Source organism: Solanum verrucosum, unplaced genomic scaffold, assembly GCF_900185275.1.
Source record: "Solanum verrucosum unplaced genomic scaffold, falcon-dt-bn FXZP01000079.1, whole genome shotgun sequence".
Classification (NCBI taxonomy): Eukaryota; Viridiplantae; Streptophyta; class Magnoliopsida; order Solanales; family Solanaceae; genus Solanum; species Solanum verrucosum.
Genome location: NW_026020368.1, coordinates 3140223 through 3212311, shown reverse-complemented (window position 1 = coordinate 3212311; position 72089 = coordinate 3140223). Strand labels below are relative to the sequence as shown.

General features: G+C 33.7%; 5 protein-coding genes and 4 pseudogenes across 6 annotated transcripts; 3 read left to right on the top strand and 6 right to left on the bottom strand.

The window, feature by feature from the left end:
* The window catches only part of LOC125838004 (uncharacterized), a 14525-nt pseudogene extending 6301 nt beyond the window's left edge, over positions 1 to 8224 (bottom strand).
* A 12730-nt stretch (positions 8225 to 20954) lies between these two features.
* Positions 20955 to 21566, bottom strand: LOC125838003 (uncharacterized; annotated as a pseudogene).
* LOC125838002 (RNA-binding protein 2-like) lies at positions 21565 to 22286 on the top strand (annotated as a pseudogene).
* A 358-nt stretch (positions 22287 to 22644) lies between these two features.
* On the bottom strand, positions 22645 to 29622 carry LOC125838001 (uncharacterized; annotated as a pseudogene).
* Positions 29623 to 38420: 8798 nt separating this feature from the next.
* On the top strand, positions 38421 to 42046 carry LOC125838000 (uncharacterized). The gene is given in 11 exon segments (XM_049517059.1): positions 38421 to 38587; positions 38846 to 38940; positions 39378 to 39436; positions 39438 to 39443; positions 39740 to 39783; positions 40146 to 40232; positions 40314 to 40467; positions 41468 to 41656; positions 41770 to 41832; positions 41916 to 42011; positions 42014 to 42046. Coding segments are annotated over 11 exon segments (972 nt in total). The 5' UTR covers positions 38421 to 38441.
* Positions 42047 to 42482: 436 nt separating this feature from the next.
* On the bottom strand, positions 42483 to 47511 carry LOC125837999 (uncharacterized mitochondrial protein AtMg00810-like). Its single transcript, XM_049517058.1, has 2 exons — positions 46840 to 47511; positions 42483 to 42728 (listed from the first exon to the last, which is right to left on the bottom strand). Exons 1-2 carry the CDS (start codon positions 47509 to 47511, stop codon positions 42483 to 42485), a joined length of 918 nt encoding a protein of 305 aa, XP_049373015.1.
* Positions 47512 to 51585: 4074 nt separating this feature from the next.
* Positions 51586 to 60158, top strand: LOC125838228 (uncharacterized). 2 transcript variants are annotated; one of them, XM_049517305.1, is made up of 10 exons: positions 51586 to 51728; positions 55612 to 55706; positions 56440 to 56504; positions 57443 to 57486; positions 57682 to 57759; positions 57852 to 58005; positions 58364 to 58546; positions 59336 to 59395; positions 59483 to 59597; positions 59926 to 60158. In XM_049517305.1, exons 1-9 carry the CDS (start codon positions 51625 to 51627, stop codon positions 59567 to 59569), a joined length of 870 nt encoding a protein of 289 aa, XP_049373262.1. In that variant the 5' UTR covers positions 51586 to 51624; the 3' UTR covers positions 59570 to 59597; positions 59926 to 60158. The 2 variants fall into 2 exon arrangements, with proteins under 2 accessions (XP_049373262.1, XP_049373261.1); XM_049517304.1 differs by lacking the exon at positions 51586 to 51728 and adding an exon at positions 54316 to 54613.
* Positions 60159 to 61765: 1607 nt separating this feature from the next.
* Positions 61766 to 62575, bottom strand: LOC125838242 (photosystem I reaction center subunit II, chloroplastic). Its single transcript, XM_049517322.1, has one exon. It carries the CDS (start codon positions 62514 to 62516, stop codon positions 61893 to 61895), a length of 624 nt encoding a protein of 207 aa, XP_049373279.1. The 5' UTR covers positions 62517 to 62575; the 3' UTR covers positions 61766 to 61892.
* A 3064-nt stretch (positions 62576 to 65639) lies between these two features.
* LOC125838212 (sugar transport protein 8-like) lies at positions 65640 to 67727 on the bottom strand. Its single transcript, XM_049517287.1, has 3 exons — positions 67374 to 67727; positions 66979 to 67298; positions 65640 to 66897 (listed from the first exon to the last, which is right to left on the bottom strand). Exons 1-3 carry the CDS (start codon positions 67480 to 67482, stop codon positions 65857 to 65859), a joined length of 1470 nt encoding a protein of 489 aa, XP_049373244.1. The 5' UTR covers positions 67483 to 67727; the 3' UTR covers positions 65640 to 65856.
* Positions 67728 to 72089: the final 4362 nt, after the last annotated feature.

Sequence of the window (72089 nt, the reverse complement as noted above, 5' to 3'; positions counted from 1 at the left end):
TGATAAGGGATTGTCTTTGTTGAACAAGCAGAACTTGTTGAATAATTACATAAATCATGCTTTAATTTTTTGTGAGCATTATGTGTTTGGTAAGCAAATAAGGGTGAAGTTCAGCAAGAAGGCTTTACACAAGACCAAAGACAAGTTAGATTATATACATTCGGACTTGTAGGGTCCAAACATAATTCCCTCTAAAACTGATACAAGGTACTTTATGACTTTGATTGAGGATTACTCAATAATGGTATGGGTGTATTTCTTGAAAACAAAAGAGGAGGCAATTTCAACATTTGTTAAATGGAAGACGATGGTTGAGAGGCAAATCAAAAGAAAAGTTAAACGGCTTCGAACTAACAATAGGTTGGAATTTTCCAACTTAGAGTTCAATAACTTATGCAACAAAGAAGGCATAGTGAGACACCGCACTTGTGTTGGAAAACCACAACAAAATGGTGTTGCATAACAAATGAACAAAACACTTTGTGATAGAGCATGAAGTATGCTTTCACTCATGTGTTATCAAGGATTTTTGGGCTGAAGTCATCAATACAACTTGTTATTTGGTCAATAGATATCCATCTACAACTATTGTGTTTAAAACTCCCTTTGAAGTTTGGACTGGTTGGCCTGTTGATTATTCAAATTTAAGAATATTTGGGTGTCCTGCTTATGCTCATGTAAGGGATGAAAACTTGAGCCGAGTTCAAAGAAGTGCATATTTCTAGGGTATGCAACTGGAATGAAAGGCTACAGATTGTAGTGCACAGAAGAAAAGACTATAGGGCTAATTATTAGAATGGATGTGAAATTCAATGAATATTTCTCAATAGACAGTTAGAAGGTAAAGCCAATAGCAGAAACAAATCACGGTGTTAGTGACCGCATAGAGATAAAAGTTGAATCTCTACTAGCTCAGCCCAATAGTTCAAAAGTGGAGGAGGTGAAAGACATTAATCAAGATGATAATGATGATGCACATATACAACAACAATCATATAGCATTGCAACATGTAAGAAAAAGAGAGTGATCAACCAATGAAAAAGATTTGCAAACGTGGTTACTGAAAACCTTTTTAGATATGCAAATTTTATAGAATTTCCTTTATCAATTGCAGAGACCATTGATGTGCATGGGCCTAATAGCTATAAAGAAGCTATTTCTAGTTCAAAAGTAGATCGATGGGTTGATGCTATGGGTGAAAAATTGAGTCTCTTCAAAATAATCAAGCATGGAAGCTTGGTTCATTGCCCAAGGGACAAAAGGTAGTCAAAAATAATATTATCTGAAATGTTGTATCTAAAGGGGATGTTCATGTAAAGAAAGTGTCTAGACATAATAATACATGAGATATGATGACCAAGACAATCCGAACCAATAATTTTAGGCATTGCCAAGACTTGATTGGTGTGAGTTGTACTCAGTAAGACCTTTGGAGTGCTGGGAGCAAGGCAGATATATGTAGTTTAATTGATGAAAGGAACTCAAGACAAAGCAAACATTTGTTAATTATGTCTTGAATTATTCTCAACATTTGTTAATTATGTCTTGAATTATTCTCTTGTTTATTTTAGGAAACTATAATTCCTATTAGTTTAATTAGGAGACCCTTTGTCCTAATAGATTTGGAAAAGGAAAATATTGTTCTTATAGGATTGGGAAAACCTTTTCCTTATAGGCTTGGAGCCACTTGGGATCTATATATAGGGGATATAGTTGGGGATTCTAAGACATGGTACATGATACACAATGTAGTCCTAAGGGCTAAAAAGTATTGTAAGCTTCTTCTTTTCTTTCACAATGGAAAACTCTCTATGCTTTTGTTGGGAGGAGTAGGCCTAACTGAACTTCATTAAATCTTTGTGTTATTCTTCTTCTCTATTTTTTCTTTGTTTGTGATTGTGTGCTAGTTAATCCACGATATTTCCACATCAATAGATATACAATGCAGTTCCATTTAACCTTGTGAATGAAATTGGATATATCTTCAAATTTCCTATTATTTCTCTCCTTCCACCTTTGAGTTTGGTTATTATTCATTTCTTTTTGTAGTTCAATTATTGTTTAACCTTGTTTTTTACTTTTGTTCAGGTTGATTTGTAAGATTGACTATAGTATCTTGCTATAACTTTTTCATTTATGTTATTTCTTTCTCTATACTACTTTTGACTGTTATTTCTCTTGAGCTGAGGGTCTATCATAAATAGTCTCTCTACCTAGGTAGTAGTAAGGTCAACGCACACTTTACCCTCTTCAAATCTCATTTTGTTGGATTACATTGGGTATTTTTCTGTTGTGGATAATTAAACATTATAAAACAGGTTTACACGTTTATATATTTTGATACCTATAATACACAATTCGACCAAAAATGGATGTCAATGACTTCCCTAATAATTTCTAAAGTAAAATGAGCAACTCAAAGCTTAACCAAAATATATATATACTACTTGTAGGTAGAGTTATTGGATAATGAGCTACATCCATTCTTCTCTTCAATAATTAATGGATATTCAAAATACTTTTCAATGAGTATTAGAAATATTAAATGCTCCCATTAAATATGAGAACATAACAAAGTTTACTCCTAGCAGCATTATACAAATTTTCACATTTTGTTTGGTAAACTGCAAATACTTGTAACTGGTATGATAACATTCACATTTGACACAAAAGGAAATAAATAAAGTACTCTGTAAAGATTAGAGATGGAACAAAGTCCATGGACAAGGATACATATGTAAAGGCCAAGGGGTGAGACAGGTGATTTAGAATCCGTCCTTACACACAACTCCGTAAATATTAAAATTATTTGGAAGTTTAGTATACACAGTGACCTATGTGGTAAGTGTTGTTTCTTTTAATTGATACAACAACTGAATAAATATCTACATTATTAGAACATCTGGCGTTAGGACATCACTCAGTAGCTTAGTCGTATTAGGATCAGTAGTTTAGTCATATTAGGATTGCATTACTAATTCAGCAGTTATTATTTATTTAGATTACTTTAGTTCAGTTCGTTTAAGAGTCTTATTATTTTCCCTGTAACTCTATTTAATACCTTCTTGCCTTCATTAATAAATATATTCTTTTCAGCACACATTCAGTCTTTATATGGTATCAGGGCTCTTCACGCTCTAACGAGTATGATCAATTTTTTTTCTCCTCCTCACGCAAATCAGCAACAATGACCAATCACAATGGTAACAACAATGGCAACAATCCCAGAGTTGTCAATGCTGATAGCACGACGGGTACCAATATTATCATTCAATTCAATCTTGCATCCCAATTACCCATCAAACTAAGCGGTGGTCACAACTTCACCACCTGGAAAGCCCAATTTTCCATGCTTATGTATGGCTACAACCTCTTTGGCCATATCGATGGAACCACTCCGTCCCCCGGTTGCACGATTACTCTCGGCGCAAATATATCTCCTACTCCTGCTTTCCTAACTTGGTTCCGTTAGGACCAACTCATCCAGAATGCCCTCATGGCTTCTGTCGAACCCACTATTGCCTCTACTGTTGCTGCCGCTGACTCGTCTAAATCAGCTTGGGATGCTTTGCATACCACTTATGCGAACAAATCTCAAACCCGAGTCTTCAGTTTGCGTGACCAGCTTGCCCGTGTCACTAAGGACTCTCGCTCCATTACTGAATATCTTCACACTATTCGGTCCTTTTCAAATGAGTTAGCCACTGCTGGTGCTCCTGTTTCCAATCCTGAATTCATCGTCAAAATACTCAGTGGTCAAGGTCCTGAATTTCGTGAGATCTCTGCTGCCATTCGTGCACGCGATACGGCTATCTCCTATGAGGAACTGTTTGAAAAGCTACTGGACATTGAACTCTTCCTTCGCCACGAGGATGCTAAGAAACTACCTAGTACCATCACTGCTGCTGTTGCTACTCCCACCAAATTTAACTCCAATAATCGCAACAATCGTAGACAAACCAACAACTCTCAACAATGGCGCCAAAATTCGCGTCCAAGCACTCCACCACAATGGCAGCCCAATTCCAATCCAAATAGTGTTACTCGATGTCAACTATGTAATAGAATTGGCCACACTGCCAATGTCTGTCGCTCGAAGTATCATAATCACTTTGAAGCGAAAGCCAACTATGTCGTTGGGTTTACGGCGGACACCAACCCTTGGATAGTTGACTCAGGAGCCACCCATCATATCACAACAGAGCCGCACAACCTACAGCCATACCACAGTAACGAGGATGTCTCTATGGGTGATGGTAACAAAATTCCTATCTCTCACACTGGTTCTACTAAATTAAATGCATTAAAGAATGTTTTTAAGCTAACCCACACTCTCTGTGCACCTTCCATTAAACGCAAACTTCTTTCGGTTTCTAAATTCTGTCAAGACAATCTTTAGTCTATTGAATTTTTCCCTTTTAACTTTGTTGTGAACGATCTGCAAACGCGGAAGCCACTGGTGCACGGTCGGACCAACAATGGACTGTATGAGTGGCCTGTCTCACATCCCCAAGCTCACATTATCTCCACATCTAGTCCTCTCACTACTTGGCACCAACGTCTTGGGCATCCTCACTCTAGAGTTCTTAGGTTTATTTTAAATAAATTCTCGCTACCGTTTCATGAGCGAGACAAAAACTTTCATTGTAATTATTGTTTATCTAACAAAGCTCATCGGCATCCTTTTACCCAATTATCACTGTCTAGCTCTAAACCACTTCAAATTATTTTTACTGATTTATGGGGGCCATCGCCAGTCTTATCTCTTGAAAAAAAGTTGTATTATTGTATTTTTGTTGATCAATATACAAAGTACACTTGGCTCTACACACTAACAAAGAAAAGTGAAGTTAAAGAGATCTTTCAAAAATTTCATCCTATGATGGAAAAACATTTTGACACTAAAATTTTATCATTGTATACTGATGGCGGAGGTGAGTATAAAAGTCTTGACTCCTATCTTTCACTTCACGGCATTCAACACCTCTTCACCCCACCCTATACACCCCAACGAGTTGCACTTGCAGAATGACAGCATCGTCATATCGTCGAAACTGCAAGAACACTCTTACATGAGGCGTCCCTCCCACCCCAATTCTGGTCTTTTGCATGCCATCACACTGTCTACCTCATCAATCGTCTTCCAACCTCTCACCTAGATAATCAATCCCCATTCCAAAGATTACTTCAAAAATCACCCGATTATAACTCCCTACGGATTTTTGGTTGTTTATGCTATCCATGGCTTAAACCATACTCCAAAAATAAACTTGAATCAAAATCTACCCCATGTACCTATCTTGGTTTCTCATTATCCCATCACTGTCACTAGTGTTTTGACCCAATTTCTGCAAAGGTGTATTTATCCCAAGATGTGCGATTTGTTGAGGATGTATTTCCATTTAAGACATTGTTCGCCAATACTACCATTAAATCAGCTCACCTAGAATGGGCAAAACCAACAATGTCAAGTTCGTCGAACCCAACACCCACACTTCCCATAGTTACTGATCTGCCAACTCCATTGGAAATAGCAGCAAGCACAATTCCAGCTTTTCCATCACCATCTGCTTCATCTCCAGCCCAATCCGGTGACAACTCAAACTAACAGTCCTTATCCGACAATGCATCAGCAGCAGACGCAACAGATTCACCTCTTACAACTCCTCCCTCTCCAAGTAAATTTTAATCTTCCTCATCTTCAAAAATTCCCAATTCCAAGAACCCCTCTCCTATATCTACTGCCCAGCGTTTAGAACTACCACACCTCCCTTCAAACTCACAAACGCAAATCCCAACCAACACACAAAGCAGCTTGTCTCATCTCCGTGTCTATCAACGTAGAAACACCATCCCACCAACACACATGGCTTTTCAACCAGCCTATCCTATCCTCGAGTTGGAACTCTCTCCTTCACCGCCTCAATGTTCGTCTCCTCCTACCCGTGCTGTCACTCGATCCCAAAACAATATCACCAAACCCAAAAAGATTTTTGATTACCTTGCCAAATTGAACCCCACTGTCACACCCACTACTGTCAAACAAGCACAAAAACACCCCGAGTGGTGTTATGCAATGAAACATGAATTTGATGCTTTAATTAAAAATCAGGCTTGGGAACTTGTTCCTCCTGACCCGACCAAAAAATTATATCCTGCAAGTGGCTTTTCAGGATCAAGAGAAATGTTGATGGGTCCATCGACAGATACAAAGCGAGCCTGGTTGCAAAAGGCTTTACTCAAAGGTCGGGCATTGATTTTCATGCCACATTCAGCCCAGTCGTCAAGCCCACCACAATTCGCATCGTCCTCTCTGTGGCACTTCGTCACAACTGGCATTTTTGCCAGTTGGATGTCAATAATTCCTTCCTCCAAGGTAACCTGGACGAGGAAGTGTACATGGCTCAACCTTCGGGGTTTACTACTGATGACAAACCAATGCATATATGTCGCCTGCGAAAAGCAATTTATGGCTTGAAACAGGCTCCTTGGGCGTGGTATAATGCCCTCACGGGTTATCTTTCATTCATAGGCTTTGTTAAGACTAAATATGATGCCTCACTACTAGTCAGACATGGTGTAAGTGATTACATTGTTCGTCCTTGTCTAAGTCGATGATATTATTATCACTGGGAGCAATACTTTAAGTGTCAATCAAGTTGTCACTTCTCTTGCTTCTAAGTTCTCTATTAAAGATTTAGGTAATCTTCACTATTTTCTTGGTGTTGAAGTGATACACAACTCTAACGGTTTAATTCTCACCCAAGCAAATTATGTGAATGAAATTTTAAATGATGAGCTAATGACCGACTGCAATAGTGTTAACACGCCAATGAGTGCATCTAAGTTACTCACCTTATCTGATGGAACTCACTTGACTGATGCTACACGTTATTGCCGAGTCTTGGGTAGGCTTCAATATCTATCCTTCACTAGACCTGACATAGCCTATGCAGTCAACAAACTTTCTCAATTCATGCAAGCACCATCAAACCTTCACTGGAAGGCTGTAAAACACGTTATTTGATACCTATATGGTACCATTCAACTCGGCTTACGCGTTACTCCTATTGATGAATTCAATCTACATGTGTAATTTGATGCAGATTGGGGTGGGGACATTGTTGACAGAGTTTCTACATCTGGTTACATCTTATTTCTTGGTCACAATCCGATTAATTGGTCCTCAAAGAAGCAAAATATTGTCTCACACTCCTCCGCCAAGTCTGAATACAGGGCCGTAGCTAATGCACTTTCTAAAACCTTATGGGTCACCAATCTCCTAAATGAGTTGCACTTTCCAATACATCAGCTACCCACAATTTATTGTGACAATCTTGGAGCCATATTCTTGAGCAAGAATCCTATTCTCCATAGCCGTGTGAAGCATCCTGCCATGGACTTTCACTTTGTTCGCCACTATGTTGAAATCAAAAGGGTTCGTGTTGTTCATGTCCATGGCGCTGATCAAATTGCTGACATTCTCACCAAGGCACTTCCTAAATCTGCTTTTGAGTCTAATTTGTTCAAGTTAGGCTTGGTGAATCATCGCCTAACTTGAGGGGGCGTATTAGAACATCTGGCGTTAGGACATCACTCAGTAGCTTAGTCGTATTAAGATCAGTAGTTTAGTTGTATTAGGATTGCATTACTAATTCAACAGTTATTATTTATTTAGATTACTTTAGTTCAGTTCGTTTAGGAGTCTTATTATTTTCCATGTAACTCTATTTAATACATTGCTGCCTTCATTAATAAATATACTCTTTTCAGCACACATTCAGTCTTTATATACATGATATATACCGAAGAGCCTTGTCGAAGCTAACCTTTTGAGCTTGGCGACTGCTTTGAAGGAATCATCCAACTGAATGAGGCAAAGAATTGATCGATATCCATACCAGGATACTCAGATTGGACATACCTTTTAACTGAAGTCTTACTTCAACAGGCATTTCTCTTTCCATCTTTTGGTGCCTGAAAACGCTCCGGAAGATACAAATATCTATCTTTGAAGGTGCCTGAATTTGTAGCTCTTTTCCCTGTCCTCCAGCCCCACTTATCACCAACATTTGGCCAATCCATAGGAGCATATGGTAAACCTTCACCAGAGTCATACTCAGAAACTAGATAAAGTTGAAGCCCAGATTCATTGATTGTAGATGCATTCCCATTATATACAACAAGTGCAAGACTCTCCCCAACCTCCTCTTTGGCTGACATTTAGCTGGAAATCTCTAACTCTGTTGATATCAATGAAAGTCTGAAATTATAGAAAAATAAAAACGAAATGTCAGAAGTCCACATCAAAAAGCAAATCGTTTGTCACGACCTGAGACTACACCCTGGACGTGGCCGGCACTCGAATACCATTGCTGGTCCCCAAGCGAACCCTCATCATGGCTAACTACAATAGGAAAACTAATTCAAGCATACAAAGCTTAAAAACTGAAATAAAAGTTTATAAAACTTAAATACAAACTTTAAGTCCAAAGAAAACTCTGTATAATAAAATATATACAACTCGCCATAAAAAGGCAACTTTAGTCTTTAAAACATTTAATAAAATAAATGACACAGACTTCTCAACTATACTGACTATCTATGAAGCCTCTAACTGATAAAGATGGAAGTCAGGACAAGACCCACGACATCATAACAACTGATATAACTGAAAGGTAAATGAAATCCTCTGAAAGCAAGGAGGCTCACCATAGCTAACTCGAACTCTTGGATGTATCAACGAAGCTCCTGTTGATGATCCTGAATACCTGTGTATGCATCATGAGAAGATGCAGGTCAAATGGCTCAGTACGTGGAATGTACGAGCATGTAAGAGGAATTCTAAAACATAAACATAAGCTTGAAACTTGATAGAAATGAAACATACTTACCTCTTCTCAAACTTACTCAACTCAAGGAATACTCAAGGGTACTCAAAACTACTCAAACTTACTCAACTCATAAGTACTCAAGGATAAGATACTCAACTCCGAGATTAGATACTCAACTCAAGGATATGATAGTCGACTCAAAGATATGATATTCGACTCAAAGATATGATATTCGACTCTGGATACTCAACTTTGAATACTCAACTAAATATGACTGAACTCATTTCAATATAAATCAATTTAAAACAAGTGCAATATAAAGAAACAAACTATTTAAAAACATGTTGTCAAATCTGTGTGTATGCAAGGATACAACATAACTCTGAAATGTATATAAAAATACAATAAACTGATGTATATAAAAATACAATAACTTCTGTGGGAGTTTCTCTAACCAACAACCATCACATAAGAGCTATAGTGATGATACAGCGATCTACCTCACGCTGCCAGCGCATCCTATACCCGGCCAAAGGTATAGGACCTGAACTACTAATGGATCCACTAGTCTATGTGAAAAGGGTTCATCTAAAAAGTATGACCCTTTTCTACCTATGATGGCTACATGGTTTATGGAGGCTGTGAGTTATCTAAACTCTCCCTCATATCGGTCCTCAATACTACTCCCAAAAATATACTAGCTCTTATGTCTTAAAAACATACTTCTTTCTGTTGATTTGAAATAATTGCTCAAAAACTTAGCTCAAAGGCTATCTTGGAAATCTCAGTTTCCCTACTTGCTTCATTTAGAAAGCTATTACTCTTTTCTGAAAACTAGCCCGAAGGCCCTTTGGAAATCTCAGTTTCCGTTCTTATTTAAATGTGAAAACATTCATAAACTCTTTGGGAATACTTAGTCCCCATATACTTTTGAAGAAAAGGACTTCAAACTTTACTCTTCACTCTTTACTGAACTCAAAACTTAAGTCTTAAAACAAAGGTAAAACATTTGTAAAAGACTTCTTAAAATGTGGTTCGTGTCGAATAAGGACATGAACGACTCAATGCAAGGTTTTCAATAACCACAGATAGAACTCAAATACTTGGAACTCGAGAACTTCAATAATACTACTCATTTCAAGAATGCTCAACTCAGAGGGTTCATGCGGAATTATGACCATGAACGACTCAACTAAAGGACTCAAAGATACTTCTCTTCTCAAGACTGCTCGACTTATAGGATTCATGCGGAATTATGGGCATGAACAATTCAACTCAAAGACTTTATGGGTAACATGTAATAGTCCCACTCTTTAAAATATAATCTCAAAGGGGATTAGGAACTCAATACTCAAGACTTAGAACTTGAAGATACTACTCCTCTCAAAGATACTCAACTTATGGAGTTCATGCAGAATTTATGGGCATGAACGACTTGACTCATAGGTCTACATAACATTATGAAACTCATGTATGTGACTCTTCTCATTCTCTGACTTACTTCCTCAAAACTTAGTTCAAATCGATAGTTGATCTCAAAGGATTCACAATTGAACTCAAAGGCTTTCTTGAACTCTACTCTTAACTCTCTCTTGAATTTGAATTATGAATTCAAGAGTTATGATTCATGATATGAAGGATCTCAATAACAATATAGCTATTCGATAATTAGGAATATAACTTTTAAAAGAAACGTGAATTCAAGAACTCAAAATCAACTTATCTCAAGAATACTCAAATCTAGGGAAAGTATCTTAGATTACTCTTTTACTGATCTGAAAGTAGAGGTAGGGCGTGAGGACGAACTAGTCCAACACTATGATAGCCTTACATACCTAGAAGAACAAGATTCTTGAAGAATCTTGAAGAAGAACTTGATTAGAAGCCTTGAAACCCTAGCTTGAAGGTAAACAATCAAGAAAACCTTTCTTGAGATTCTCGAGTTAGTTTCTTGAAATCTCTATGGCCAAAAAATATGATTTTCATGAGTGAAGATGAAAATCTGATTGTTTTGAGCTTTTTATTTGTCAAGAAATTCGTTGATGGTTTTCTTGGAGGTAAAAGGCAAAAATGATTCTTTTTAATATTTTCCCGTCGGCTAATTCGTAACAGCACTGTATAGGTTACTAAAATAGTCATAACTTTTTACTCAGAAATTGGATTGACGTGAAATTGGTGGGGTTGGAAAGTAGATTCAATTACCTTTAATTGGATAGGTTATGGCTCATGTAACTCTTAATATTCTAATAGATATGGTCGTTTAAAGTTGACCCAATTAGAATCTTACATCAAAACTTAATGAAACTTCAAGAACACTTATCAAGAACTCATCAAGAACTCTAATCTTTAAATTTCAAGAACGAAATTACGCTGAATAAATCATGATTGGTGTGTGGGTGAAAGAACCCAACACTATGGAAGCTTACATACCTCTTAGGGATTAAACCCATGGCGAAAATCCGCAACAAGATGCAAGAATCTCGACGAACGCTTTCATCCTTTCTCTTTTCTCCTCTTTTCTCTTCTTGAATTCTCAACTAAAACCCTAGGCGTATTTTAGGATTATAAAACTGAACCTAATAGGATTATACCTTTAAAATATTACTAAAAATGAATTAAATCTGATTGGGTAAGGAAAAGACCAAAATACCCCTCTTTATTTTCGGTTTTCCTTAACTGGACAGCCTACCTTCAAAAGGTCAGATCTCACTCATCCGACCTCGAAACTTAGCAAACTCGGTGGCGTTGGAAAGATAATTCAAAGATCTTTCCTACGGTATCTGGTAGAACACCTAAATCATCCTGAGCTAGGATTTATGGTCGTTTGAAGTCGACCCAAAACTCATACTTAACTTAACTTGCAAAATTCCAATTTAATTATTTTTGGAACTCAAGGTGCTACATCTAATGACCTTAACACTTCAGAAATTTTTAATTCCTTGCAAAACTCTCACTCACTACGAAGAAAGGTTCGGGTCTTAGCTCAAAAAAATTTTGGGGTGTTACACCGTTTTTGGCTATAAAAACTATACTTCATATGAAGATAAATCTAAGAACTACAAGTATTGGCAACCTGACCAGCAGAATGCTTGTGTATAATGCAGCATGCTTGACATAAACATTTGAATTTATACAACACTTTATCAGTTTCCTCTCATTAATGTTATGTTTTTGAATTTACTTCACCCCTTATTTTAGAAGAAAACAATCAGCTCATCTATATATTTGATTAAGCTTACTATTTATTGGGGAAATTCCATTTAGAATATGTAGTAATAGTTAGCACTTTTATTTAGTGGCGGAACTAGTTTCTGGCAATGTAGTTAATTGGACCCCCTTCACTGAAAAATTATATTGTGCAATTGTGGCAGACCTAATCTTCCTAGTTATGTGCAACTTGTTGAATCCCCTTAACATAAGGGAAGATACTAGTGTAATGGCCAATGGGGTTCAAAATTTGTTTTAGATCATATTCAAATATTAGGTGTACATTCTAGTATTTATCTCAAAATTGATTTTCTGAATCTCTATCAGCCAATGCTATAATTGCATCTACCAACTGCAGATTAACTGTTTACAAATAGCAACCTACATTTGATACATTTCGGTAACATGTTACATTTTACTCTACAAAGAAATGAACATTTGTGTCTAACTCGACTCAAAAGTTATCTATTGTCCAAGACCATATATATACAGAAACTAATTTTGGAACTCTAAAACCACTCAACCACAACCCAAAAGCTAGCAATTAAGGTGGGAGAGCCTCGATGGGTAGCTTTCACTCTACCACTACTATGTAGCTTTTTCCCAGGTAGTCCTTTTCAAGTTAGGTGGTCAGGCGCCTCCATGGCACGATGGGTGATTGTCACGACCCGATTCCTCGAGTCATGATGGCACCTACTATAACCCACCAGTAGGTAAGCCAACCCATAACCCGGAACAACAAGTAATGGGCCTGAGGGCAGAAACTAAACAAGAGTAGGCAAAATTTAAGATAACAATATAAACAGGCGGAACAAACCAAAACATATATACAAATAAAGATCTCTCCCAGAACCTGGAAGTCACTAGTACAGAGCTACTAACAAAACGAGTACAAGTCCCAAAAGTGGACCACAGAGACTGGACTGTCCCGAAAGGTAAAAGACAAGTCTATATACACAGATGGAGACTGAAATAGTACAAAACGCCGTGTGCTCACCCCCGTCTCCGGATCAGACTACTTCAAACTGGATCAATGCTGGCCACTAGTGCTCAGACCTGCATCACGAAATGCAGAGCATAGCATGAGTACCAAAACAACAGGTACCCAGAAGGCATCATAGGCCGATTGAACTTGAAAATTAAAGGCAATATGAAAAGAAGGAATAACACAAACCGAAGTCAAGAACGAAAATCTAACTAACAATGGAATGCACACGAGTGTAGAAAGAACTAACTAAAGTAATCTATAAGTTAACTACACCTAATTGGACCCCCATAAGCCCAGAAGGTACACTCGTGTGCAAGTTAAATAAAAAACCTGAACGGACCCCCATAAGCCCGACGAGTACACAAAACAACTATAACTAAAGGGAATTGCATATAAGAACCCAAGAACGAGAACATCGAACCAGAACCTCAACCCCAATTAGTAGAATCTGACAGTACGGGGGTCGGACCTCGAATCGGATGCTTATCAGAAGTACCCAAGTAACCAATCACAAATATCAAGTATCTAAGGCCAGAACTCTAACCAGATGCTCTGTATATGTATCTGGGCAATAGAGGTTGGAACTCTAACCGGATGCACTATATAAGTATCTGGGCAATAGAGGCCGGAACTCTAACCGGATGCTCTATATAAGTATCTGGGCAATAGAGGTCGGACCTTAAACCGGATGCTCCATAAAGGTGCCAATGTAGCTGCTGAAAGAGTCTTAATCGATCCACGCTCATAAATGCCTGTGGAACGCCGTTCATACTTAGCCAATCAATGTAAGTCCTTGGAACCGAATTGAAAATCAAATTCAAATCGCGAAGAAGAACTAGCATCACCGACTTAACTCGTGAAGCCGTAACATCGGGGAAATAAGGATAGCAATCATCGGAGCAAGCGTATCGCCTAGCTAAGGCCCAAACTATCAGACTCAAGTCTGCTACATCAGTCTACAGGGATCTAAGTCGGCCGAGTGACATCAGGGTAAAACTAAGGTCTATTGGATCTGAATTATGTATTTCTAAGGCAAGTCATAGTCAAACCTTAACTAACGCCCAACATGCTTCAGATAAACAATTATCAAGCATACAAGCACTCCCCACAAAGCAAGAAAGGTCAATTAATAACACAAAACATGCTCACAGTTACCCAATAATTTCCAAAAGAGGCCGAAACATGATTTCTAAACACCTATGCATAATTCAATCACTACCAACCCAAATCCCAACTAATCAACATGCATTCACACTCTCAAGCTCAATCTAAGAGAGGGAAACCATAGCCTACCTGTAGGTCAATCACACGCGCTCCAAAATCACTTCTCCGGAGCTTTTCATATTCGAACGACCTTGAAACGCTGCCCCACTGTCAAAAATAGAGTCACAATGTTATTACGGTCGTTTAGACACCAAAATCACAATAAACGGAGACGGGTCAATTTTGGAGTCAAAATGGGAATCGTGGGATCCGCACAGAACTGTCCGAATTTGACTCCGTCAAGACACCCTAAACAGCACCCCAAACTTGTGTTCCAAAATGGAACACAATTCGGGGCTCAAAACGCAGCAAAAACTAACAAGCAAGAAAATCACACTTTAATCAACTAAAAATAAAACAACAGCAGTCAAACTTGAAATTTACAAGAATCTAATGGTTTCCAGCACTCCTTGAACACTCTACGACGAATCCACGACAATTCTCAACATGTGAGACTTCGAATCACCCAAAACCGAGCTAAAATGAGTGAGATATGACCAAAACAAGAATGTCAAAAACAAAAGCTCGAAAAAGGGTACTGCAGTCAGGTTATCGCGAAATTTACCTCGAACTGCACGCATCCGACAACTTCCGAACACTCTACAGCGAAGCCACCAAAAATACGAAGCTCCCGCACTTTGAATCGCCTAATTCGGATGAAAGATGAGAGAGTTATGAGGGTTTGAAGTTTGGAAAAAATGTTGCTGATTTTCTGCATTTATAGCAGATTTTCTGCAATAATTTCCAAAACTAAAAAACTCTGACAGGGTGCTCTGATCTAGTTCGGAACCCCGTGCACGCAAACGAAATATGTAAATATGCCAAATTCGATATTCCGAACTCAATGGCATAGTCAAAATTTTCATACGAGGTCATCTTGACAAAAAGTGGGTCCCACACCCAAATGTCATTTTAAGTCAAAAACTACAAAAGAACTCAGAAAAAATATCAAAAACCTCGAGACACAAAAGAAGGGTCCATCTAGATCAAACTTGACATTCCGGAGCTAACCGCATTGACGAAATTCTCATCCGAGCGCGTTTACTCAGAATGTTAACCAAAGTCAAACTTAGGCATAAACTTAAAGTTAAAACGCCTAATCGCACCGACTCACACTGAAAACCTCGGGAGTCATGCTGACCATGCTACTAGACTAAAATGACCCTTACGGAGCTGATGGAATCATCATAAATGAATTTCGATATCATCTTCTTGAACTTTTGATCGAAAATGATCGTTCAAGGTTCATAAGCTCCAAAACACAAAAACTCGCACCAAGACCAAACGAATGACCAAGTGACCGAACTGTTAGTCCCAGCAAGTCATAAATGACTTGGGGTCACTACAGGAACTCTCTAAACGATACACAAAAAGCAAGACACAGAAATGACCAAGAGGGTCATTACAGTGATGGATGACTCTAATAGCATTGATACAATTGAGGAGAACATGAAATTAACATGGAGTAAAGAAGACGATAAAAGGCATCTAACACAAATGAGTATATTTACCTACTTCAAGAAAAAAAAACATTATTGTTTAAGCATAAATCATTATCATATATATTGAGGACAAGTATATCAATTAACAGAAAGCCCTGATTGAATTTGAGAGCATACCTGAGAGATTAAGGACTTGACTAAACTGGTTCTCCTGCTAATCCTAGACAAACACGAAAAATTTAAAACTCAAAAACATAGGAAAAAGGAAAAATCAAAACCCTAAAATCTTGTGAAATGTGAAGGCTGTAATAAGGTTTTTTTTTAGTATTCAAAAACTTGTTTACTCCCTTCATGTGTGAGTTAGTACACACATGTCACATTCCTTAACGAGCAATAATTAAAAGAGTAATTATATTGTATCATTCTTTGAATATAATTAATTCAATATTTTGACAAATGTATTGGGAAAATGAATGGTACTTTCTCTAGTCTATATATTAAGTGAAATGTTAGGATATAACTCTCCTCTTAAAAAAAACTATTTAAGGACAACATTAAAGACTTATTTTTTTATTATTATTCCTAAACTATTCTCTTAACAAATGTAAAGTAGTTACTAACATCATTAAAAGAAAGGATAAATATGGAAACAAAAATCCTACTAACAATTATCTTGAACTTTGAAAATTTCACTTATTTTGAACTATAAAAAAACTTCTGGTAATTCACTTAATTTGTATTAGAGAGAATAAATCTCAATAGTTCAGTTGGTTGATTACCTGAACTTTTGTTTCATCTTGTTGGTGAAGGTCCAATTTATTAATAACTGATTGACGGTAAAATTGGACATCTATTTTCAAAAAAATAAAGTAATGGTCAAAGTCACACTTCCATTATCAATTGTTTTTTTCTTTCTACATAAACTATCACCATATATGTATTAAACACACACATCATTTGAATAGTTGATTGTATATAGTATGCACTCTGTATTTTAATTCAAAAAAAGATGTCAAGTAACAATCCACATGAATATATATATATATATACACACACAATCTTCTTTGTGTGAATTATATATAAACATTTCTATTATTATTATTATTACGTAATAATTAGAAATGATCAACTCCAAAAATTGTATAATATAAACAATTAAAAAAAATATAGTTGATACCTCAAAGAAAAATATAGAAGAAGAAAGAAAGAAAAAGAGCAACATGATATTATATGCTACTGCACTTTCCATCCAAACAAACTATACAAAATCCTCTCTTCCAAATACAAACTATAAGCATATAATTTATACAAAGTGTAAGCATATAATTTAATTTCTTAGAAATTATGAACATTTATTTTCTAAATGGTTAAGGAAGAGAGTGGATGTATCACTTTTCGGATTTTATTGAAATTTATCTAAATTTGTGTTAATAGTATTATATACATATTTCTTTGCTTAAATTTAATATTGATCCATAAGAAGATAGCCAGTATATTTATGAGCTTATTCTTTAAGTAAATAATTATTGTTGTCTTTTCACTTTAGATTCACCAAAAACTATGTCGGGAACTTGATTACAAGAAACTTCCTTTTACTAGATTACAAGAACCTTAAAACTTTAGAGAGAAAAAAAAAGCAATATACAAAAGAATCGAGAAAGTATGAAGGAATTTTGCAGCTTACTATTATTTAGGTTTTACTTCTTGAACATGCTAAATTGAGATCAATTTGGCCTACTGGAGTATTCACACCGAAAAACATAATTAAAATTTTGATCCATTTAGATACCTAAGAAAAAGGGAAACGTTTGGTTTGAAAATGAGTTATGATGGGATAAGTTATGTTGGGATAAGTTATGTTGGGATTAGTTATGATGGGATAAGTTGTGTTGGGATTATTTTTTATTGAGTGTTTGGTTTGTTGTATTCAAAATAATAAATTTTAAGAACAATTTATTTGTTTACAAAAATGCCCTTCATTAATGTAAAAAGTGATATAACAAAAGGGTTGAAAGAGACATTTTTGTCATTTACCTATTTTATCCCGGGATAAGTTATCCCGGGATTACTATACCACCCAAGGAGAGGGATAACTTATCCCGGTACTAATTATTAATCCCGGGATAAGTTATCCCGAACTTGCCAACCAAACAACAAAATAAGCGGTACTATAATTTAATCCCGGGACTATTTGTTATTATACCTCACACCAAACGAGCCCTTAAGAGTATAGTGATAAAAGAATATGCATAATGAGAGGCAACAAAAATTATAATAACTTCAAAAATATATTTTCATTACAAGATAAACCCATGCTCATATAAAGTAAATAGAATTACAAATGAAGCAACAACACTACATCAAAATATTTAAAAAGATGAGAAATACGAAAAAGTCACCTAACGAACTGATGTGGTGTCAAAAGGAATGACAAAATCAATTATGCACATCAAAAATATTATTTTTTTTAAAATCGAGCTATACCAACCAAAGGAAGGTTTTGTCAATTTTTTTCCTTCCTTCTAAATTGTAATCCTAAAAATCATGATACATTCTTTGCAAGTAGGCAGTACTTGATATGAATTAATACAAATATATTGTTGCAATTCAATTAAATTGGAAGCACAAAATGTAGAACGATTTTCTAAATATCTGATACATTAAGTGGAATTTTAATAAGAGTAGATAAAAAGACTTAGCCATATTATTATAATGTATTACTCGAAAAAGTACTTCAGTTTTTATTTTTATAAGTTTGTCTTCAAGAATTCCAATAAGAGTAGATGAAAAGACTTGATTACAATATTATTTATTTATTACACCATAAAATATCATTTACTTTTTTAAATGTTTATATTGAAGATTTATGTCTCTATGAAATAATATTTATTAGAGTAAGATATATATTCATATATTTATATCAAAATATTATAGGTTCAATCACGTACAAAACTCAAGATTTGCAGACGAACTTTTCTAATTTGTATTTCTATTTGTAATTGTTTATATACCCCAAATACCCCTGACGTCAACCTTTGCGCTCAAACCTACCTTTATTTCTTATTACACACACTCATAAGGTTGATGAAGGGTAAATTTATACCCACTCTCATAGTTTAAGGGTAATTTAGGCCCTTCTCCATTAAAATAATTTGGAATTACACTTAATATATGGGATCGTATATTTGGTCTGATTTTGAGTTCCATGGTAAAATTTTTAAAAGAAATTTCTACTATCTATACTCACTCCCCCCCCCCCCTCCCTCCTCCTCCTCCCCCAATAACTTCCTCTTCACAATATTTTTCTTCTTGGATCTTGTCCACCATTTTAAATTTTAATTTTTTTTAACTAATGATAAATTAAAAAAGGGAGAAAAAAGGAGAAAAATAACAACGACATTCATTTATGAATGGTTAGTTCAATAGAAAATGATTTAATTAAGCAGCTATGTACGTATACTGTAATTTTCTTTTGCCTGTATCCAAAATTCAAAATAAAATAAGAGATAATCAAACAATATAATATTAATTAGTTAAGAATAAGAGATGAAAATAATACAAACTCAAACAATATGAACATGTAAGTTCATTTCAAGTTTGAATCCTTGATATCTTAATTAGTTAAGAATAAGAGATTAAAAAGAATAAAAGAGGAAAATGAACAAGACAATTGGATAACTGATAGAAAATATAATATTAATAAAAAATATTAATCTTTTTTTAGATTGACAATCAAACAAGGCAAGTATCGATTTTAGTTAAACCTCCAAATATGAATTGGGTAGTAAATTGGGGGTTGATTTAAATACGTCAATACAAAGATATCATGAAATTAATATTTTTTGAATATTAGTTGCAAGGTTATTGGGTCAAAATATGATTCATATGTAGTTTTCATTTTTTTATTTTAAAAGGGTTTAAATTAAGACCAATCAGATTTGGCAATATAATAAATAAATATTTAATAATTTTACTTTAGAGGAGTTGTTAAAAATAAGGGAAAATATGAACCAAAGGTTTGCATCGAGGATATTATTGAGCCAAAAGGTTAACGTCAGGGATAATTGAAGGCAAAAAGATGGATGAAGGGTAAAAAGGTTTTGAGCCAAAAGGTTAAATTGTTTAAATGGTACATATAATTTTATAAAAATTTAATTTATAGAGAGGCAAAAACGTAATCCAACTGTGGCTTCTTGTACAAGTACATCGGGAAAATAAAATTATCTTTCTCCAATAGCAAGCTAAACAAAATATTTGGATCCCAAGGTTAAAATCAGTGGCACGTAGCAATGTACCAAATCATTTTTTATGATGATAGTGTCCAGACGCGCTTGCACATTACACTGTGTACTTTGTTACCTCCCATCAGTATAGGGTAATTTTGTGATCAAAGTTTAGATAGATTGGAATTATCGAGTGTCTTTTGCTTCCAACTGAGATTTTAAACTTGCAAGGTACCAGAGTTAGCTGTAATGATCCAGAAAACAACTTCATGAAAACCATTGTCCAAAATGAAGAATTAAAAGAATCCTACATGACATTTGAAATAAAGTAGGGTATGAACTACCATAAGATTCGTTAATAATAGTTAATTGAGCACTGAACCAAGATTCTAAAAATATGAAAGACACAACATATAGACATCATCATAAGAAAATATGGTTACACATCAAGCCCAACAAGAAGAATCACAAGCACAATAATGGTAATATCTAGATATATCAGCCTAACAGATATGCTCCAATAAATCTGAGCAGTATTACTAAATGCAGAGAACTAATAACACATATTATTTGCTTCATTAACTTATATTTCCAACTTATGTTTGAATGATGACACTAATTATAAATAATTTGTGCAAAATAAAAATAAAAATGAGACATTCAAAATCTGTGAAAAGAAGGCATAAATCTAAACAAGGAAATCACACACTATCAGAATCAAGGAGATTGACTCGCATAAAGATGGAAACAAGAAGAGACAGCAACATACCACAAGGAAAGCACACCCTACCAGAATCAAGAAAGGATGATTTGTTTAGTTGCAACAAGTGATTTTGGTATTTGTGGACAATAGGAAGCACTGAAATAGACGAAACTTACAATGAACAAATGTATATATTTGTATCCTGAAAGAAACAATACTTAAAGCAAGATAACCACAATTGTACATACTGAAATAACTTTCTCAGATAGAGATATTCAAGTCAAAGTGACAGATCAACACAAACAAGACGATGACAAGGCAAAGAAGTTACCAATGTTATTCACACAACTTTCCTTTTTAAATGCATCTTAAATGCAGACTCTTTTTGTAAGCTGATATGATTATCAAATTGGTCATTCTGGCAACCGTAAACCTCAAATTGGAAAAAGATAGCATCATAAGGAAACAAAGTACAATTCATCAATTAGCTATACCCTTTCCTTAATTGATTCAATATGATGCAACAACTCTTTCCTACTACTTTTTTGTGAGCCACGCAAAATACATATGCCAACATTCCAAATCTTTTCTATGTCAACACGAAAAGCAACATATTTGCATATGCTTTAAAGCTTCACAGCTTGTGAAATAAAATTTGTCCTTTAATTATAGTACTGACAGAAATACTATAGATCCAAATTGATGCTTCCTCCGAATATCCCAGCCATGTAAGCTTGTTGAGCACAATCTAGATGGGAAACATGTCCAATTATGTATCCATCTACGGTAGCTTCACATCGAATATAAATGTACCCATCATAGTCCAAATTGATAAGTTTATAGCAAAGGTTACATCAATAGTCTCAGCAAAAACTAGGCTCAGTGCAACAAATATCACAAAGCATGGTCTTCAAAAAAAAGTTGACACCGCTCCTACAGTCCTCAGGCATGCTTGGATTTCGTGCTAATTTGGATTTTGTTTTTATTATTCTTCTTCTTTCCCTTATAACAATTTTCTTCTCTTCCAGACGGAGAAGCTAATAACTACAAGGGAGTTGGATTAGCTAGAGAAGGTTGTGGTGGTATACCTGCCCTTCATGTTCGTGATCCACTTCCATTAGCTCGTGGGCCAAATCTAGCACCAAATGGAAGAGTTATGGTATTGATGCCTAGGCCTCGTGAAATACTACCTCTCCTCCTGGTGCTTCTAACACCCTCTACATAGAGGGACTTCCTCCGGGCAGCTCCAGAAGAGAAGTAGCTCGTATCTTTTGAGGTGTCATTTACTAAATCATTATTAATATCTGAATATACTTGTTGCTTGTTCCCTAACCGCACTTAAAATATATTTTTCATCCTTTTGTGGGCTACATAGAAGTCAGACTTGTTAGAAAGGAAGCAAAATATGAAAGTTGTTGTTTATGTGATTTCTATTAGTATAGTATTTATATACCATGTGATGTTTTGATAAAAACTTCATTTTGTAGCGTGGTGGAGATACTCTTATCCTTGGCTTTGTGGATTTCGTAGATCCAGCGTATGCAGCTATTGCTTTGAGTGCATTGCAATGTGATTTTTTTCTCAATGATAATAATCCACAATCCAACTTCTTTATAATACCATGAAAAATTTCTTTATAAGTCACTAACGGAAGTTGGACAGTGGATTATTATCATCGAGAAAATACACCTTTCAATGCACTCAAAGTAGTAGATGCACACGTTCGATCTACGAAATCCTTAAAGCCAAGGATGAGAGTATCTCCACCACGCTGCAAAATGAAGCTTTTATCAAAACATCACCTGGTAGATAAATACTATACTAATAGAAACAGCATAAACATCAATTTACATGTTTTGATTCCTATCTAACAAGTCTGACTTCTATGTAGCCCACAAAAGGACAAAAACTATCTTGTAAGTGCAGTTAGGGAACAAGCAACAAATATATTCAAAAATTAATAATGATTCAATAAATGACATCTCAAAGGATGCGAGCTCCTTCTCTTCTGAAGTTGTGCGAAGGAAGTCCCTCTATGTAGAGGGTTTTAGTAGCACCAAGAGGGAGAGGTAGTGTTTCACGAGGCATCGACATAAATACCATAGCTCTTCCATTTGGTGCTAGCTCTGGCCCACGAGCTGATGAAAGTGGATCACGAACAGGAACAACAAGTAAACCACTACCACCTGCTATAGCTAATCCAACTCCCTTGTAGTTATTAGCTACTTCGTCTGGAAGAGAAGAAAGTTTCTACAAAAGGAAGAGGAAGAATAATAAAAACATAATCCAAATTAGCGCAAAATCCAAGCTTGCCTGAGGAATGTAAAAGCTCTGTCAGCTTCAGCTTCAGGTTTACCAAACTCAGCTTCAATGATTATCAAACTTCTACAAATTATGTGACCAACCTTACAAGTAATTTCTCTTAATAGGAGAATCAGGCAGTAAAGGTTGCATTCCGTCCCTGAAGATGTAGTCATCTCTTTCATATTTGAGTCAAAATCAATATCTAAATAAAAATAAAACAAATTCGGCATCAAGTCAAATAAAGAAACGTCAGAAGTCCACATCAGAAAGCAAACCATTTTTGGCTATAAAATAACTATTGGAGAAAAGCCAAAAGTTGGGCATATTCCCTAGGAAAACAAGACCGCTAATTTTCGAACGGAAGAAACCATACTGCATATGAAGATATATGTAAGAACTACCAGAACACTCTCCTCCAAGGAAAAAAACATCAAAGCTGACCTGCAGAATATTTGTTTATAATGCACTAATGCAACATGCTTGACATAAGCACCTAAAGTTCCAAGCCACCTTTGGCATGAAATTATATTATTGTTGTTCAACTTGTATTACTAAGATATTCAAAACTATTTTCGAAACTAGAAACATAAAACCAGTAAAGAAAATAGAATCTGAAACAAATTAGAAATAATAAATCGAGTGTTTCCTCAAAGTAGAAATTTGAGCCAATTGTATACATAGTGTCTCCTTATGAAAATTATTCCCCTCAAATACTCGAGGTTAATGGATTATATCCTCTCAAGATAGAACATTCATACTCACATGTGTATCGGTACCTAAAACCATGGTGTTAACAAACCACTCAACATCAATAAAGTACACTTAGAATACTAGATTTAGTAGTAGAAGAAGAAGTTCAGAAATTTGTTATTGTTATTGAAAAATAAAAGGAAACCCCTCTATTCATAAACAACAGAGGGTGGTATGAACGAATGCTTATTGTGTCTTATCGAAAAGGTCACAACCCTTTGGAAAAGTTACAACCCTTCATAAAAGTCACAGCCTTACGAAAAAGTCGCAACTTTTCATAAAAGTCACAACTCTTCAGAAAAGTCACAACTCTTCAGAAAAGTCACAACTCTTCATAAAAGTCACAAATTTTCATAAAAGTCGCATCTCTTCTAAAAAGTCAAAACTCTTTATAAAAGTCACAACTCTTTATTTTCAATTCACACCCTTTAAACCCAACACTTACTCATGGAATTAGATAAATTGTGGCTTTGGAGCGTTCTTTTTTAATAGATCCTACAGCAGGCAAATCCTAATATGGTCTCAAATCCTTTTTGTTAGGTACAAATTTAAGATTTTGATGAGTTTAGAAAGAAGGATAAAAAAGCAAATCTCCTTTCAGAAATGCCAGTATATAGAAACACAAACAATCTCAATCTCACGTACTTATATTTAGCTTTCGAAACCATTTCTATAAAAAATCAAATTCCTAGGAGAAAAACAAGTTACCTAATATTAGCAGTGCACATTAGCATTTGAGACTGTCGAAATACAACTCATTTTTTGTTTCCTCCCATTAATGTTATGTTTTGAATTTACTTCACCCCTAATTTTAGAAGATAACAATCAACCTAGTTATAATTATGTTTAGAATGATGGTTAGCACTTAGCACTATGTACATTCTAGTATTTATCTCAAAATTTATTTCATAATTCTCCTGCGGCAACTGATGTAATTGAGTACAAGAGTCTTGTTTGTCTGCCAACTCCAGATTAAATGTTTATAAATGGAAACTAACACTTGTTACATTCTGCTTTCATCTTACATTTTATTCTACAAAGAAATGAATATTTGCGCCTAACTCAACTCAAAAGTTATCAATTGTTGAAGACGATATAATACACAATAACTTTTTAAAACAAATTTGGGGAACTCTAAATCCACTCAACCACACCCCCAAAAGTTGGCTATTAATTTGGAAGAGTCTCCACTAGGGGTGTCAAATAGGCGGGTTGGGTTGAAATTGGAGATATTAAAATGGGTTGAAATAAAAATCGGGTTGGGTCTTGACCCGCCCAAATTTACTTTGGGCTCAAATGGGCTAAAAAATGGGTTGAGTCTTGACCCACCCAATTTGACCCATTTAATCTCAATAATTTTAACATAGTGATATTTAACTTTTATAATCACAATTTGAATTTCAACTCAAGAATATTTTTTTTAAAAAAAGTAACAAATGGATAGATAAATCCTAAAAGATATTAAATAGCTAATAATTCATGCATTCAATGGGAACATATTTTAATAAAGAGTTTTTAAAACAGGTTGAAATTGGAGATTGAATTGGGGTCAATTGAGGATTCTCTTAAAATGAGTTAGACTTGAATGTGTTGAGATTGAACCCAATTTAAATATTCTTGAGCCCAACCCTTAAAATTCTGGACAGGTTACCTATGTTTGGGTTCATTTTTTACACCCCTAGTCTCCACACTAGGTAGCTTCCATTGTACCACAAGTAGGTAGTTTTTTCCTAGATAACTCTTTTCGAGTTCGGTGCCCACACGCCTCCATGACACAATGGACACGAAGGGTGATGGATGAATCTGATACTATACCATTGATACAATCTAAGAGAAAATTGAATTAACATAGAGTAAAAAAGACCATAAAAATGCTTCTGACACAAATGAGATATTTATCTACTTTAAAAAATATTATTTTTTAATATAAAACATTATCATATATAGTGAGGACATTTATATCAATTAACAGGAAAGCTCTGACTGAATTTGGGAATATACCTGACAAGATTAAGGACTTGAATAAACTTGGTGTGTTGATAATCCTAGATGAAGACAGAAAAATAAAAAATTCAAAAGCAAAGGAAAAAGGGAATATAGAACCCTAATACCTTATGAAATGCAAAGGCTGTAATGAGGATTTTTTTTTAGTATTCAAGAACTTTTATACTCCCTTCATGTCTGAGTTGGTACACACCTGTCACATACCTTAACAAGCAATAAATAAAAGAGTACTTTTATTATATTACCCTTTGAATATCATTAATTCAATATTTTGGCAAATGTATTATAAATTAATTCAATATTTTGGTACATGTATTGGGGAAATGAATGATACTCTCTCTCTCTCTTTCTCTCTAGGCAATATTAAGTGAATTATTGAGACACAACACTCATCTTGTTGAAAAACATTTATGAATAAAAATTAAAGAATATTTTTATTATGATTACTATTACTCCTAAATGTGAAGTATTGAGTTAATAACATCATTAAAAGAAAAGGATAAATATGAGGAAAATCCTAACAATTCTCTTGAATTTTGAAAAATTCACTTATTTGAATCACGAAAAAACGTCTGAGAGTTCACTTATATGGACTAAAGGGAATAAATCTTAATAATTCAGTTGGTTGACTACCTGAACTTTTGTTTCATCTTGTTGGTGAAGGTCCAATTTATTAAGAACTGATTGATAAATTATGTGTTGATTTATTAAACTTGACAAGTAAAAATAAACATCTATTTTTAGAAACTGGGTTTAGCTATATCAATTGATCCTGTTAACCCTCCCATAAGACAGAAGTGCTATGCTTTCTTAAATTATGGAAAAGAACAATTGCCCCTATTCATATTCCCATAAACTGGTGCGACTTGGACAGATTATCTTACACTATCCTATTTCTGGAAAATGAGAACAGAAGTTCTAATATTGAATTTCTATGTAGTGAATGAAACACATGCAAATGATATCTTCTAATTCGAACACCAGTCAATTTGATTCAGAGTTATACTGTTTCCTTAGCGATAACTTGTCATCAGACTTCATTTATAATGATTATTGCACCCTTTTCTCTTTTTTTTCACTCACACAAACATTCTGGTTTCATTTGGCAGGAACCCCAGCAGACTCAACTTCCCTAGGGATCTCCAAAAAGATCTTTCCTTCAGTACTTGATTTGTGTATAAAGCTAGACGTCGTCAAGAGTCTTGACTAACTTCAAACACTGAATGTCTGCAGTTGTCTGAAATAACACATGAAAAAGACGCGGACACAAATTAAACGATGACATCAAAATTGAGTATCCATGCAATTTTGTCCTTGCCAATTGTAACATATACATGTATGTTAACTTAAAACAACAAGGTATATAGTTCATTCAAATAATGAACAAACTTGATCTCTTTACGTTTGAGCACATGGTGATAATGTATAAATGTACGAGTATGGTCGAATGAGATAGTACTTTTTTACTTGCTTCTGTTTTCCTGTTATACCCCTGACCAGAAGTGGAGGAGCATATCGGAAAAACAAAATGCAACTGATATAGGGTTCTGCTTTTACGGTCTTAATTATGTTATTCTCTTGCTCCAACAGCAAGCTTAACAAGCACATTCCACTAAGTACTTGTTACCTCCCATTAGCATAGGGTAACTTTGTGATCAATGGTTAGGCAAATCAGAAGAAATCATCTAGCGCCTTTTCTTCTGGCTAAGATTTAGAACTTGCAATGTACCAGATTTAGCTGTAATGATCAAGAAAACAGCTTCATGAAAATCATTGTCCAGAAATATGACATTATCGTTAATAATAGCATTAGAATGATTAAAAGAATCCTATATGACATTAGAAATAGAGTAGGGTATGAACTGCCATAAGATTTGTTAATAATAGCATATTGAGCACTGAACCAGGATTCCAGAAATACGAAAGACAACATATAGACATCATCATTAGAAAATATGGTTGAACTTCTTTGTATCAACTGTGTCTTTTATCTTTTTAAGCATTATATAATATGTTGTTTTATCTAAATTCGTCTAAACTGTAGGGTAGTCGACTTGAAGAAATCAACAGTCGACCAATAACTTGACTAAAATTCGAGAAGAATTTTGATTCACCTCCCCACCCCACCCTCTTATGTTTCACATACTAATGTGGTGACACAGATCATGGATGTTACGTTCAATTCTATGTCGTAGGGGCTAGGAAGAACTATTTATGCCAGGAGACGTTATTACTGCAATTGACCAAAGCAGCACCCTATAAGGGATCCTTGAGTGATTACACCAAAGTTCCTAGCTCTTAATAAGGAAGCTATTCATTTCCTTCATCTGCTAAGGACCAAGGAGCACTTGGATAGCATTTAATTGATGCACTGGTTGTACAACAAATAATTCCTCTTTCGTACTCTTTCCAAGGCTCTCCAATTTTATTTTCTTGTACAACACTCAAGCTGATTATTTTCTGGTCATATTGCAGTTTAGTTGCAACAATTTTTTTTGGTATTTGTGGACAACGGGAAGCACTGAAATAGACGAAACTTACAATGCACAAGAACCACATTTGCACATACTGAAATATCTTGCTCAGATACAGATATACAAGTCAAAGTGACATATCAACGAAAACAAGACAATGAGAAGGCAAAGAAGCTACCAGTGCTATCCACACAGCTTTCCTTTTTGAATGCATCTTGAATGCGGACTCCTTTTGTAAGCTGATATGAGTATCAAATTGGTCATTCTGGTAACTGTAAACCTCAAATGGAAAAAGGATAGCATCATAAGGAAACAAAGTACAATTCATCAATTAGCTATACCTTTGCCTTGATTGATTCAATACGATGCAACAACTCTTTTCCACTCCTTTTTTGTGAGCCACGCAAAACACAAATGCCAACATTCAAAATATTTTCTATGTCAGCATGAGAAGCAACAGATGTGCAGATGTTTAAAAGCTTCAGAGCATGTGGAACCAAATCCGTCCTTGAATCACAGTATCGACATAAATACTATGCATCCAATTTGATGCTTCCTCCGGCTGTCCCAGCCATGTAAGCTTGTAGAGCACACTCTAGATGGGAAACATGTCCACATATGAAGCCATCTACTGTTGCTCCACATTGAATGTTACTGTACCAATCATAATCCACACTGATAGGTTTACAGCAAAGGATACAACAACAGTCTTGACAAAAACCAGGCTCACTGCAGCAGATATTACAAAGCATGGTCTCCAAAAAAGGATTTTATGTTGTTAAACTGCTACAGATTCTGTTACCAGCCTTACAAGTAATGGCTCTGATAGGAGAATCAGCCAGTAAAGGCTGCATTTTCATCCCTGAATATGTAGTCCTCTCTTTCATATCTGAGTCAAAATCAATATCTAAATGAAAAGAAAACAAATTTGGCATTAGGTCAATAATAAGATGTGGTAAGTGTTTTTTTTTTCATTGATGTAAGCAACTGAATAAATATCTACATGATATATACCAAAGAGCCTTGTCGGAGCTAACCTTTTGAGATCGGTGACTGCCTCGAAGGAATCATCCAATTGAATGAGGCAAAGAATTGGTTTATATCCATACCAGGATACTCAGACTGGAGATACTTTTTAATGAAATCTTACTTCGAAAAGCATTTTTCTTTCCATCTTTTAGAGCCTGAAAACGCTTCGGAGGATACAAATATCTATCCTTAAAGGTGCCTAAACCTGTAGCTTTTTTCCCTGCCCGCCAGCCCCACTTATCACCAACATTTGGCCAATCTACAGGAGTATATGGTAAACCTTCGCCCGAGTCATCTTGACAACTGGATAAACTTGAAGCCCAGTTTCATTGATTATAGATGCACTCCCATTATATTCAACAAGTGCACGACTCCCCTCAACCTCCTCCTTGGCTGACATTTAGCTGGAAATCTCTAACTCTGTTGATATCAATGGAAGTCTAAAACTAAAGAAAATTAATGAAACGTCAGATTAAGAAAGTCCACAGCAGAAGGCAAACCATTTTTGTCTATAAAATAACTATTGGAGAAAAAAGCAGCTAAAGAAGAACAAGATAATTAATTTTCAACCTGAAGAAGCTATGCTTCAAATGAAGATAAATGTAAGACATTTCAGCATGAACTACAAAAACACTCTCCTCCCAAGGAAAAAAGAAAAACAAAAAAGAAACATCAAGCAATCTCAATCTCACGTACTTATATTTAACTTTCAAAATCATTTCTTTAGAAGTCAAATTCCTCGGAGGAAATAAAGTTACCCAATATTAGCAGTGCACATTAGCATTTGAGACTCTGTCAAAAATTATACAACACATTTTTGGTTTCCTCCCATTAATGTTATGATTTGAAAACAATCAGCTTAGCTATATATTTTACTGAAATCATTATTAGTTATAGGAGACAGTCTGATTTAGAATAGGTAGTTAGCAGTTAGCACTATTATCAAGTGGCGGAACTGGGTATTGACAGTGTTGTTAATTGTATCCCCATGCTGAAAAATTATACTGTGCAATTATGGAAAACCTAATCTTTCAAGTTATATGTAAATTGTCGAATCCCCTTGACATAAGGGAAGATATCGCCAAAAAACTCTAGCTAGTCATGTCTATCGTAAGCTTGCACCAAAATATTATGGTCCTTTTGCAGTCTTGAGGCGTATCAGATTAGTTGCTTATCATCTTAGCTACGTGCAGGTTGCAAGCTTCATGATGTGTTTCATGTATCACTTTTTTAAGTCATTCAAGGGTGAGGTACCTGCAACTCCACCTTCTTTTCCACCAGTACAAGAAGGACGTGTTGTTCCCACCCTTTGATCTGTGCTCCGATCACGTCTTAATCGTGGTAATTGGGAAATTCTAGTTCAGTGGTATGGCCTATCCGTTGAGGACTCTACTTGGGAGACAATGCATCATTTTAAATCTGTCTTTCCATACTTCAAGCTTGAGGACAAGCTTTTCCTTCAGGAAGGGAGTAATGTTATTGATGCGTTTGTCGGGGAACAATATACAAACACAAGAATGATTAATATTTTTGAATTATTATTTTAGTCGAACAAAACTTTCTGGGTGGATTAGGATTCTAATTATTTTAGTTTTATAAGACTTTGTTATTTCTAATTTATTAAGACTCTTGTTATTGTAAACTTCTATTTAAGAGAGTTGACATTATTAATAAAATAAGTTGGATTTTATCAAGTTTCAGAGATTCCAAACATTCTCAAACAAGTTTCCAAGTTTGCAATTCCCTGAATGAATTGCAAATTTCAGCAATTATAAGCAAATCAAGGAATAAGAACAAGGGCTTAGACCTGACAACCTGACTTTTTAGTTAATCGTCCAGCGACTCGATCCAAAACTTGGAACCTTAACAGTGAGACATGTATATCAATATTGGAAATATACCTGAGGAGATTAAGGACTTGAATAAACTCGGTCTCTAACTAATATTCTAATCCTAGATGCAGATGAAAAATTCAAAAGCAAAAGGGAAAATTAAAATCCTAAAACCTTTGTGAAATAAATAAAAAAGTAATTTTATTATATCATTCTCTGAATATAATTAATTCAATCATATATCATATATTATGAAAAGTAGGAACAAAAAAAGTTGAAAGTTGAAATATCGAAATAACCCTAAAAAGGTTGAGTTACTCCAATAATACCATTAAAAAAAGAAATAAATTGTTCATTTATAAACTCTAAAAATCAATACTATCTAATTAATTAAAGTGAGTAGGGAAAACGACACTTTAAAACCTTGTGTTAATGCTATATTCTAATTTTAGTGCTTGTGTTATCTAACTTAGCACTATTAACCTTCAGATATATTATGTGGGTGGTTTTTATCGTTCAACTAAGAGACCTAAAAAAATAAATGGAGAGTTCACTACTAACACTCTGTTTGGATCATTGTTACCCATTGTATTGTATTGTATCGTTACTATACCTACAATGTTTGTTTTGATTGTTACTTAAAATGTATTGTATTGTATTGTTAAATTTTGTTCTTACGTAACAATGAAAACCCTCATTTTATGGAACAACCAATTTGGTGTGTTTCCATTGTTACTTAATTTATTTTTCCAATTATATTTTTACATAATATTTCATAATACTATTTTACCATTTACCGTATATTATTTAATTCTAGTGAAACCCCCTACCCTAGAATAATCAAGGATATTTTAGTAAATTTATAAATTATAATACAATACGATACGGTCAAACCAAACAATAAAAATGTTATTAAACTACAACAAACAATACAGTCTAGCCAAACATTATATCTACCATACAATACAGTACAATAGAGTACAATACAATACAATACATTATGAAACAATGGATAACAATGATCCAAACAGAGTATAAAAGGAGCAATTCAGGTATTTAAAAATTATTGCAGAGAAATAGAACGTCCACACCTATTTTACAGGCTTGTTCCACCGGTTTTTCTCTTTGAAATCAGTTCTAAAAAGCAGGAGAAAGCCAAGAAAGAGGAAAAGATATTCAAATAGCAGCTTAGAAACACCCAGCTCAAAATCATGAAAAACCGAAAAGACATAACAAGAGATAAAGTAATTCAACATACCAAGAATCAGGTGGGTTTTGTTCTTGTAGTTCAAATGGATGAGCTTGTTCTTCAATAAGAGAGAAAGACATGAGTGATGAGACAGAGAGAGTATTGCAGAGGAATCCAAGCAATTAAACCAAATATCATATTTATCCCTCGGTTAAGGGTCTCCGTTAAGTTTTCTTTCGGTCTGTTAGTTGGAGGGAGAGGTGTCAAAAATGAGTCTAACTATAGGTAATTCGTCTAATTTCGCTCAGAATTTTAATAATTGGGCTCAAGATAATTTGAATTGGGTTTAATCTCAACTCATTCAAGACTTAATCTATTTAAGAGAATCCTTAATTGAGCCTAATTTAATCTTTAACTTCAACTCGTTTTAAGACTTTTTATTTGCATTGATATAATGTTTGTTCCTATATTAATATCCTCAATTTCAACCCAACCCGTCCATTTGACACCCCTAGTTGAAGGATGAAACCACCCACATGATATAATTGAAAGTCAACAGTGCTAAGCTCGATAACATAAGTATTAAAATTAGAATATAGCATTAACACAAGGACTAAAAATATCCCTTAATTAAATACGAAATAATAATCATATCATAGTATGTTAACTAGATACTATATATTATATCATATTATACTAAATATTAAACAGTAATCATATCATAGTACAAAGAAAAAGAAAAATTGTATTAATAATACCTACAATTTGGATTCTTATTTTACCCTATGATAAATTAAATATTTAATTTAATAATATTATTTTCCCCTTTAGTTAAAAGAATCTATTAAATAATTTTTTTTTCTATTACATATACCGGATATGATTTTGGAAATGGAGAAGTTGTACTTTAAATCTTTAATGCTCACAGACATGACTTTCATATTTAATTAATTGCTTTCATATTATACATAATTAATTGCTTTAAATTCATAGATTAAGTTTTACTATATAACTTCTATAATTCCTATTATTTACTTTTGGTTTATTTTACTAATTAGCTTTCCAAATTTTAAAGCATTTAAATCGATAACTTATTTGTTAATACAAAGATTTGTAGAATTTGAATAGATCTAATAAATACATATGTTAAAAGCCAAAAGGAATTTCAAAGAACAACAAACACTAGATAAAGGCAATAAGTGATTTTCATTTCCCTCAAGTTTTATATTTTGGTTGACTAGATTTCAAAAACAAATCTGACTTTCCTTTTTGTTCTTTATAGTGCTTTAAGAAAAAACTACATGAACTAGAAGAAAACGGGAGATGAGAAGCATATAGAGTTGATAAATGTCGAAACTGAATAATTATCAGCAGTGTTTTAAAAGACGGGATGTGAGGCGATGCATTTTATACAGTACGGGGCGAAGCGTAAGCTCGAAAATACGGGGCGTAAGTCGTGTGGATCTACGGGGCGTAATCTCATGTATATATTCAATTTTATAATTTTATTACTAATAAAATAAGCTAAAGTAAACCTTTCAATGATTTTACAAATAAATATTTATAAATAACCTATAATATAAAGAAATTATATTATGATTTTTATTTGAGATAAATATTAATAATCAATAATGAAGAAAAAATATATTATAATTACTATTTGAGAAATGTCATTACACCAATAATAAAAAATATGGTGTAAAGCGAAAAAAAAGTTCAAAATAATAAATTAAAAATGTCCGGGCGTACATTTTTACGCCCAGGACTTACGTTTTTATGCTCGAGGCTTACGCCGCAATTTTTATTTTTATTTTTTTATGACAAAGGAAATCCGCAGCCACTACCCTTTGGGTGCGCACAGGGTAAAACCCTCGCTCCTATGCAATAGCTCGCAAACCACATAGGAGAGGTAATCCGCACTAGGCAAGCCCGGTGCGACGAGCTCGACCCAAAAGGCAAACCTCTTACCTTCGCTGGCAAGGGGTTTCGAACTTGAGACCTCCAGCATGGAAGTCCCAAGCCCAAACCACTGGGCCACCCCAAAAGGTCTTACGCCTCAAATTTTAGAACTTACGCCTTATGGATCTACGCCTTTAATTTACACCCCGCCCCGAGACTCGCCCCAAAAACGTTTTTGAAAATCAGATTCAACTCACCTTCAATCTTTAGGCGATGATATATGAAGGTCACTGTCTCTATTCCGTAGCAGTAACAGAGATTCAAAAGCTATGAAAAAAGAGATGAATATTATAATCTTTGTGGGTTTTGAATTAAGGTTGATTTTCACTTCCTCACCAACAACGAACAAGGTTGGTGTGACACACTCACCAACAACATACATTGATTTTTCACTCACTCACAAACAATTACTTCAATTTACTTATCATATATAATTGCTCTTTCTTAATAGTTTTCTGTTGAGGTCTATCATGCAAAGGTACTCAAATTGAATCAGTGATTGATTTCTAGGTTTCGTCGTAAACAAAATTTGTTATTTCAAATTACGTAAATCAATAGTTCATTCTCCGTGTGCTCATGTGGTGATATGGATCCAATTCCTTGTATACAAATTCTTTCCAATATATAGAACATAGTAAATATATTTTCTTTAAATGATGTCAATGATTTAAACTCCTTTGAATCTTCTTTTCTTAATTTTGAGAAATAGTAAACTTTTTTCATAATAAATATTCACTCAATATCACCTTTCTATAAATAACAAGCCTTCATAATATTTTTTCATTACGTACACTCTTCACAAGATTTGTAGATGTAGTAGATATCATTGCTTCCTTCCAACTCACAGTTGCACTAGGTATAGTTAAAGTTGAACTGTGAACTTGAGCATATCTTTTCATCAGTAGGATATTTTCCTTTCAGAATAACATTGTTCTTTCCATTAATTTCTCTGAACTTCTCTTCAAGCTTAGCTTGTATTAATAGGAGCTCTTATTTTAAGCAATTCAAGAAGGTTTTAAGATCCTCTTCATTTTCACCTTGGATCTTGTTTTATATTAAAGGAAAAAGGGTCTAATATACCCCTCAACTTTGTCATTTAGAGCTAATATACCCCTTGATATGAGTCACTTTCATAACGAGGGGCATATCAGCTCCAAATGACAAAATTGAGGGGTATATCAGGCTTTTTTCCCTATATTAAATGTAGCCACATATGTCTTCTTGAATTTGAACTTTTAATCACTTTAAATATAAACTCTTTTGTGATTTTGAGAATTCTAATATATCTTGATACTTTATAGATTTTGAATCTTCCTTAAGTAGCAAATCGATCTTGATCATTTTCTTTTGTAGAATATTTTTCCTTCCATAAAATAATAATACATATTCTTCCCATGATTTTTGTACATTGATTTGAGCAAGTCTGTTTTTTTTTCTTTCATATCTTTTTTCTTAATTTCATCTTTTTCTCATATTTATATAGATCTTCGGCCCCTGTAATTGCTTCAATCTCCGGCCCCCGTTTCATTTCATTTAATCATGCTAAGTATTTTATCGTACTATCCCTATTAATTAATGTTAGTATTGAGTTCTGAAGAATGATATGAAAAATATTCTCTCCGTCTCATATTAGTTGACCATTTTTTATTTTACACGGTGCTTAAGAAAAATCTTTTTTTCTGGCCAAAAGAATTTTTCCTTTTACTAATTTACTCCTTAAAAACATCTTGGGAATTTTACAAACAAATGTGAACACTTTCAATAAAAATTAATTGCAAAGGTATATATATAGAAAAAAAAAATTAATTGCTTCTTGATTTGTTAAGGTCAACAACTAATTTTAGTATAATGATCAACTTATATGGGACGGAGACCGTAATATTTAATGTTCATGTTTTTTTATATGTCAAAAATGACAAATAAAAACATAAATTTATTTTAAGAATAAATGACAAGTAAAAGTGAACGGAAGAAGTATTAGGCCCATTACTAAATATAGTTATCTGATTTATCTTCTTTCTTTATTAGGAGAAATGGTATTTTACGAGAAATTTTCATTTTATCACCAAAGAAATCTTTGTTTTTACATGATCTGAAAAAATATATTTTCTTTTATTTAAATTATAAAAGGACAAGGAATTTCATTTCATCCTTTTTTTAATCTGCTAACTTTTAAAACAGTTCTAGGGAAATCGATAGTTAATTAGATGGTTCATATTTGGTTTAAGCATAGTTGCTGACTTGCTTCTCACAAAAAGAGGGAGTACATAATTATCAATTGATAGATACCTGCAAATTATTAGTCAAACGCGGATGACTAAATTGGAATTTTAGAATCTGTTTAGATGGACTTATAACATATGACTTTTAAATTTTAACTTATAAATTGTGTTTACTTTTGCTATTTTAGCTTAATGTAAGCATTTAAATACTTTTTATTTCATTCAAACATTATAAAACTGTTTTGAAGTACCTAAAATATCCACGGAGAACCCAACAAATCAACTGAGTTTTTTTTTATCCATGTTCGGTAATTAAAAATTTACTTTTAATGATAAATTAGTATAATTTGAGATAAATACAAGATGCTCTATTACCTACAGTGGGAGTGGACTCGTAAAGTTTGTCTTGATTAGAATTAGCTAGGGGTGTCAAAAATGAGTTCAACTATAGGTAATTCACCCTAAATTTTAAGGGTTGGGCTCAAGATATATTTGAATTGGGTTCGATCCCAAATCATTCAAGCTTTAACTCATTCTAAGAGAATCCTCAATTGAGCCCAATTTAATCTTCAATTTCAATCTGTTTTAAGACTCTTTATTTTGCATTGATGTAAGGACAAATTACTTAACTACACTCTTTTACTTACCTTAATATCTATTTATCCCTACTTATAACAAAAATTTCAAAAATCCCTTATTTTACCTTTGTATCCCACATGTATCCCGTGCACAACGCTATGTATCCCGCTATGTGGAATGAATCAAACGCTATGTATCCCGTGCACAACGCTATGTATCCCGCATATATCCCGTGCACAACGCTATGAATCCCGCTATGTGGAATGTATCAAACCTAATGTATTCGGCTATGTAGAATGTATCAAACCTAATGTATCCCGTGCACAACGCTATGTATCCCGCAAACATCATTTTTAAGAGATTTTTGGTAAATAGAAAACTAGAAGGGATAGGATGTTATTTAGTACTTATAATATGTGGTTCCTATAATTTATACTTGATGTAATGTATGTTTTATATTGAATGTATGAATTACTATCTATTTTATATCTTTTATGATTTATCTATCCATTTGTAACTTCTTCTTTTTTTTAAAAAAATTCTTGAGTGGAAATTCAAATTGTGGTTATAAAACTTAAATAACAATATATTAAATTATTGAGATTAAGCGGGTCAAATTGGGTGGGTCAAGATCCAACCCGTTTTTAAGCCCATTGAGCCAAAGTAAACTTGGGTGGGTCAAGACCCAACCCAATTTATATTTCAATCCATTTTAACATCTCCAATTTTAACACAACCCGCCCATTTGACACCCCTAGAATTAGCCAATACCTAGGTCAGAACCCCTATCAACTCATCACATTTAAAAAAACAAAGAGAAAGTATTGAAAACACTTTTGAATTTGGTGCAAATTATTAGTTTTGTGAATTATTGACAGTCTTAGTAATACCCTCTACTTGACTATCTAAATTTGAATACACCTCGATCTGCCACATGACATAACAAGTAGTCTCACTCCTAAATTTAACGAGAATTCACATGTGTATTCACTCATTACGAAATCAGAGTGTATTTAAATTTAGTTGATAAAATAAAAAAATAAAAGATATATTTAAGATTATCAATAATTTAAAAATAATACTCCTAACAACTGACACTAAATTTAAAGATATTTACAATATTTCTCCCTAAACTAAAGTAAAAGCAGAGCAGGTAGGAAACGTTTAAGAACCCATCTTCAAAAAGATCACTCCACTAAAGTATGAGGAATAAAAATTGGCATTACAATATTAATCTATCATGCATAGTGCACTTGATATATGCTTCCATTCTATTTGCCTGCACATTTCCCTATATACACAGTCGAATATTATACTGATAGTTGGGCTCAGCTCTTATTCTGCAACAGCGTCAGTTTCGCTCAACCAACGAGCTATCGACAAAACGACAAAAAAAGGAACGAAAGAGAGATTTCAGTTTCTCCATTTTGTTGCATTAATGGAGAACGGGAACAGTATCTCCGGTGATAAGCCGACGGTGATGGTGACCAACGACGACGGAATTGATGCACCTGGTTTGAGAGCTCTTGTTGCTGCCCTCGTCTCAACCAATCTGTTCCATGTCCTCGTTTTTGCTCCTGACTCGTACTGCTCTTCTCTTTTATTATTCACCTGTATATTTAATGGGTTTAATTTGTCTCTCTGTTTATCTGCAAATGGATTTTGTAATGAAAAATTGAGTTTAATTTGGCCCTGACTCAATCCGAGAAGGTAATTAACTGAGAGGATTCTCCAATACATAGCTGATATGCTATAATTTAGCATCTAACACCTATTATACTTTTTCATATGTTAAAAAACTTCTCTCTTGATATGTCTTACGCTTCGATTTCTGTCTTCCAGTGAAAGATCGGCTGCTAGTCATTGTGTTTCATGGCAACGCGTGGTTACTGTTAAGAAAGTTGATGTCCCTGGCGCCACAGCTTTTGCAGTTTCTGGTTAGTTTTGGTGTTACATAATTTGCTACCTGAGAACCTTCTTTGATTTACATTGTTATTTCATCTTTGATTTTTCTAGTGTTATATTAGTTGTTTTAATTTATTCGAATCTATATACATCTCTGAGTCCTGTTTTTATTGGCTTTTTTCAATTGCATAACTGTCTATCTTATATGAAATTGGTGGTTTGACTTGGACTGATTATCTTACGCTATCCTACTGGAAAATGAAAAAATGAGAACAGAAGTTCTAATATTGAATTTCAATCTAGTGAATGAAACACAAGCAAATGATTTCTTCTAATTCGAACAACAGTCAATTTCATTCATAGTTTTACAGTTCCCTTAGCGACAACTTGTTATCAGACTTTATTTATAATGATAATTGTGCCCTTTTCTCTTTTTAACTCACACGAACATTCTGGTTTCATTTGGCAGGAACTCCAGCAGACTCAACTTCCCTGGGGATCTCCAAAAAGATCTTTCCTTCAGTACCTGAATCTGGTAGCTTTTGAGACTAATGCTCAGCTTATATATTGATTTAGTATGTAGCTTCGCTTATCACACATTTGTGTATGAACTATATATGATCTTCATTAAGTTCATATAATTTTATTCTATTTCATCTTTATGAAAATAAATACATTTTGGACATACACTCACACAGGCACTAAACTAAAATTTTCTTTTGGGCTGTTTCGTTCTTTTTACTTGTACTTGCATCCAGTATATACGTGCTATTATACTGATAGAGCTTGTCAGAACACAGTATGTGAACTTGCATCAACTTATGCTTGCAGGTTGTCAGTGGCATTAATTTAGGCTGCAATTGTGGTTATGACATGTAAGTAAAATTCTCTATCGAACCTTTAGATCCTCTGTTAAATGCTTAATTTTTTATACCCTCCTTCAATTTCCTTCTTTTTTTTTGTTTTGTGCAATTTGTATTAGATATAATTATTCATTTGACCAATTTTCACATTTTTAACCTTGCAACACTTATATATTCATGAAACATTATAGAAAACACTGTCTTATGTGCTTTCAAATGCTACACTAGAGTACTTATTTCTTCTTTCAGGTAGGCCTTGGGCCAGAGTATGAGTTTATCCTTTCTTGGTTCTTATTTCTCAAACTTAAGTGGCCAGAGACTGCTATTTGTATTGTTCGTCCCAGTGTAAATTTGATCCAACTCTGGAAATGCAGTGTTTATTCAGGGACAGTGGGTGGTGCACGAGAGGCTTTCTTCCATGGAATTCCTTCCGTCGCTGTATCATATGACTGCTATAATATGTAAAGTTAATCATCCTACAAATTAATTTAAAATAGTTTTGTTGTTCCTTTTTCATTGGTTTATCCGCCTGTCAACTTCAGGGTTGGTCAAAAACTCAATGTTGATGATTTTACATTGTGTGCTGAAGCTTCCATACCCATCATCACTGCTATGTTGTCTGAGATCAAGAATAAGACATATCCTCAGAATTGCTTTCTGAATATAAATGTACCACGAGAAGTTGCCAACAACAAGGTAAGCTGTGGGATTTTTGTGATCATTGCATTTTAGTTATAAAGGGACAACATAAAACCTGATCTCACAATTTAGATGTGGCATTTTATCCTGATATCATGATTGTCTATTGATTCATTCAGTAGTGGGTGTTTTGAACTTTCATATATTTCTTTGCTTCCTCTTTTAACATATTTTCCTGGGACTTCATTGCACAACATTGATTGGAGGATCATATTTGTTTATAGACTTCTCTATTTGCTTAAATTGATGTACCACTTTTCTTCTTTTCTTTTTGCCTTTCTGCCTTTCCTTTCACCAACATCTCGTTTTTAGAAAGATGAGCTAACGGATACCTACAATACCATGATTCGGAGCATTTAACCAGACACATTTTATTTAAGATAATTTTGATTGTCATGAATATTATGTTATTTGCTTCAGTAAACCTTTTATAAGCAGCAAATTCAAATTTTGCTCCGATAACTCTTCAATGAGCTTTAGGACTTGATTGGATCTTGGTCTTGTCATTCTAAGAGTAGCTTCAATCAATGCAATTACAAGCCTAACTGGACTACGATGGCATTTTAATTTCTTCTGTATAGCTACTTGCTCGCCCAAGTCGGATTTGACATAAATTCTAGTATATGTTAATCCAAGTTGAGTTTGAAGTAAACTCTAGTAGTTGATGAACGCTGAATTTGTATTCAAGAATGATATTGACTGATTGAACAACTTCAGGTAGGAGAAATATGAAGCTTAAATTCAGCAGATAAGGACAGAAAAAACTGACAAAAACTTTTAAGTTGAATACTCTGGCTCTTTGTGACTTTTTTTGCCATTATTCCTGATACTTTCAAAGTTACATACATTCCTGTCGTTGACGTAGAAGGCTGCATGTTTAGAATATGTTTCCCTGTTTGATTTAGAGATCCTCACTTTGTTGGATATAATCTTAGCATTATATGCCTAATAGATATTCTGTACACCAACAAGAGAAACTTCATTGTTGTACTCCTAGGGCTATCGGCTGACTAAGCAGGGGAAATGTTTTTACAAAATGGGATGGACACAAGTTACTTCTGAAGCACAAGAAGGTACAACGTCACCAACAAAAGTAATGGAGATAAAACCACCAGAAAATACAGAAGTATGTACAGAAGAGAGCGCATTAAGCACCAAAGAAGAACATCTAGTGTTTAAGTTAGACGTGAGATCTCTTTCTGCTAATTTGTGTTGCTTATTCTAAATACTGCCCCCTCCTTCTACCTCCTTTTTCTATTTATATACTGAATAAATGCAATTGTATGTTAATGTTTCTAGACTGCAGAACCACCAGCAGTGGATAATGACGATACTGATTACTCATCCCTTCAAGCAGGATATGTATGTAAAACTCTGTAATTATGTGATGAAATTGAAATTCTAACAGACGTGCACATTGACATTCCACTTTCTTTTGATGACAGATTACTGTTACTCCCCTTTCCGCCTTATCTCCTGCAGAGATAGATAGTGTTGCATTCTTCAAAAAATGGCTTCCTGGTGTCTGTGAGCGCTTCTCTTCCACTCTTTGATTAGGAGTGAGTTATCCATTTGACTACTGACTGTACTTTCTGTTCGAAGATTACTGCTTTAAATGGATCGACTATATTGTCCAAAAATTTGAGCACAAATTTATTATATTGATCTCAACACAACATCCTACTCATATAGACTTTTGGATGGATGCATTGAGCATAATCTTGATCTTGGCTGAAAAAGCATACAAAACTCGGATATTTTTCCCCATCTTTTCTTAAGCACTTGGTAGTTGATATATCCTGATTCCTGCAACTGCAATACTACTGTTCTTTCAGTGGCATTGGTAAAATATCCAATTAAACTTGCTTTCCTTTCCTCATCTTCAGGTTTTAACGTATGAAAATTGCATTTAGTATCATTGTTAACCTTCTTCTGATGCTAAAAATACTAGTTGGGTCTGTTGTGTGTGATACACTACTGAATGACTTAGCTGGGATATGCTTCAATTCTTTTTAAGTATATTCTCGTTGTTCTTTCAGCATAAACAAGCTCTGCAGTGGCATCACAGATTTAGCATTAGTCATGGCAATTGGGATTTGATGTTCATTTCCATCATCCTTCCGGTGATCTAAACGCTGACGATTCTCACGAAGTAGAGCTAATTTGTTGTTTTTGCAAATAATGGGCAACATGTATGAACTCTCTATTTCACAACGCACAATTGTATTCCTCTTTGCTTTTTTTGGGGTAGTAAGGAACTGTGAAACATTATACGATTTTATCTCGTGATTTGAAATTATGAGATGAAATAAGTATTTGAACATGCGATTTCATCTCACGATTTCACAATTTTCAAATACAAAAATTGACCTACAAGTTTATATTTTGTAAAAATAAAATAAACAAACACATTTTATATCTACATAATTTTTTTGCGAGAAATACCAAAAAAGTGATGAAATATTCACGAAATATGAATAAAATGAGATATCTAATAATGATATTGACCAACAAATGACTTAATAAAGATAGTACACTACAACTAGTGTTTAATTTTACTTATTTATTGAACTAAAGTTTAATCAATAAATGATGTATATTTTTTTAGAACAACTTTATAATAGTGTATTAGTGTATAATACTTTTGTTATTTGCTTTATTTGGTGAAATTACATAAAGAAGTGATGAAATTTTAATAATTTTCACAACTTAAAAAAATTCAATGTCTATTAATAATAACTACGACTTAAACTCCAATTTTTATATCCAAACATAACTTCAATTTCCAATGTCAGCACACTTGACTAAAGGATTCTTAGATTAACAATGTCAAGAGAGATGATTATAATTGGGGTATTTGACACACTCTTTATAAAGTTAATTAATCATACTAGTTAAGTAGTCATTTGACAATATTATCCTTGATTTCTTTAAATTTTTTCTTAAAAATAAATATAGTCCGCGTTGGATTTGAAAAACCCATTAGAGAATGGTGACTTTGGTAAAAATTAATTAATAACCTTTTTGGATTTCAAAAAATTCATTTATTTTGAATAATTTGCTATTTGCATCCCTAATATATGTACTGTTTTGTAACTTACATTTTATTTTATTATTTTTAATGATTTACATCCTAATCTCCTTAGTTTTTTTGCAAAATCATAAAATATCTCCTTTTTCAATTATTTACAAAGAATAAATTTTAAAAATTACATATAAAGAAAAATAAAAAAATGGTTTAAATTAAAAATAAAAGCATACTAAATCCAAGTCATTTGCCGCTTTTTTTCCATTAAAATGAAGAAACAATCATTTATTTCGAGTATATTTTATTATGGGTGAATAAAATATGAACCACAAACTGCAAATTGTCGAATTGGAAAAAAAATTGATTGAGGATTTAGTTTGACTTTCATATTGGAAAAAGCCTGACAATACTTTGAGATGATTTGATTTTAACTTAAAAAAGTCAATCAGAGATTAAATCAATCCAACACTATAATATATACATAACTTTTAAAGTTTATTTTATACATAATTTTTTTATTATAATATAATTTATATATTTATCTTTAATTTCTCATATATATTTTTGTTTTATATCTCACTGTACATGGATTAAGAAAGGAAAGACCACAACAATCAATTATGTTGTTACGAAAATGATTTAATTATACAATTACTATATTTTTAAATATTAATAAATATAATAACTTGTTATTTTTTCTATTTTATCCTTTTAAATAGTTGAAAATTGAGATTTTTTATATTTTGCAAAGAGCTAAGGAAATTTGGGTGCAAATTCTTAAAAATGATAGGATAAAGTTTAAAGTCACAAAAAACACATACATTAAGGGTGCAAATCACAAATTACTCATCATATATATCATATATATAAAAGAGAATTTTAGGTCTGCCTACGTGGCGTCACCACAAACCAAAATTCCCTTTTAATTTATTTATTTCCAAAATTAACATTCCCCTTTCATGAAAAGATTGTGACATTTATGAAAAGTTGGGACTTTAATGAAGAGTTGCATCTTTTATGAAAAAATGTGACTTTTATGAAAAGTTGTGACCTTTCCGAAGGGTTGCAACTTTTCCAAATAGTTGTAACATTTCCGATAAGGCACATAAACATTTGTTTACACTACCCTTTGTTGTCTATAAATAAAGGGATTTCCTCTAATTTTAAAACAATGAAAATTCTAAACCTCTTCTTCTTCTTCACAATTAAATATTTGTGTACTTTGCTCTTGTTGAGTGACTGACTGACACCATTATGTTACAGATCCTGGTATGTATTTTTATAGTCATTAATTTATGCTTATGTTATTAAGGATAAATGATAAGATGTAATAATTTATTTTCCTTTATATTATTAATGTTTGTTATTATGTAATCTTGTATGTAAGATAATATAGTGTGTTTAGTTTTAATGGCTGATAGATTTTAAGTATTATTTTATAAATTCTGTGATATTAAATTCCCACGCGAAGTGCGGATAATTTTACTAGTTTATTTAATATAAAGAAAAAAATGCTAGAAATTCACTTATTTAGATTATCAGATCGAGTAAATGAGAAAAGAATACAGAAATCACAGGTGTATGCGCTTTTGTCATTTCCATAGAATTTATTTCCTTGGAATAGACTATTATTTAACTGATAAAAATATCAAAAAATTTTAATCACGTTTATTTCATTTTGCACTTAATCACACTTATTTCAGTTTGCATTCTAATCACACTTATTTCATTTGCACTTTTAAACTTTTTATCCTACAGAATTATTCTTTTCTATTTTTAATAGTCCACATTCCACATTTTTTTATTCTGGTGAAAAGTTAAATATCTTCAATTATTATTTTTTAAGAAAAGAAAAGGCTTGTGCACTCTCTGCTGAAATAGTTCAAGTGAGATCCCTTTATAACGTATGGCCAAATAAGCACCAGAAGTTCTTTATTCAAGATATCATACAAAAAGTTACTACTTTTCATTAGGATAAAAAATCGGATATACCCAAATCACAATTTTTAAAGCAAAAGTTACATCGATCAAAAAATTAAGATTCTTAGTTATTTATAAAATGATTTTTAGATTTTTTTAGGAATAAAAATGAAGATCTTTTAAAAATATATAAACTTAAAAAAATAATATTATAAATGACCTACAAAATGAATTTTCCATAATGCCCCTAAAAATAAGCAAAAAGTTAGATTATCAAAGATCCGTCACTCCTTAAAAATAAGCAAAAACTTACGTCATCAAAAACTCACCACACCATTTAAAAATAAGCAAAAAATTAGGTCATCAAAGTTAGGTACGCAACTAATATGAGTTGTAGTATAGTGATGAGACTGCTCCACCATCGGAGATCGAAACTCCAGACAGATGAAAAAAGAAAAAGAAGTTAGGTAAACAAAATTAAGTTGGGCATGGCCTAAAAAAAATCATATATTGTTAAGAGCTAATTGCATTATTTGCTTACACTTTCTGATCAAATTACTAAAGTCCCTCAAAATTTATGAATTTCGAATACATTAGTAGACATCCGGATACATATATAGTCGAGGAATATATCCGAGAAGAAATAGCGATCTGAATATATAGAAGAGAGATGTATCTGAGAGGAGAGAGATATATCTGACACATAAAGATGTGATGTATCCGACAAAGGAAAAAAGAAAAAGGTAGAGCGGCCGCCCAATGAATCATATGACAAAGATATTTTTTTAAAAAAGTGAGAAGACTCCAACAAGGGATTTCCACCAATCTGTGTAATTTTTAACCTTTTCCATAGTGCCAAGTGGTGGCTTGTTATTACCTTCAAAACTTTTGTTTCAACTCCAATTCAAAGCACAAAACTGATAACTCCATGAATGGAGATTAGACCTTGGAGAATTTACAGAGCATTTGAGAGAAGAAGGAAGAAGATTGTATTAATGTCTTGATGCAGTGAATCTGTACATACATGCTTATATATACTACTCTTACTATGAATGAATACAAAATATCTGTAACAAACTCTGTAACTAACTATTGCCATGTCATCAGCTGGTAACTAACTCTTGGAATCTTCTAACTAACATAAGCTTTGTTATTTCTGCATTTGCTAACACTCCCCCTCAAGCTTATGGTTGAAATATATTTTTCATTCCAAGATTGCTTAGTAGAAGATGATGTTGTCCTTGTCCAAGACTCTTTGTGAGTAGATCAGCAAGTTGATGCTTGGTGTTAATATATTCTGTCTCCAGTACTCCTTGACAAATTCTTTCTCTTACAAAGTGACAGTCTATGTCTATGTGTTTTGTACGCTCATGGAAGATAGGATTAGTTGTTATTTGTATTGCTGCTTTGCTATCACATACCATTTTTACTGGTACTGTTATATTGACTCCCAACTCTTTGTATAAGCCTATCAACCAGGTTATTTCAGCTGCACATGTGGCCATGCTCCTGAATTCTACCTCAGCTGAGCTTCTTGACACAGTCCCTTGCTTCTTAGACTTCCATGATATTAATCCTCCTCCAAACTTCACTAAATACCCTGTAACTGATTTTCTTGTTTCAAGACATGCCCCCCAGTCAGAGTCGCAGTAAGTTGTTAGTTGTGTAGTTTGTTCTGCTGGCATTAGTAATCCTAGACCAGGTGTTTCTTTGATGTATTTTACTGCTCTTAATGTTGCCTCCATATGTGACTCCTTAGGACAATGCATGAACTGGCTAAGAACTTGTGCAGTAAAAGCAAGATCCGGCCTAGTCATAGTCAGATAGAGAAGCTTTCCTACCAACTTTTGATACATTTCAGGATTAGCAAGTGGTTTATCATGGTCAGGACTTGAACCATTCACATGCTCATCATATTGAATTGATGTGAGTCTTTTGTTCAGCTCCAAAGGTGTATGAACTGGCTTTGCTCCTCCTAGTCCAGTTGCAGACAGCAGCTCCAAAGCATATTTCCTCTGTGTCATTAGGATGCCCTTATCTGATCTAGAAAACTCAATGCCTAAGAAGAATTTTAATTCCCCTAGGTCCTTCATTTTGAATTTCTTTTGAATTTCCTGTCTTGTATTACATAGGAGTTGGTGGTTGCTTCCAGTGACTAGAATATCATCGACATACACCAATATCACTACAATATCATCCCCCACTTTGCTTTGTGAATAGAGAGTAGTCATAATGACTTTGTTTGAACCCCATCTAGACTAGTGCCTCAGTTAACTTCATGTTCCATTGTCGAGGTGCTTGTTTCAAGCCATACAATGACTTGTGGAGTTTACAGACCTTGTGACTCTCCCCCTGTTTAGCAAAACCACAGGGAATATCCATGTAGACCTCTTCATGCAAATCACCATTCAAGAAAGCATTGTGGACATCCATCTGATATATAAACCATCCTTTGGAAGCAGCCAAAGCAACCACAGACCGGACAGTCACCATCTTTGCCACAGAACTAAAAGTCTCACCATAATCAAGCCCTTCTTGTTGACTAAAACCACGAGCCACAAGTCTGGCCTTGTACCTTTCAACCTCCCCAGAAGCTAAGTACTTAATCTTATATATCCATTTGCAGCTAATATGCCTCTTGCTAGGTGGTAGATCCACTATGCTCCAAGTCTGATTGCTTTCCAGAGCATCAATCTCTGCTTGCATAGCCTGTCTCCATTTAGGATCAGTAGCAGCATCCTTAAATGAACTAGGTTCAGAAACATAATAGGCCTCTTGCCAGGTGGTAGATCCACTATGCTACAAGTCTGATTGCTTTTCGGAGCATCAATCTCTGCTTGCATAGCCTGTCTCCATTTAGGATCAGTAGCAGCATCCTTAAATGAACTAGGTTCAGAAACAGCTGGGTAAGCATTCAAGGCCATTTTATATGTCGAAGACAAGTGATTGTAGGACAGGTGATCTGCTAGGGAATAAGAACATGCAGTAGACTTAGGCTTAGAAACAAAGTCCTGCAGCCATAGAGGAGGCTTGGTGGACCTTGAGGACCTTCTAAGAAGCACCTCAGGAGCTGGAGAAAACACCTCAGGAGCTGGAGGGTGCACACCAGTAGACTCAGGTGAGACTGGTCTAGCACAATCAACAGAGGAAGAAGGTGGAGATGGAACCACTGGAGGTGGGACAGGAGAGATATAGTCCAGAATTGGAAACATAGCATTAGGTGAGGCTTGGAAATGTCTGTAAGGAAACAAATCTTCTTGAAACACCACATGCCTATTTACAGAGAACATTTGTGCATGAATATCATAAAGAATATAGCCCTTTTGTGTGGAAGAGTATCCCATAAACACAGTAGGAACATCTCGTGCAGAAAACTTATCAGGTTTCTGAGGACTTGCAGCATAGCACAAACACCCAAACACCTTGAGATGAGCCAAGTTTGGAGGATGCCTGTACAATTTTTCAAAGGAGGATTTGTAGCCTAGTAATTTTGTAGGGATTCTGTTTAAAATATAAACAGCAGTGAGAACACATTCCCCCCAGAATCTCAAAGGTATAGAAGCTTGAAACCGTAAAGCTCTGGCCATATCAAGAATGGTTCTGTGCTTTCTTTCAGCAACCCTATTTTGCTGTGGGGTATACACACAAGTAGTCTGATGTAGAATGCCCATGTTACTCAATAGAGTTTGAAACGCAGTGCTGAGAAACTCACAACCATTATCAGACCTGAATGTTTTAACACTTGTGGAAAATAAGTTTTGAACTCTTGTAAGAAAATTCTATATAACAACTAGTGAATCAGCCTTTGAAGTAATCAAAAAAACCCATGTATATCTGCTGAAGTCATCTACAATTGTAACAAAATACTTCTTTCCATTGTGAGTAGGAACTTTATAAGGTCCCCACAGATCACAATGAATCAATTCAAATACAGCAGTAGTGTTATGAACACTTAAAGGGAATGAAAGTTTAGATTGTTTAGCTACAGGGCACACAGTGCAATGAGAACAGTTTGTGAAGTTTAAGGATTTGAGAGACTTATGCCTCCTTATTACATCAATCGGAGCATGTCCTAACCTTTTATGCCAAACATCACTAGAAACAGACTTATGAGATACAAGAGATACACTAGTAGTGTGAACTAACTGTTGTGAACTAGACTTGTGACTTGATTCTTCATGAAGGATGTAGAGGCCATGCTCTTCTTTACCAATCCCCTTCACCTGACCATTGGAGAGGTCCTGGAAAATGCAAAAATCAGGAAAGAATGCTACCATACAATGTAATTCTTTGGTGAGTTTTGAAACTGACAACAAGTTGCATTTGAACTCAGGGATAAAGAGAACATTAGATATGGAGTTATTTGTGAATACATAAGACCTTCCAACATGAGATACTGATGTATTTTTACCATTTGGTAGGTGTACTTTATTATCTGTATGAGCATGTGTCTTCGTTGCTTTGTCAACAGGGTCCACGTTAGATGTAATATGATGAGAGGCTCATGTATCAATAATCCATTTACTGCTACAACTACTACTACAAGATAAAGTTGTAAGAGAGCTACCTGCATTTGCAACAGTTGCAATGTTTGCAGAGGACTCTCCTACCTTGTCTCCTCCAGACTTTGTGAGTAGTTGTAATATTTACTGGTATTGATTTGAAGTGAAGAATGCACCACTATTTGATCCTGCACCAACTCCTGATTGACATGAGTTATTTCCACTCTCTTCTGAAGCAGTAGCTTGATTAGCATACACATTTGGCTTCCTTTTAGATTTGAAATCTGCAGGATATCCAACAATCTTATAGCACTGTTCCCTAGAATGACCTTTGCACCTACAATGCTCACACACAAGCAATGACTTCCTGACTTTGTAGCTTCCTCCAGAACTACTGGCACCACTGCTATATCCACCACCAGATCCTCCTGAATATGAACCACCTGCTCCACTTGGAAAGGATTTTTTAGATGTAATTGTTCCACCACTGTAGGTGTTGCTTCTATGAGTATACATTGTTGTTCCTTCTATCACCCCTGAGCTATTAGAAGCAGAGCTGGCTAGATTTCTCTGACTCTCTTGGTCAATAATAAGGGCATAAGCCTTGTTAAGTGTTGGCATTGGACTCATCATCAGAATCTGACTTCTAGGAGTTGAGTAGGACTTATTTAGTCCCATAAGGAACTGTAAGAGTCTTTGATAGTCACAGTGTTCACCAAATTTCTTCGACTCTGGACAGGGACAACTAGGACAAGGCATAAGAGCATCGCACTCGTCCCACAGATCTCTTAGCCTAGAATGATAGTCAGCAACAGACATAGTTCCCTGCACAAGTGTGTGAATCTCTCTATGCAATTGAAAAATCCTAGATCCATTTACTGTATCAAGCCTTTCTCTCAGATCTAGCCACATTTTTCGTGCATCTGAAGCATACACTACAGAGCTTAGGAGTCCTGGTCGTACAACATTCATAATCCAGCTTAATACTACAGCATTGCACTTTTCCCACTGATCAAACAGAATTGGTTCAAACATGGACTTAGGAAATCACCCATCTACAAAGCCTAGCTTGCTTTTCCCTACCAATCCAATCCTAAAAGACCTACTCCACAAAGCATAGTTTTCTGAACCAGTTAACTGCAGAGAGATCAGAGAACTACCTGGAGTATCAGTGTGTTGAAGAAATAACGGATGATTGTGATCAATTACTGGGAATACAACTTGAGTTGAAGCTCCATTTCCATTTCCAGTGCTTGTCTCCTCAGAAGCACTTCCATTCGCCATTGTTGTTGAGCTTTACTTTTGATGTTTTCTTTCAATTCACCTTTGAACAATGGTGAATCTGAGCACCTTTTGCTTAGCTACTTGTTGTTTAATCCTCTACGATCGTAGGCTCTGATACCATGATAACTCCATGAATGGAGATTAGACCTTGGAGAATTTACAGAGCATTTGAGAGAAGAAGAAGGAAGAAGATTGTATTAATGTCTTGATGCAGTGAATCTGTACATACATGCTTATATATACTACTCTTACTATGAATGAATACAAAATATCTGTAACAAACTCTGTAACTAACTATTGCCATGTCATCAGCTGGTAACTAACTCTTGAAATCTTCTAACTAACATAAGCTTTGGTATTTCTGCATTTGCTAACAAAAACAATTCAATAGAGAATGGCAGCGAGTCTAAGCCGTCAGTGATGGTAACAAATGACGACGGAATTGATGCTCCCGGGTTGAGATCTCTCGTTCGCGTTCTTGTCTCCTCTAATCTCTTCAATGTCCTCGTTTGTGCTCCCGATTCGTACGGTTTCTATCTCTCTCAATCTACACTAATTTAGCTTCTATTTTACGTACCTCTTACGATTGCTGTACGGGTCTATTTTGAAATTGCTAATTTTTTTGTTGTTTTTCTTTTCTTCCTTGTGTCCCTGATAATTTGATTCCATGGCAAAAACTTGTACGATGACAATAGGATTTTTGGTCATTTATTGTTTGTTCACAAGTTGAATTTTTGTTATAGCAAAATAAAGACCTTTACAATTCTTACCTGCAATTTTTCTTGCACTCACTCTCGTTCTCGCTTGCTCTTATGTTTGTTGCTCGCTCCTTCTTGGCTCCTACTAAAATGAACAGCTCTACTTATAGGTCTAGTGGAGGATGTTTATTACTATGCTCTAAAATGTTCCTTTTAGAATATTTTCCTAGACTTTTTTCTCTAGAACACTTATCCTACAGATCTTCCTTAATTTCTTTTACCCCGATTCCTACGTCTAGTAATTTAGCTTGTATTTTTGTGAATTTGTACGTAAGACCAGCTGCTTCTTACTCTTGTTGTATTGAAATTGGTGGTCCACTTGTGGAAATTCATTAATAATTGCAATCATTATGATCAGCAACAAATATGTTGAAACCGTTAATTTTATTGGATATTCTCTACCATAACTCTTGAAATGAAGTCATAGTTATAGTTTGAAATTAAATATCTGATTTAAATACTCATCGGGAAAAAAAGAAGAGAAAAGACTAGAGACCTGATAGATACATCAAAGTTCTGGGAAGCTCATTCTCTGTTAATTTACTTCACTGTGCTCCCTATAGGATCCGGATACATATGAGAGGGACGTATCCGAGAGGGTATAGGATCTGGATACATATGAGAGGGATGTATCCGAGAAGGAGGGGAGAGATGTATCCGAGAGGGATAGAGATGTATCAGCGAGAGGGAAGTGATGTATCCGAGAGGAGATTTCTGATTTTTTTTAAAATAATAGGAAATCTTAGAGATTACGATAAAATAAGATGTCTATTTGAGTAATTTTTCCAATTAAAAAAAAAAGGTAGAGCAGCCCTATCAATCATATGACAAAGATTTTTTTTAAGAAGTGAGAAGACTCCAACTACTAATACGAAGACACAATGATATTTCCATCCCGCCCCTTAAAAATAAGCAAAAAGTTAAATTATCACAGATTTGTCACACTCCTTAAAAATAAGCAAAAACTTACGTCATCAAAAACTTATCATACCTCTTAAAAATAAGCAAAAAATTAGATCATCAAAGTTTGGTAAGCAACTAATATGAGTTGTAAACTTGTAGTGTAGTGCTAAGAGCCTGAGACTATTTAACCATCGGAGATCGAAACTCCATACACAGGTGAAAAAAGGAAAAAAAAAGTTAGGTAAGCAAAGTTAAGTTGGGCATGACCTCAGCATTCAACAATTTGATCAATCCTAATAAAAGTAAAATAAAAAAGTATAATTTACATAAATCTCATTTTGTTAAGAGCTAATTACATTATTTTCCTACATTTTTTCAAATTACAAAAGTCCCTTAAAATTTATGAATTTCAGATACATCACTGCACTTTCGGATACATTAGTAGACATTCGGATACATAGCTGAGGGATGTATCCGAGAGGGTATAGGATCCGGATACATGTGGGAGGGAGGGGAGAGATGTATCAGAGGGAAGTGATGTATCCGAGAGGAGATTTTTGATTTTTTTTTAAAATAATAGAAAATTTTAGAGATTATGATAAAATAAGACGTGTATTTGAGTAATTTTTCCAATTAAAAAAAAAGGTAGAGCACCCCATATGACAAAGATATTTTTTTTAAAAGTGAGAAAACTCCAACTACTAATATGAAGACAAAATGAATTTTCCATCCCACCCCTTAAAAATAAGCAAAAAGATAGATTATCAAAAATACGTCACACTCCTTAAAAATAAGCAAAAACTTACGTCATCAAAAACTCATCACACCCCTTAAAAATAGGCAAAAAATTAGGTCATCAAAGTTAGGTAAACAACTAACATGAGTTGTAGACTTGTAGTGTAGTGTTGAGACTGTTCCACCATCGGAGATCGAAACTCCATACACAGGTGAAAAAAAAAAAGTTAGATAAGCAAAGTTAAGTTGGGCATGACCTCAGCATTCAGCAATTTGATCAATCCTAAAATAAAATAAAAAGTATAATTTACATAAATCTCATATTGTTAGGAGCTAATTACATTATTTCCTTACACTTTTTCAAATTACAAAAGTCCCTTAAAATTTATGAATTTCAAATACATTACTGCACTTCCAGATACATCAGTAGACATCCAAATACATAGCAGAGGGATGTATCCGAGGGGATAGGATCCGGATACATAGAAGAGGGATGTATCCGAGAGGGATATAGATGTATCAGCGAGAGGGAAGTGATGTATCCGAGAGAGAATTTTTGAATTTTCTTTAAATGATAGGAAATTTTAAGAGATTATGATAAAATAAGATGTGTATTTGGGTAATTTTTCTAAATTTAAAAAATAAAATAAAAAAATGGTAGAGCAGCCCAATCAATCATATGTCAAAGATATTTTTTTTTAAAAAGTGAGAAGACTCCAACTACTAATACGAATAGAATACGTAGGATTTCCACCAATCTGTGTAATTTTTTAACCATTTCCATAGTGCCTAGTGGTGGCTTGTTATTATCCAAATAGTTCAAAACTTTTGTTTGCATTCAGTTTCAACTCCAATTCAAAAGCACAAAACAATTCAATGGAGAATGGCAGCGAGTCTAAGCCGTCAGTGATGGTCACAAATGACGACGGAATTGATGCTCCCGGCTTGAGATCTCTTGTTCGCGTTCTTGTCTCCTCTAATCTCTTCAATGTCCTCGTTTGTGCTCCCGATTCGTATGGTTTCTATCTCTCTCAATCTACACTAATTTAGCTTCTATTTTACTGAATTTTACGTACCTCTTACGATTGCTGTACTGGTCTATTTTGAAATTGCTAATTTTTTTGTTGTTTTTCTTTCCCTTCTTCCTTGTGTCCCTGATAATTTGATTCCATGGCAAAAACTTTTACGATGTTAACAACTTGAATTTTTGTTATAGCAAAATAAAGACCTTTTCAATTCTTACCTGCAATTTTTCTTGCACTCACACTCGCTCTTATGTTTGTTGCTCGCTCCTTCTTGGCTGCAACTAAAATGATCACCTCTACTTATAGGTCTAGTGGAGGATGTTTATTACTATGCTCTAGAATGTTCCTTTTAGAATATTTTCCTAGACTTTTTTCTCTATAACACTTATGCTACAGATCTTCCTTAATTTCTTTTACACCGATTCCTATGTCTAGTAATTTAAATTGTATTTTTGTGAATTTGTACGTAAGACCAGCTGCCTCTTACTCTTGTTGTATTGAAATTGGTGGTCCACTTGTGGAAATTCATTAATAATTGCAATCATTATGATCATCAACAAAAATGTTGAAACCGTTAATTTTATTGGATATTCTCTACCACAACTCTTGATATGAAGTCATAGTTATAGTTTGAAATTAAATACTCATCGGGAAAAAAAGAAGAGAAAAGACTAGAGACCTGATAGATACATCAAAGTTCTGGGAAGCTCATTCTCTGTTAATTTACTTCACTGTGCTCCCTTTGTTCTCTAGCCGAGGGTCTAGCGGAAACAACCTCTCTACCCCACAAAGGTAGGGGATAAGGTCTGTGTACATATCACCCTTCCCAAACCCCACTTGTGGGATTATACTGGGTATGTTGTTGTTGTGCTCCCTTTGTTCTCTCTGGTTATTGGTTGACGTCTAAGACTAATTTTTCTTGTTCCTATAAACCTCTATATGGATCCATAATGATATTTTTGACATTCTTATTTCTGTTTGCCCAGTGAAAAATCAGCTGTTAGCCATTGTGTCTCATGGCAACACCCTCTTTCCGTCAAGAAGGTGGACATCAGTGGAGCAACAGCCTTTGCTGTTTCTGGTTAGTCAGGGTTGTAAATAAGCTAATAAGTTTCATAGTTCGTTTGAATCTTGAATATAGTAGACAACTTTAGTTTTTTCCAGGCTCATGGTTCATGTTTTTAGAATTAGCTTAGTTAAAGTTTTATCTCCTGTATTCTGGTCTTTGTTGAACGGTGACTATTAAAGGGCTGTTTGATGGGTTATCGCAATGCTTTAAAATCATAGATCATTTCGTACATTTTTGTTGTGAACTTGAATCAACCATTGGGTAGAAAGATCTGGTATTCATGATTCACTTTCCTTTAATGCCATACTATATTAACATGTTGTCATCCGCAAATGTATATGAGATTACTTTTGATTTACCAAGATTCTGAATTTTTTGTTCAGTTAATGCTGTTATTAGTTCAAACCCCACTTCCAGGTGGGAGTCGTACAATTCTCTTGCTTTACTCTACCAAAAGGATAAAAAAGTGCAAGCAACAGTTTTGTACTGATCTTAAACTTACTGGACGAAACATGGGGGATTGACATCTTTTCTTTCGTATGGTGTTGGGGAAGGAAATTGACATCTTTCTACTTTTTGTTGTTCTCTTCTTTTTTTTTTTCCTTCATATCTTTCTACTTCGAAATATAACTGCTGATTATTCAGAATGATACTGCTTGCTCAGCATAACGTTTTTGGGGATACTCTCATAACTTGTTGTCATAACTCTCTGTCCCTCGTACTCGTTTTGTTTTCCTTTTGGCAGGAACCCCAGCAGACTGCACTTCCATCGGGCTCTCCAAAGTGCTCTTCCCCTTTGTACCTGATCTGGTAGCGTTTGATACTAATACTTGACAAATTATTCTGCCTCCCTATGATGTAGTCATATAGCACTTAGCTTCATTCGTCACATATATGTTCGTCGGAAATTTCTATTTTAACAGAGAAAGTTCATTTAGCTTAATATTACATTAAAGGTTACACAGTAAAAACAAAAGTTAAATTCATTTAGTTCTTTTTTCCTTCTTCCTTGTAACGCAACTGATTTGCTTTTGTTGGGTTCGCAAGGTTGAAGGATTTTAACTTTTAATTGCTTTGAATCTTTCCATACTACTTGGCTTCAACACTTGTTGCTCAAACTATCTGTCAATACGTGCAGTGTGTGTAGTAAATCAAGAAAATATTTTGTTTCAGAAACAAACGGGCTACTGAAACTTCTTTTCCTCTTTTACTATCCTAATTTCTCAAAAAGATGAACAAGTTTTACTGGTTTCAGCTAAACAAGAGGAAATATTATTTTTCCCTGCCATTTATGGTTTCACTAGTGAATTTTACTTTGAGATAAAAATAAATGAATGCAAAAATACTATTGTAACAGGGGTAAACCATAAAAAGATTGAAGAAAACTTCCGAACATACACAGTGATGTATCTAATATGTGTGATCTAGCTCCCTACTGGGATGATACTCCTTCAATAAATCAGGAGCAAAGGTCCAGCCAAAGAAACAATGGGAGAACAGAATTTTTGTATATCATTTGGTCCTCTTTAGCTATGTAGATATGTTTCTGATACTTGTGATAACTAGCTAACAATTAATTTACCGATAGGATTTTCTATTGGACCTATTTCTGATACTTAATGCTGCACCATGCTATAGATGTTTAAGTAGTTTGCATTGGAACTTTTCCTACAGGCTACATGTGTACTAAAACCTAATATGTATCATCGCATTACACTATGTGTACTCATGTCAATTTATGCTTGTAGGTTGTCAGTGGTATTAATAAGGGTAGCAATTGCGGTTATCACATGTACGTAAAACTTCTGTATCTAGCCTTTAGATCCTTCTACATGAAGTTGTCAATAATTACCTCTTGTTCCGATTTGCAATAATTCTTAATTTAGCTATTAGTACTAATTTTATAACATCTCAGCAGACTTGCCTTTTTGTATTATAGTAAAACGAGGGGCTGCTTAATGTTAATGGATCCATTTTGGTGATGCAGTGTTTACTCAGGGACAGTGGCTGGTGCACGAGAGGCTTTCTTCAATGGTGTTCCTTCTGTCTCATTGTCATATGAATGGTATAGTACATCACATTATCCTGTCTTGGGGTTAGCACAAAGACAAGTTACTTTGTAATTCTTCCTTCTTCAATGTGATTTGTCAACTTCAGGGTTGCTGGAAAAAGCAAGGATGATGATTTCGTATTGGCCGCTGAAGCTTGCATGCCAATCATTACAGCTATATCGACTGAGATCAAGAATAATACTTATCCTCAAAATTGCTTTCTTAACATAGATGTACCAGCCGATGTTGCCAATTGCAAGGTAAACCAGCTTTTGTACCATTGCCATAAACATAGACGTTGGAAAGAAGAAATAGGAGATTATTTCAAAATAGTGAAAGGATTATAGAGGATCTTTTGATTTACCTTATAAATAAAAGATCTTTTTGATTTACCTTATAGAAATATAAAGATGATTGGAGATATTTGTCGTCATTCCACATGTTTGGCTCATGAAAAAAAAAAAACCTGATGTGAGAGGGCGTGTTGGGACATAATATAATTGAGTGTACTCCCTCTAACAACTTAAGCTTTTAGGTGAGATGGACGCACAGAGTTCAACAGTTGCCAAAATAGATATGCTATTGACTTCAAAAAGACATTGATTGTTATATTGATAGGGTTATCGTCTGACGAAGCAAGGCAAGACTATTTTCAAAATGGGTTGGAGGCAAGTTGTTTCAGAAGCACAAGGAGGAAGAATGTTATCCACAATGACAATGGATTCATCAGCTAGTAAAGAGGCATCTGTGGAAGAGAGCACCTTAAGCACAGAACAAGAACACCTAATATTTAAGAGAGAAGTAATTATCTCTTTTTCTTTATAGTACTTATTTGCTAAATTTTCGATTATGCTATCACACAAATGCATTTCATCCCTTGCTCTAATCAATGCCTTTTCAAATCATTTGTCCTGCTCATGCTACAGAATACCCTTTTCTGGTCTCACTCACAATATTGGACATCTTACCTTTCATGCTATTTTTCAGCATATTCTCTATGTTAAGTTCTTTTTCCAATCAGCTTGTTTTCAGAGGGGAGAGAGGTGAGAGGATTGAAGCATTTTCTTCTAGGTTTTCTTCCTTGAATCAGTGCACTGTAGATTATAGGTGCCTTTTATCTGTCTCTCTCTGAACAAGAGGTCTAGAAGAAAAAGTCATTTGATGAACAGAATGGGTTGCTAATATACCTAATACATTTGTATAAGGAAAGTTTAGTCTTGATATTTGTATGTTTGAGGAACTTTTTGATGTAAATAGTCATAGGTTCCCGTATTTCATTTAATTTCCGTTCAGTTTTACTTCCCGTTCCACTGAGATGGCTGTCTGAGGGAGTTCTCTGTTGTTTATTCTTCTTTTGCAATAACAATTGCAACGGTGCCTATTTGCACAAGTGAAAAGACAATTACATTAGTATAAATTTATAGCCATTAAAAAGCAAGTTATCTACTCAAGGTCTTACAGTTTGAATATTATGGATTCAACTCCTTTTCTGATTAATCTAAATTGCCTCATTGTAATTGTCTTTGTACTTTTTTTTTTTGGTAAATGTCTACCTACAGTTACTAAAATTTATTATGCTATCTTTCCCAGGTTAGGGGATCACAAATGGATGAAGGTGATAATGATTACTCTTTCCTTCGACAAGGATATGTATGTACAATTCATTTACCTGATGGAAGTTATTTGATGACTCTCGTTAATGACTCATCATTAACATGTTATTACCCTTAATTACAGATAACTGTTACACCCCTTGGCGCCTTATCTCCTCCACCGATGGATGGAGTTGAATTCTTCGAAGGATGGCTGCCTGGTGTGCACTAGCGTGTCTCTTCCTCTGCTTAATAGTGCTGTAAGTTTCTCCATTTGCATAAAACCTATAGATGTACCATTATTGAGGTTCCTTTTCTTAATGTGCTCCTGTTTGAAGCTTAAATATAACGTATATCATTCATATCATTTTGCTCTATTGACTTAAAAGTCCTACATATGAGTATGATATCCATGGAGCCTGAATGACTGAAATATTTCTTGCGTGTTTTTGGAGTCATTTCTTTTCCTCATTTGTAGATCAAGATTTTCATGTTCCGTCAGCATCACTGGTTAAAGTATCCAACTAGAAGAGATCTCCTTCCTTTTACTCGGCTCCATCTTCCTGATAATTTTGTTGTTTGTTTCAGCGGAGGATGCTGCTATAACAAGGTACTTGCAGCTGATCAGTCCATACATTACATAAGTCCTGCAAATGCTTTTCATTCTTATCTCTATCATCCTTCCACAGTTCAATGATTGTTCTTGTACTCCAAATTTATGTGACCATAATGAACTAGTTGTAATTAAGTAATTTCTTTTCTTAGATGGCATTGCTAGTGTAACTGCACTCCCAGATCAAGAAAAGCTGCTTCTTATAATAGCTTCTGCTTTGTTCCTAATACTTATTTGGTTGCTTTTATTTTGGTTTAGTTTTAATATAATTGTTGGTCTCTTGTTCCTTAAAGCTTTATCTGACTATATGTAGACTGAACTAACACAACCAACCCCAAAAATATAAGAAAATCTGTAGACAGTAATATCAGCTATAGTTTGCTTACAAATTAATAATTGAATGACGTTAATCTCATAATAATTCTGTACTGTTTTTTCATTATTTAAGAGTCGTTGTATCAACAAATCTTATAAGGGCTTCTCCGACGAGAACTTTGTGTTTGTTAAAGCTGTTTTGAAGGTAATGTAATTGTAAACATGATAGAATATTTTGAGTTTGTCACGATCCAAAACTGGAGGGTTTGTGATTGGCACCCCAAAACTACAAGCTTGGCATTTGCTAAAGATAAAGATAATTGAGTTTCAGCAAAATACGTACCATGGAATTAAGCAACTCATAAGGAAAAGAGGCCCGGAGGCTTCAACATATCAAAATAAGCTTCATCAAGAGTGCATCATATATTATCTAGGGGTGTCAAATGTACGAGTTGGGCTGAAAGTAGAGAGATTAAAATGAAAAACTGAATCATGATCCGTCCAAATTTATTTTGGGGTAAATTGACCTAAAAAGTGGGTTGGGTCATAACCCGCCAATTTGACTTGTTTAATCTGAACATTATTGACAAATTGATGTAAATTGTAATTCATAAAAGGAAAAGAGATCAAACAAGGCACTAGTAATGTCTTGTAATACACAAAACTAATGCATGCATTATTTTTTCTAATGCACTCTACCAAATGATCGCGAACAATGTTGTGACCTGTAGACATTATTGAATGATATTCATTTTACCCTTCTTTCTCTCCTTTCTCTTTATCTCTCTTCAGAGCTCTTTAATGAGATCATCCATGGAACTCTAAATCATTTCAATTTTAAAATTAAGTTTCACTACAGTTAAGTGAAGTATTAAAAAGAGTAATCATTCACCCAAAAAAACTCAGCCTCATTGGATTATACCCTAATCTGTGGAAGCTAAAGTTCGAAGCGCAATGGACAAGTATGATTTTAATCCTCATTCCATCAATTAATCGTCGATTAAATGACAAAAAATAGAGTAAATTTAGCTAATCCTACTTTGGAAAAATAACATATCCGGTGAAACTCCACAAGTTAGGTAGGTTTGGAGAGGATGATTTTAATCCTCATGATTCCATCAACTACTTGTCAATAAAATGACAAAAAAGAGTAAATTTAGCTAATCCTACTTTGAAACAACATACCCATTGAAGTTCCAGAAGTTAGATATATTTGGGGAGGGTGGTGTGTGCGTATCCTTATTTCTATCTTATGATGGTAGAAATAGTGTCTTGATAGATTTTCAAATCAAGTAAAGCATAATAAAACAAATACTTCCTACATTCATCTTTACTTGTTCAGTGTACTAAAAAATAGTTGTTTAACTTTACTTGTCAGTTCTTATAAGTTACAAGTTGATATAATAAAATTATTCTTCTATTTATTATTTCTCAGAGTCAAATATGAACAAGTAATGAGCGGAGGAGTAATTAAAAAAGAGACATGGAATCAATAGGAGATAAAATTTAATAGGATCCATGCTGTATTTGTAGTGTCAAATAAAAGTTACATTCAAAGGATGCACTACATAATCACAAAAATCATTAACAATTACAATATCATAAAAAGTGCACAAAATACAACACCTTAAATATCATACACTTGTTTCCCAGTAAACTTGACTTCAATAGCACTCTTGTTCTTTCCAATGGATCTAAAGTTCTGACCAACTCCTTCACGCCCTGGGTTCACCTTTTCAGGGTACACACCATCTTTGGGATGCAAATATTGTACCTCACCATTGGGGAACACCCTGTAAAATTGGTAGTTAATCTTGTATTTGGATCTCAACCTTGTACCAAGAGCTAAGCACTGTTCTTTCCTGGCCAATTTCAACAAATTGGGTCCTTCTCTCATTATAGCTGCACCACCTGTTGGCATCTCGAAGATCTGTTCCTTTGGTGATTCCCATGTGATGACGTAGAATTCTTCTACTTGGGCTTTGCGAAGAAGCCCACCAGTGCTGCCACCGAAGATTGGGGAAGGTGTGTTTGGGTCCAATTGAGGTGGGGTGAATCCTGCTGGAGCGGGTTTCTCTTCGGTGGCAGCTGGGGCTTCTTCGGCCATGGCCCGGATGGGTCGGGTTACTGAGACGGTAGATTTGAGTTGCTTAGGAGTAGAGAAGGATAGGAGGGATTGTTTCCATGGAGCGGTGGATTTGGGGACGGAGAGAGCAGGGGTGAATAGGGAAGCTTGAGTTGCCATGGCCATTATTGAGGAATTGGGGGAAAATGGAGCAAGTATTTGTGCAGATTGAAGTGTGGGTGAGAAGAGAATTCATATTTGTTGTTCACATATATGTGGTGGAGATAAGGATATTGGATAAGGGGTATTCAGATGCAGACCAATTAGAAGGTCTGATTTTGATACGCATTCAGTAAAGGGCTACCAAGTCCTCACCCTTTGTTTTCTTTTGCCATGTGTTGTATGGTCCTTGGTTAGTGTTTGAGTATAATATCTTTAGTAGGCGTTTGACCATGCGATATCATATCACGATATGAAATTGTGAGATAAAATCAATGTTTGGATATGCGATTTCATCTCATGATTTCATAATTCATATCATGAGATGAAATATCATATTCTCCAAAAATCATGATTTGGAATTTTTTAAAGGGAAAAAGGACAAATATATCTTCGAACTATTGTAAATGGTATGTAGCTATCCTCTGTTATACTTTTGAGATATTGATGCCCCTGCCGTCCAAAAACTAGAGCATATATACCCTCTACACTAACGGAGTTACACGTGTCATAATCTTATCCACCGACCCAACATCGGATCGATGGATAAGATTGTGTCACGTGTCCCTATTTAGTCTTCCGTTAGAGTGAAGGGCATATATGCTCTAGTTTTTGGACGGCAGGGGCACCAATGTCCCAAAAGTATGTGGAGGGTATCTGCATACCATTTACGATTGTTCGGGGGTATATTTGTCCTTTTTCCCTTTTTTAAATACAAAAGTTGATACATAAGTTTATATTTTGTTAAAACAAAACACATTTATATCTACTAACCATTTATTTTATGTGTAAGTAAAATTAATAATCACATCTTTACTTTTTAAAATTTATTATTCTCACAAACATGAAATTTATTATTGCTTTAAATTTGGTGAATATAAATGATAAAGTAGGAATTGATTTGGTGAATATAAATAAGAACGGAGGGAAGAATACTTTTTTGGTTTTTCATAATAAAAAAAACTTCTCTTTCGGCTACGTATGAAAATATTTAAAGCAATTTAATATGAAAAATGACAAAATTGGTGATGTATGTTTGATAATCCCTACTTCCAATATGTTTGATTTTAGCACAAAATTAATGCACTGAAAATGTTTAATTGCACACAAGTGAAACAAGGCAGGAACCATATGATATAGACACACAAGTGAAAATTGTCATAACTTTTACAATGTTACATATATAATTATTTGCGAGAATACCAAATGAGTGATGAAATATTTATGGTCTATGAGCATAAAAATATAGTTGTGAATGACGTTGACCAACAAATGGCTCAAAGTAACAATGTTGATTCGTCTTCTCAGTCATATAATCGAGAAATGCAGGTTCAACGTGAGAAGATTGTATGTAGTATGTGGGTGAACAAATAACTTTGTAATAATTTATTATGCGATTTTATAAATTTTTGTTTATTGGTAAGATTGAAAAAATAATTGGGGCTATTTTAATAGTTTTACAATTTATGAGATTCTTATGTTTATAAGAAAATATACAACACAAAAATTTCATATCGCATGTCCAAACAAAACTTCAACTTCATCTCATTATTTCATATTATGATATCATATACATGACCAAGCAGGCCCTTAGTTAACTAGATTATGTTTGGAAAATACTTCTTCCGTTCACTTTTACTTGTTACTGTTTGACTTGACACACTTATTAAGGAAACAATTATTGATACATTTATTTTACCATACTATCTCTATTAAGTGAGGTTTAGTATTAAGTCTTGAAAAATGATTTGTAAAAAAGAGTATTTACTATTGAGAGTAAAACATGAAAAAATATAATTATCTTTTTTTATACGCCAAAAGTGATAAGTAAACATATATTTTTAGGAATAAGTGAACGGGGGAATACTCTCTTAGTTTATTTTTAGTTACTCATTTCTTCGGCTAAAAGTAGATGTTTAGTTTTGCTTGTCACTTTTATCATAATAAGAGAAAAATATACTTGCTCCTTTTTAATTTATGTGAAGTAATTTGATTTGACACGAAATTTAAGATATAATTATTATTTTTTAAAAACTTGTGGTCTAAAATATGTCGTACATATTTGTGTGACTATAGATAATTTCATTATGGATAAAATAGAGATTTTAAAATTCACTATTACAAAATATAAAAATGTATCATTCTTTTTTGGATTGACTAAAAAAAATGAGTCGTGAAAATTGGGATAGAAGAAATATTTTTTTTCATATATTACCCATAATATTAGTTTCTTTTTTTCCTAATCATTTTTCAAGACTTAATATACATTAATTAATATGAGTATTTTAGTATATCACTCATATTAGTCATTATTTGGTAATAGTAAAAGTGAATGAAAGGAGTAAAGCATAGAAGTGGATCGTTAGTAAAATTGATGAAGTTAAACGAGATTCATGGCAAAAATCGCAGCGATCTTGTATAACTCGAATAAATCAGTTATCAAATATTATCAATGAATGTCAAATAATTTATTAATCTTTAAGTCTTAACATACAACAACATACCGGATGTTGATCTTTGTTCATTTACTAATCTACTAATCCCAAAATAATTAATGTTAAAAGGACAAAGTTGAAAAATAATTAATTTTTTTTAATTTTTAAAAGTTGACGAGTATTTAAGAATAACTATTTTTAGTATATGTGAAAATTAAACGGGAGCGGATGGATATTATACAAAATTTAATAAATAAAAAATAGATCAAAATTTATCTTGAAAAGAATAATATTTACAAAATTAGTTTACAAAAAAGATATTATGAATGGATAAATTAGTTTTTCTACAAATAATAATTAGGTTAAAAGAATTGTTATAGATAAATTAAAAAAGAAGTAAGTTATTCTTTGACTTTTTGGCTATAATGAATTTGTTGGAGAAAACAAACTTATCGATACAAAATTCATAATTGTACCAAACAATTTGTTATAGTTGAGTGACCAAAATGTTAATTTGCAACACTTATATTTATTTATTGCAACCATAAACAATGAACAAGGAAAGAAGGGGAAAGACACATTGCAATTATTGAATAATGAAATTTTATAGCATTTGCAACAAAATTTTGGAAACAAAATACTTGGAATTATTATAAAAGGAAAAGAAATTTACAACTGATAGTGGGATAGGTATTGTAGGCAATAATTGCCATAAACTTAAGCGCTAGATCACAAACCAAAGACTTCAAAACCAATTTAAAACATAGGAGGGTAGGGTGGAGGTAATTATTTGTACATCATATAACATATTAATTATATTATATTGTAGACCTTGAAAAATGTATTATTATCAAGTTAAACACCCTTTTGGCTTATTCATTCTTGAAGCATCTCTTCCATACTGGATGGCTCTTCCACACATCAACCATTCCATCAATGGGAACTCCCTTGGTCTCTGGCACTAGGAAGACGACGAATAGTCCCATAACAACGATCCAGCCAGAGAAGAAGAAGAAGATATTTGCTTGCATTTTGCAAAGCATTGTCAAGAATGCCTGAGCAATGATTGAAGTGAAAAGCATGTTTGTGCTGACTGCAAAGGCGAAACCGGCTGTCCTTGTTTCCATTGGGAATGTTTCACTTGGAATCAACCATCCTAGAGGTCCCCATGACCAGGCAAATGACATAACATATGTGCACACAAGGATCACCACAATTGTTGCTAGTGTCCTGTCTAATGTTCCTGTTTCCTTCAAACTGAAGGATAAGATAATTCCAATTGCCAATTGAGAGATCAACATTTGGCAACAAGCTTGGAGGAGCAATTTTCTCCTTCCAACCTTGTCAACGGCGTAGATTGAAACAAATGTGGACCCAACATTAACAAGTCCAGTAATGACAGCGGACAAAAGTGCACCATCAGACTTGAATCCCATGGTTTGGAACAGGACAGGTGCGTAGAACATAATGGCGTTAATTCCAGTGAATTGTTGGAAAATCTGCAAAAATACAGCAATCACAAGTGGTGGGACACTGGCAGACTTCATGAGGTTCCTGAATGGATGTTTCACAGCCTTGGCTTGTTCACAAGCAGCAACTATTTCCTTAAATTCAACTTCAACATCATCAACTCCCCTGACTTTCTTTAGTGCAGCTTTGCCCTGTTCGTCTTTGCCACGTTCGATTAAACTGGCAGGAGTGTCAGTGATAACGAAGCAACCGACGAGCAGCATTAAAGCTGGAACGGCTGCCAGCCCAAGTGACACCCTCCAGCCGTTGGGGTGCATGTTGGATGTTGCATAATTCACAAGATTTGCTATGAATATTCCTATTGTTACGAAAAGTTGGAACATAATATTCACAGCTCCTCTGAGTTGGATTGGTGCTACTTCTGTCAAAAACAGAGGAACAGTCTGCCACAAACCAAATTAATAAAACAATCAAAATCATATCTCATAGATATTTGAAATCAAAATTAGATCTAAAATGAATACCTCATTTCCAAAACCAACACCAACACCGAACAAAATTCTACCAACAATGAGCATCCATCTGTGTTCTGAGGCAGCACTTATAACAGCCCCAGCAATGAAGAACAGAGAAGCCATGAAAATGGTAGGCCTACGGCCTAAAGCTGAACAGGCCTTGGATGCAAAGAAACTAGAAACCAAAGCTGATAGGTACAATGATGAGGTAAATAGCTGAAGAAGTTGATCATCGTATTTACAATAGTTGTTCTCTTTAGCATGAAGCTTCCTTTCGTAAACATTTGGGAAAAATTTGATCAAGAAATCATCCATACCAGACACTCCACCTGATTCATTCAAAAATCAACTCAAAATCCGAAATCCCTAACCTTAATAAAAATTAAAAGAAAACGAATACATACCTGAAATACCAATATCATAGCCAAACATAAGCCCTCCAAAGGCAGCAAAGATCCAGCATGATACCACATAGACTGTGATCTTAGAGTTATTTGCTTGAATTGTCGACATTTTTGCTTCTTTTTTTTATTTTGTTTTTGTATTAATAAAAATTACCCTCCAAGATAAAAACTGATTTATTAACGTAGATGGATTATTGTCTCTATTTTTTGTTTTTGTTTATTTTAATAGAGATAAACCAGCATATACTTTACATATATAGGGAGAGGAGAGACAAAGAGCTGTGTATTTATCTTTGCCTCGGACTCTCCAGTTAATATTTATTCGCTGGAATGATGATTTTAATCTACAAAGTTAATCCCTTTTTATACTATCTAATTTCTGTTACTTCTTCCCAATAAAATAGATCTACCACTAATCTATTCAAAATTATAACTGGTTTTATCTGATTTTGAGGAAATTAATTTGTTGAAAACGACCTTAATACATGGTGGATAATGAAATTATTGTGTTTTACTTGGTCTATATTGTCAACAATTATTAAAGGCCACTCATTAATTAAAGGGACGATATTCATGCATTTACACTCAAAAAATTTAAGGATTTGTATATCTATTCTAGTGAGGGAAAAAAAAAGGAGTAATGAAATCTTATCCATATTTTAGAAACTTTATATGAGAGGATTCTTGTGAAAATATAGGATGATATTTATTAATTGGACAGCTAAGATATATATATCAAGTAAAAAAAAAAAAGACAGATAAAAGCTGTAATTTCTATATAATAATAAATAATATTCTATATGTCACATATTTCGTTTTTCGAGAGTTAAGCTGTTTAAGTTTGATCGAAAATTTATTCATGAAATCTTTAATTTTTTTGAAATAAAATTTATATATTTGTAAACTACATAAAAAGTATTATAAGTCACAATAATTGACAATCCAAAATATTTAAAAGATATATGAAAAATTTACGGTCAAAGATAGACTTGTTTGAATTTCGAGAAATGTGTCACATAAATTAAAACGGAGAGAATAAATTTGGTTTTTAGTTTGTTTACTTTTTTAAAAAAAATAAAATTTGGAAATTGTTTTTTTTTTTTTTTTGGTAGTTAAAGTGAAGATCCACATTTTTTGACTATTTTATATAATAGTTTTAAAATGATTCTTAAATTTAAATGTGAGCCCAAAAAGTTTTCAGTTAGCGTTTTTTACTTTAAATAATTTTAAAATATATTTATCCTTAAATTCTCTTTCTATAAAAGTCGATCAATAATGGATAAGGTAGGCTTTATCTGATTATGTTGTTAGCTGTTGACCAATTATTTCGTACTTACAAAAGTGAATAGTTACTTTTAATCTCAAAAGAAGACAATATTTTTAGGAAAAATTACTTATATACATACATTTACTTACCTTAATATCCATTTATCCCTACCTTTTTTAAAAATTTCAAAAATCCCTTATTCCCCCAATTCATAAAATTTTTCGGATACATAAATATTTCACTCCTACTTTCAGCCTACATCCACGTTTTCCACTCCCCATTTCACTCCTTCATTTTATCCCTAAATTCTCTCCACTTCTTTAGCAGTTACAAATTTCAAATTCATTTTGATTTTCAGAAAGTGTCTCTCTCAAGTTTATCAATTAATCTATTTTTGAATTTCAAATCTTTTCTGTTTTCAATTAATGATTTCAAATTATTCAAGAGGTAGATTTTTTTCCATCACATCAATTTTTGATTTCTTTTATTATTATTTTTTAATTTTTTCATCTTAAAAAATAAAAATAAAATTACCTCAACCCCCTGCCCTCATTGAAATCTTATTGAACCTTTGCAATTTTAGTTAATCATATTGTTGTGAAAATTTTTCTTGAAAAATATTTATTTTCTTTTAATGTTTCTACTATTGAAAAACATCCAAAAAAAAGAAGAAGAAAAAAGTTGGATCTGCCAAAGCACGGCCATCACTATCAAAGATACAAATTTTTAATGTATCTTGTTTATTTTGAGTCTTAAATTAATCTTTATTAGTGTTATCATTGATCTGATACATCACTGCTACAATAACCTTTGTTTTATGCAGTGTATAACGTTCAGATTTAAGGTATTGATACATAACTCTAATGTTGTTGAATTTTTTATTAGTGTTAATCATGTTCAATATAAATGTACTTGATACATAAACTTTGTGTTATTTATCACAAACACAAAAAAAAAGCTATTTTGGAACAATTACATGTAGAATGTTTTTTTTTTAATTTTAAAATATAGTATTTCTCAAACAAAATAAGATACATAAATAATAATGTATCATACACTAATTTTTTAGTTATAATACGTAAATTCAAATTTATACTAAATGTATCTGATACATAACAATTACCAACAATAATGTATCGATCTCAAACTTAAAATCTTATGGGCAACACTTTCTTATTTAATGTATCTAGTAGAAATACAACACTTATCAATTTAAATTGAAAGGATCTTCATGATCTCAAACAAAATAAGATACATAAATAATAATGTATCATGCACTAATTTTTTAGTTATGATACGTAAATTCGAATTTATACTAAATGTATCTGATACATAACAATTACCAAATAATAATGTATCGATCTCAAACCTAAAATCTTATGGGCAACACTTTCTTATTTAATGTATCTAGTAGAAATACAACACTTATCAATTTAAATTGAAAGAATCTTCATGATGTATCTTCTCAAAATTTTCGATAATTTTGAATTAAAATTGAAAGAATCTTCAATGAACTAGGAGAATAATTTTGAAACTCAAAATTTTCAACAATTTTGAATCCAAACGGAAAGGATCTTCAATGAACTGAAGAAGAATTTTGAATCTCAAAATTTTCGACAATCTTGAATCAAAATCGAAAGGATATTCTTTTTTTAAAAATAAATTACCCAGTCTTATCTCTAGGCAGTGTTGTATTAAGCAAAAAGATACAGAGGGGGGCTGGGCCTGACCTCAAATACAACACATTTTGTGGTGATCACATCACCATTGATAAGCCAGAAGAGGCTAAAAATAGCCAAGCTTCTGGCAAAATTACCACCTAGCTAACAAAAAGTTGGCCTTGTCAAATTTGGATCGAATACAAGGCATTTGTCACTTATCAAGTTGAAAGGGGCCTTTAGAGGTTCTGTGCAAATCAAAATAGGAATATACAACTTGATTTTGGTCGGTGGTCGAGGCTAGTTTGGCCAAACTATCAGCTACTTGATTGCACTCCCGATAGCAGTGCTTCACTTCAAAGTTTGTCGCATTCTTGATCTTTAGCATCTTATCGATGATGTTCATCGAAAGGATAGTCGATAAACTTGAAGATTCACAAAAGAAATCGTTTGTCCAATAACAAGTTCATCACTTTTGTATCCTTCAAAACTCACCTCGCTTATCCAAAATTTCGACAAAAGTTTTTATGAAACAAAGAGAACGATGAACAAGAAGAATAAATTTAATTTTTGAATTTTTGGATTTGTTACACTATAGGATTTTGAATTCTTGACAATAATTTGGAATGGAATAACGTAATTTATGGAATCTTAATTTGATTTTTAGCTTTTTTCCCCCCTTAATTAGTGCAACAAATGAATACTATGAGATCTAAATTTGATTTTTCAACTTTTTTTTTCCTTAATAAGTGCAATAGATTTGATACATAATGTATCCGGATCCTTAATTATGTATCCGAAATGCTTAAAAAATATGGGATTTATGCAATTACAAAAATAATAGGGATAAAAGGTAATTTAGGTTTTACACTATGGTATTTATGTAAGTTATACATATTTTTATCTGTTTTAAGTGTTATTTTAATAAAAGAAAATATTAAAATAAATATTACCTTAAAAGTTCAAAACAAAAGTTAGTATACTTTTCTAACTATATTCTTGTATTCAAACTTTTTAATAGTGTTCAATTTTAAAGAGACATCTATTAAATAAGAATAATTCAATAAGCTATTCATCATATTTATTGATTTTTTACTGAACTAAATATTTGCTAGGTGACAATTATTTTGAGACGAGGGAGTACTTCCTTGGTTCAAATTACTTGCCATGATTTTATTAAAATTATTTAGTCCAAAATTTTATCATTTTATTAGAAATATAATTAATTATCTTTTTCTATTTTTATTCTTATTTTAATATTAAATTTTGAGAGAGTATTATAATGAGAAAATATCTATTAAATTAATTACGATCAAAATAAATACATACCATAGTTTGTAAACATGACAATTACAAGTAAAGTGTAGGAGTCGATGAAATCCTTTCGGAGTTTTTCATGATATTTGAGTAAGTATATTAAATTTGTAATTAGTTAAAATGTGTATTTTTTAAAATTTCTTTTGTTTGTGAATATTTATAAATTTATCATATTTATCAATTGTTCCACTATTTAATACAATATAATTATTTATGTGTTATATTAAGTTTATGGTATTAATACTCTGCGTTTTATGATAATATAGCTTATATAGAAATAATCCAAAGTCAGTTAACACACTTCCTATATTATAGGATTAAAATCGATATTTTAAATTAATTAAAAGTCAAAATATTTGATCGAATATTACAAGGATCAGAAATCATAACATAATGCAGCAATAATCGAGGGAGCAAAAGTGAAATTATTCTTTACTATGTTAAAGTGAAATTATTCTTTACTATGTTACATAA

Excerpts from the sequence above, each read along its gene's own strand:
- LOC125838242 (XM_049517322.1), bottom strand. The coding sequence starts at position 62,516 with ATGGCCATGGCAACTCAAGCTTCCCTATTCACCCCTGCTCTCTCCGTC.
- LOC125837999 (XM_049517058.1), bottom strand. The coding sequence starts at position 47,511 with ATGAAGGACCTAGGGGAATTAAAATTCTTCTTAGGCATTGAGTTTTCT. Across the intron at positions 42,729-46,839 it reads TAACAGTACCAGTAAAAATG|TTCCTTACTACCCCAAAAAA; the intron begins GTATGTGATAGC and ends AATGTTTCACAG.
- LOC125838212 (XM_049517287.1), bottom strand. The coding sequence starts at position 67,482 with ATGTCGACAATTCAAGCAAATAACTCTAAGATCACAGTCTATGTGGTA. Across the intron at positions 67,299-67,373 it reads CTATGATATTGGTATTTCAG|GTGGAGTGTCTGGTATGGAT; the intron begins GTATGTATTCGT and ends TGAATGAATCAG. Across the intron at positions 66,898-66,978 it reads GTGTTGGTTTTGGAAATGAG|ACTGTTCCTCTGTTTTTGAC; the intron begins GTATTCATTTTA and ends GGTTTGTGGCAG.
- LOC125838228 (XM_049517304.1), top strand. The coding sequence starts at position 54,477 with ATGGAGAATGGCAGCGAGTCTAAGCCGTCAGTGATGGTCACAAATGAC. Across the intron at positions 57,487-57,681 it reads AGCAATTGCGGTTATCACAT|TGTTTACTCAGGGACAGTGG; the intron begins GTACGTAAAACT and ends TTGGTGATGCAG. Across the intron at positions 59,396-59,482 it reads CTTTCCTTCGACAAGGATAT|ATAACTGTTACACCCCTTGG; the intron begins GTATGTACAATT and ends CCTTAATTACAG.